At 37.6% G+C, this 72,089-nt stretch overlaps 1 protein-coding gene across 2 annotated transcripts; it reads right to left on the minus strand.

Annotated features, from left to right (window-relative positions):
* Window positions 1-28,428: 28,428 nt before the first annotated feature.
* Window positions 28,429-59,024, minus strand: LOC149836017 (homeobox protein HD1-like). Of its 2 annotated transcripts, none has more exons than XM_090008923.1 (5): window positions 58,309-59,024; window positions 58,094-58,214; window positions 34,803-34,987; window positions 34,461-34,592; window positions 28,429-28,865 (listed from the first exon to the last, which is right to left on the minus strand). In XM_090008923.1, the coding sequence occupies exons 1-5, from the start codon at window positions 58,609-58,611 to the stop codon at window positions 28,725-28,727; spliced, it is 882 nt and encodes a 293-aa protein (XP_089865049.1). In that variant the 5' UTR covers window positions 58,612-59,024; the 3' UTR covers window positions 28,429-28,724. The 2 variants fall into 2 exon arrangements, with proteins under 2 accessions (XP_089865049.1, XP_089865051.1); XM_090008925.1 differs by lacking the exon at window positions 28,429-28,865 and adding an exon at window positions 29,136-29,327 and having other exon boundaries at window positions 58,309-59,023.
* Window positions 59,025-72,089: the final 13,065 nt, after the last annotated feature.

Genomic DNA, 72,089 nt, shown 5'->3' on the forward strand with positions numbered 1-72,089 from the left:
AAAAAGGCTGATGTCTCTCTTGTGCACTATAAAGCTGATCTTGTTGCTAAAGACTTTTATCAAGAAGCGGGTATCGATTATTTTGAAATATTTAGCCTTGTTATCAAACCTCCTACTATTTGTATTGTCCTCCTTGTGGCTCTCAATCAATGTTGGCTAGTTTACTGATAATGCATTCTTTCATGGATCTGTTAATGAAGATGTCTACATAGAATAACCACTTGGATTTTGGGATTTCTGCTTTCCTCACCATGTGTATAAGCTCAATTGAGTACTCTATGGCCTCAAACAGGTACATTGGGTGTGGTACCATCATTTGAGTAATGCTCTTATCAGCAATGGTTTTGTTGAATCTCGAGTATATGTTTCTCTTTATTTTGCACAAACCTAATTTAACTGCTTATATCCTGATATATGTTGATGACATTCTAGTTACAAGCAATTCTCTTGCTTTTGTTCAGCCCTTAATTAATCGCCTCAATCAGAGTTTTGATTTAAAGGACCGTGGGCCTCTCTCTATTTTTTTTTTTTGGCATTAAATCTGTTCACACCACAAAGGCTCTACTTCTCTCACAACGCAAATATGTTTTTGAGATCCTACATTGGACGTCTATGCTAGGAGCCAAACTGATCAGCACCCCTATGGCTCCTTCTGCACAGTTAACTTTAGACAACCCGTCTTTTCATTAAGAACATTGAGGTGGAGGGTCTTGGATGTAGGATCATTCAGATCAGAACCACATCAAAATGATCATGTGCAGTGTGTATGGTTGTGTTTTTATTCCATTCAATTTTCGTGCTCGTTTACAAACTACCCCTCTTCCGCTTCATGTTCACTAGTGTTGCGCTTTTCTGATTCAATATGTATGTTTTAGCTCGCAACTCTCTCTCTCTCTCTCAACAACTTTCATCCCATTTTTTGCTAATATTCTCAAGGATTTAAATGGACAAAGCTTTTTTTTTTTTGTATTATGTTCACCTAATCAGAAGTAGACTAAATGAACTTATGCTTAGACGACATTCGGGTTGGTACTCAAGTCCCCATCAAAGATACAAAATGAGTGAATTCTTCCTTGAAATTCAATGTCATAAGCCTCTTACCTGACCCAGCCAATCGAGCAATCCAATCAGGATGAAGTCTAAGCAGACCCTGGTAGGTCAGGTACCTTTGACCAAAACCAATACCATTCAATCATATCATACCAACCAGTAAAGATACACACATAAAGGAAAATCCACTAGTTATCATCCATTTGCAGTGCAGCATTCAATAAGCATCAAGCATATCCAACCCCACTCATGTCCCAAATTCACATATGGACATGCTTTATCAAAAAAAGATTGAGAATTTCTTATCTAAAGAACCAATTCTAAGAAAAGGTGGTCACAACTTTAAGCGGTTTTTACAGGCAAAAGTAGAAGAATGGGACGAGGGACAAGTGATTCCCTCAATTGGAATTGACAAGTTGGATATATATGTTGATGCATGTGGAGAAGGAGAATCACAAACCCCATCTGTGCCCCCTCACTCAGGCAAAGTGGTGGTGAGCAAGATTTGGTGATCAGTCAAATCACAAATATTCATTGTTCTGAGATCGTCACCGTCCATTCCCTTCACCACCGATCGTACATTTGCAAATTAACAAGCCCGGTCTGCACTGATGTCCCACGTCACATCATTAGGGATGCACAGCTCGGCTCGCTCAAGCAAGTATTGGCTGGAGCTCGGTCCAAGCCCGAATCATTGGTGTTCAGGCTGGGCTTGTGCCAAGCTCAGCTCGGTTTGGCTCGAGCTTGTCCCAGGTCATTGTTTCATAGGATGCACATGGGGGGCTAGAGCCAGGCTTGGCATGTACAAGCTCGGCTAGCCTAAAAAATGGATGTACAGGCTCATCCCAAGCCTGAACCGAGTCTGTACATGCCGAGCTAGCCTGGGCTCGGTCCGAGCTTAGCAGGCATAGAGAGAAAGAGCACACTCACTGGCTACAGGTGCCGCTTTTTTTCTTCTTCTTCCTCATTTTACTCCTCCTCCTCCTCCTATATATATATATATATATATATATATATATATATATATATAGATAGAGAGAGAGAGAGAGAGAGAGAGAGAGAGAGAGAGAGAGAGAGAGGGAGGCGGGGGAGGATTAGGGCTGAAGAAGGGTTGGGGCTCAAGAAGGGATGGGGCAGGGCAGGGAAGGGCAGGGCTGAGCCTTATCAGGTCTACCAAGCTCGCCGACCAGACTCGGCTCGTTTGCTCGGTCCCAATTCCAAGCTAGTACAAGCTCGGCTCATTTACTGCTCGAGCTGAGCTTAACCCTCTGTTAGTGGTGCATCCCTTCCCTACACATTGTCAGTGGCTCCACTAGTAACTGTTGATCGATCTTAGAACACCAAAGTTTTTGTGATTTGGCAGCCACCGACACAGAGTATTTGGCATATCTTTGAAATCCAACGGCCCACGTTCGGGGCTTTTTTATTGGACAAAATGTAGATTTTAAATTGTGGCTCACCATCACTGAACCAAGAATGATCTGAGTTGGGCAGTGGAAAGAAAAGCAGTGAACCGCACGTGGTGGAGCATACGCGGAGTGGACAGGGAAACTTCATGGAAGCCTTCATTTTCACATGCCACCAAACTAAGTAGTTGCTATCATTAGGGATGCCAGTGGATCGAAGATATCCGACCACAACCGAATTCTTTTAATCAGATTTGGTAAGCCGAAACCATATCCAATTATAATCAAATGCAGATATAGTTTTGGTTATTTTGCTAGGACAAGGAGATTTGTTAGATATCCAAATATGGTTACATGTAAAAAATCAGATTTGGTATAAGCTTTCACCATGAGTCTTGAATCCAGATCCAAATCTGTTTGAACAACATCTAATTAGTCGGATCTGGTATTGACCACATCCGATCTGAATCCCAATCATTTACATCCCTAGCCATCATCGACATCTTGTTGCAAATTGTATGTCTGGTTGTGAGATTTAACGTGACCAAGTTGTTGAATGTTCATGATTTTCCATCATCAACCAAGTTCAGAAACTTAGTGCTAAATTGTATGCTTAGAGACTCATCCACCACTTATACACTAGCAAACGGGTTGGATCAGGGGTGACTTGACATTAGATCCGAATTTCTATGAGTGGGTCCAGTTCCAGATCATGATAGAGTTTTGCATCTGGATAGGATCTGAACCCCTAGCTCTGACATTGGGTCTATAGAAAACATGTCAAGTATATTGGCTTTCTTGAAAAACATAATAAACGGGCTGGTCAGGCCCGGTTCTAATCTAGTACCGAACTTATTAATTTAATCCATTCCAACCCAGATCTGAATAAACTCGACATAAAACTTCACAAAGCAGAACTTATTTTTTGGACTATATCCATCCAAATTTCCTTTGGTTGGGATGAAATCGGATAAAGGTCCAACCTACTTTGCACGCCTAATCACTTGGTACCACAAAACATTTGTGGTGTCTTGTGAAGGTTAAATCATAGACACTTTCTCTCACCCGTTTTGAGAGAGAGAGTCCTACTATTATTATATAGAGTTCAATGAAAACTTTAGATACACAAGGTCTCTCATTAAGGAAAAGTATCTTCTAACTTTTCTTTTTAGATAAAAGTTAGTTTCCTAATAAATAAAAACTTCTCATGAAAAATGGAAACTCCCTCTTCACATGAAAGTTGAAAACTTTGAAATTGTGAAACTTTCTTCTTTCTTCATGTCATGTAATAATAGAAAACTCCTCTCAAAGTCTTCTTCATGTTAGGACTCTCCATAATAGATGGTCTTCACTGATTTGATGGATCTGGATATGGATCTAACTCCTTGACACTTTCCCTCAAGCCAACCTCCACATCATGCATAGTGAACTTGCTTCTTAACACTAAAAGAAAAATGCTAATTAGCGATGAATTTGTTTCGTCGCAAATTTGCGACGGATTAGCGAGAGAAAACTCTTTGTCGCTAACATTCAAAATATTTATGAAATTAGCAACGAAAAAAAATTTGTCGTGAATCCGTCACTAATTAGCGATGCATTCGCGACGACATTTTTTCATCGAAAAATATTATAAGAAAAATGCTAATTAGCTACGAAATTAGCGACAGAATTAGCGAAGAAATCTTTCTGTCAAAAAACATTACAAGAAAAATGCTGATTAGCTGCGGAATTAGCGAGAGAAATATTCTGTCACTAATCTATAGCTAATTAGCGATGAAATTAGCGAAAGAATTATTTTGTCGCTAATCTATAGCTAATTAGCGAAAGAATTATTCTGTCGCTAATTTTTTATTTAAACCGACCCACTGAGGGCGCGAAATTTTTCCTCTCTCCCCGTGCGAAATTTAAACCGACAGTTCAATTAAAGTGCGTGCTTCTCTTTCAAATGGTCTGGCTTCCCTGAGAAGCCTTGCAGGTGACAACCGAAATATGAGGTCGTCGAGGTCCGCCGGATGGGAGAACTCTTGTCGGAATAACCGTGGCGGAGGAGGGCTACCGTGGCGGCAGAAGCTTAACGGCGCGACGCATCTATGCGATGCCCTTCATCTCAAGGGCGTTCATGCTCTCACAGAGGAATCAAATGGTGACGGGGAGAGGGCAGAGGGATTGGCCGTCTGCATGGCTGGAGGGAGGCGAGGAGCGAGGTCTGATCCGAAGGGAAGGAGGTGAAGGGCTGGAGGGAGGCGATGAGCGAGGTGGGCGAGATGGCCGAATACGTCCTCTCCGACACCGACGATGAAAGGAGTGTGAGTCTCTCTCTCTCTATTGGCTTTTTCTTTTCTTTGCAGTGGCGGGCTGGGCCGGATAAGTGGGGAACCAGGTCTAGAGGGCACCAGAAAGCACATCAAAGAGCACACCAGTTCTGTGCAGAAGACCCCACAGTGGCTGTGTGGTGCGGTACAAGTCTGACCTATTGTTGTCGGAATACCGCTCGGTAGGGAGCAAATTTTTTTTTTAAAATTTAGCGACAGATATTATTTGTTGCTAATCTGTCGCTAAACTAGCGATGAATTAGCAATGGATAATGTTCATCGCATAATCAAATCAGTCTCTATTTAGCGATAGATTAACGACGGACATGATATGTCGCCAATTCATCACTACTTAGTGATGGATTGGCGACAGATAATTCTTGCCGCAGTTTAGCGACTAGGGTTATGCGACAGACTCTATTCGTCGCTAATTTATCGCATAATCCATCGCTAACGTATTTAGCGATGGATGAGCGACTGATAGAGTCTATCGCTAATACACATTTTCTTGTAGTGTAATAAGCAAAACATTAGCCTCATAATAGATTTACTAAAAATATAAGCCAACCGCTCTTATGATGAAATACATTTTACATCAATTTCTTTATTGGCAACTTTCTCACGAACAAAATAAAAGTCTATCTCTATGTGTTTTGTGCGAGCATGAAATACTGGATTTGCAGACAAATATGTAACACCCAAATTGTCACACCACAGAGTAAGAACTTGTTTTAACTTGCTCTCAACTCGAGCTAACATCTTTAACCACACCAACTCAGAAACTGCTCTTGCTAGAGCTTTGTATTCAACTTCAAGATTGAATTTTGCCACATTGTTTACTGGAGTTCCACAATAGAATATTGGGACCCAACATAGTAGATATCCACTAGTAGATCTTCTATCATCTGAGAAACTAGACCAATCTGCATCAGAGTATATTAAGATACCAAGTGATTGAGATTTTTTGATATTGAGTGCATAATTGATAGTCTCCTTTAGATATCTTAAAATTCTCTTGACATGACTCCAATACTCTAGTGTAGGTTGATGCATGAATTGACATGCTTTATTTACAAAAAAAACAAAATATGATCTTTTCTATGTAACATACTGAAGACCTCTGATAAGACTTCGATAGTTGGTTTTATCGTCAAATAATTCTCTCTCATATTTTGATAAAACCACATTAGGCACAACTGGTATCACCATGGGTTTGGAATCAACCATTTGTGACTTTTCTAATAAATCATAGATATATTTTCTTTGCGCCAAACAAATTCCTTCAGAAGTTGACTTTAGTTCTACACCTAGGAAGAAGTGTACGAGCCAAGATCTTTTATAGAAAATTCATGACCAAACACATGAATTCTGATGCGAAGACTTTTTTGTAACCATGATATCATCCACATACACTGATACATATACAAGAGAATTTTTATTATTTCTGATGAAAAGTGAAGTATCAGCTCTGGATTCAATAAAACCACCATAAACAAGATAAATTTTCAATCTTTCAAACCAATCTATTTGGGATTGTTTCAAGCAATAGAGAGCTCTATCTAAACGACAAACATAATTGGAAAATTTAGGATCTTCTAAACTAGGACATTGTATCATATAAACTTTCTCCTTTAAAAATCCATGTAAAAATGAATTATTAACATCTAACTGATGCATAACCCAATTATGGCTTACGACAATGGAGAGCATCGTTCTAATTGTGGTGAGATTTACTGAAAGTTTCAAAATAATTTATCTGATCTTACTTATTGTAACCCTTAGCAACAAGTCAGGCCTTGTATCTAGCAATAGACACATATGCATGTCTCTTTGTTTTGTATGTACATTTTGATAAAGTGCATTTGGACCAATACGATATATATAATGAGCTGGAGGTTGATCTAGACAATCCACCATTGAAGACCCGATCTGAGAAATTGTACCCAAGGCAAAAACAACTAATTTGAGCCAAATTGGGGTATAAGGGTATTTTTATTATTTTATATTTTTTATATTTATGAGATTTTATCATTAATATCTTAAACACTTTTTTAGCTAACATAGTTTCAATTTTAAGATTTTTTAAAATTATAAAAATAATATTTTTGTATTTTTTATTAGGTATCAGGTTATATGAATCCAGATAGTTTTAGTATTTGTTAGGATCCATTTAAGGTACTAAAGGGTGCATGAATAATTTGAATATTTTATATTTTGGTTCAGTATTGAATCTGAACTTTGGATATTTTTTTATCCTTGGGCTTAGAAGGTCTAATCCACCTAAAATTGGACTCTTCTCATTGACCATAGAAGATATGGCCTCTTAGAGTAGCCAATCCAAAAGAGGCCAACTCATTGGCCAAAGGTGTGGTAGCCACTTAAGAGGACCAATCCCAATGCCCTTAAGAGTTTCCCATTAGCTATGAGTAGAGGAGTATAAGACAAAATAGTTGACCTTGTTTTTCATTGGCCCTCAAGTGAGGTGCCTCTCATGAGAGCCAATGAGAGAAAAGTCCCCCTTCTTTTACCTATTTAAGCAAACCCAAAAACATGAATGGGTTTTTTCATATACTTTTGAATTTGTGAAATGATTTGAGCTGAGAAAGAATGGAGTAAAGGTTAAACCGTGAAACCTAGTGAAGTTGAGTGAGATTGAGAGTGAAGAAGGACGTCAAGGGCGATACCATCATCTTCAACATTTTCTTGTTTGACGTCTTCTCAAGTGGTTGTCCAATTTGGACCAATCTTGGTGACTAAGTTGAAGTTCTCTTTGGCGTGGTAGTGAGCTGTCGTGGAGCTCAACTTGGCAGTGAAACCCATCCTCATAGCCGGTGTGCTTGGCCGGTCTTCAAGTGTACGTTTGGTATCTTGGTTCTTTTGGTTTATGCCATTCAACTTGTGTTTTTTTGTGAAACTTGTAACCATAGTTGTAGTTGACATGAGGTTTGTCCTCATACCATGTATATAGTCCCGGACTGAGCCTAGCCATTGGTCCTATGTGATAGCCATTTTATTGCTTGAAAATTATTTAAAATTTTGTGCTGTATTAGTTTGTTTTGCCCAAAATTTGACACCAAAAATTTATGTTTGTGTCTTGCTAATTAGAGACTGAACCAAGCTCAGACCTAGATGTGTTCGGACTGTCATCACAACCCTATTGACATGCCCAAGGCTGTCAAAACTTTGCTGATTGCTTGATCTTGAATTTCATGCTTGAATTTGACTAGATTTGCCAATATATGCATGTCTATTGAATTATTGAACTAACAAGAGTTGAGATTGGTGGAAGGGCTATTGAAATTGGAGAGTTAACCATTAGAAGTGTTTATTTTTTATAAGTTGAACTCTTAAACATTAAAGATAAAATTGGCATATAAATTTGTTAATTTTTTTGTTGTTCATTTTGCCCTAAATCACATCTTACTTGCATAAGTCATCCGGTTTGCATTTGTGCATTAGACTAGCCACTTAAGTCTATCCCAAATCATGCATAGGCCTTGTTGAGTCGTGCATTTAGTGTCTTAGGGTGTGTATTTCTGTTTCATACTCATTTCTCGAGTCAAGTTCTTGTCCTTTTGTTGTTTCATTCGAGAACTTTGTTCTAGTGGGCTAATATACGCTCATGCTTGAGCTCAAGTGGGACCCCTAGTGCATAGTCCAATTTGAAGTGTCACCATTGATAAGCCCTCACATCACATTTACATCCTACTATATTAACACCTTCTTTAGGGGGCATCAATGTCCAAGTTTGATTCTTGTGAAGAGCTTGAATTTCATCTCTCATGGTCAATTCACACTTAGGATCAGATCTAGCTTGGGCATATGTATTAGGTTCTTTATCAAGTATGATTTCACTTAGAAGAGCAATTGGGTGCTTATAAGCAATCAAGGTCTTGGGTCGCCGAATCCTATCTTGAAATCTGAATACCATAAGATGGGTTCAAACAGGGTATTGGTTGGACAAGTTTGCAACAAAGTTTAGTCCAAATGTCTAATCGGTTCTCATGGTATTTTCATAGGATTCATATTTAGTTTGAGATGACTCGGTTTGTGAGTCATTGTTGGATCATATTTGGGGGTACTCAACATGATGATCTTCATTTTCAAGTTATTGACTTGGGTCAGGCTTAACAATTGGCTCCAAGGGGTTGTTTAAAAGATTTTCAAGAAACATACACCCCAAACAAATTGTAGAAGGAATGGTTTTGTAGCTAGTAGGATTGATCATACCTGAAATTTGTAGTCATTGAGAGACATCACAAATAATAGTGGGTACATTGGTGCTCTTGTACATGAAACTACTTTCGTCAAACACATGTCTTGACATAAAAACTCTTTTTAAGATAGGATCATAACATGCTCTAGTCTTAAGAGCAAACTTAGATGCATTATATGGCAGAAGATGCGGATAACATGTACAACCAAATATTTTCATACAATCATAAGTTGGGAGTCGTTGAAACAAAAGTTCAAACAGAGATTTATTTTCCAAGTTTGGGTTGGGTAGGCAATTTATAATGTGAACAACTGTTCTAAAATCATAAACTCAAAAAGAATATTTCCTAGAAGCATGCATGAGCATGGTTAGACAAGTCTCAACCACATGTCTATGCTTTCTCTCTACAACCCCATTTTATTGTGGGGTATGTGGGCATGAAAGCCATCTCTTTATTATATGCTTATTAAGAAAGTTATTAAAATCATGCCTAACAAACTCTCCATTATCATTGTAGAAAATTTTAATTTCATGGCCCAACTGTTTTTCAACAATAGCTTTGAAAATTTTAAAACATCTCAGTGTGTCAAACTTTCTCAATAAAAGAAAGATCCATGAGAACCTAGAGAAATCAACAACAACAAGCAACATATAATACTTAAAACCATCTTAGAAGCACATGGAGATGGCCCCATAAGTCAACATGCACTAATTCAAGAGGAACAAAAGCTTTGAAATAAGAAATCTCAAATGAAAAACAATGAATTTTACCAACTAAGCAGCTAGAACATTAATTTAAATTTTGTCCATCATAATCTATAAATCTGGTTTTAATTAAAGAATCAAGAGTTTTATTTCCTAAATGTTCCAAACAAAGATGCCATATACTAGCAGTTTCTCCTAACTCTTTATTAGCCATGTGAGATTCTCCACTCATTGATCGGTCCTTGTCACCCAGTAGTAAAGCCCACCTTTACTCGATCCTTTTTGAAGAATGATTCTTTTCTGCATATCCTTAACAACAAATTCATGAGGATAGAATTCAACTATACAATTATTGTCTTTAGTAAACTTTGCAACTGAGAAAAGATTTCTTTTGATCATAGGAATATAAAGGACATTTTTTTAAAATAAGTAAATTTCCATGAGATTTAAGGACATTACCAGAATTGGCTATGGGAAGGTTGGCTCCATTGCCCAAACTCAATTCCTTGATATTCAATTTTTGCCTGCATTGGCTGATCTTTGGATGTCATATGATGGGTGACCCCAGTGTATGAGTACCAACAAGATTCTTGAGGTGAATTCATCATCATGGCAACATAGATCTTGGGAATATCATAGCATTGGCATGCAATGTGATTCTTGCATCCGCAATAGTGACAAACCACTTGGTTTCTTGATTCTGACTGCCTGAACTTGAACCTTGATAAAAGCTATTTCTTGGGTTATTGAAACATCTCCCTTTTTCACATGCTTAAAAATTATTATTATTATTACCATGTCCCCTACCTCTCTGGGCAAAGAATATGGTGGACGTGGATTTCAAGTTATGAGATTGCTTATTCAATAATTGCAATCTCTTCTCCTAAATAATTAACATATCACAAAGATCAAAGAATGTAGGAAGCTTATCACAAGTGAATATGGTGGTGATAAAAGCCTCATACTCAGCGGGAAGACCATTAAGAGTATAAAATAAGATCTTGATCTTGAACTTCCTCACTAACAACACATAGTGAATCAAATAAGAATTTAACATGATTCAAATAATCAAGCATAGACTTATCCTTCATTCAGTCACATTATAAATCCTTCTTAAGTTGAAGTATTCAAAGACTAGATTGAGAGGAGTATGACTTCTCAAGAGTTCTTGCTTTGGTGAGATGAATTATTTGGCCTAAAACCGACTGGTCGACTCTCTTTCAAAGGAGATACTCTGGATTAGGGTCGAGGATCCATCTACATATTTCAAGAGATCTTGACTGAACATAACAAATTCAATCTGAGAGAGCTATAGTAATTAGTTGGATCGATCCAACTTGATTGAAACCAAACTTGAGAAGGAATTCCATTGAGTGATTGCATTGGACGAGATAAATCTGGGCCACAATAGACTGATTGCTTGTACTCTGGGTCGACATGTTGAATAGATGCAAGCCTAGATCCAACAACATCGAATAACACCAACTTTAGCAATAAACGATCACTAGCTATCATACCATATAAATGGTATTAACACCCTGATATACGTCCCTCAGATCAATCACACACAAAATCACAATCAATGAACACAATAGTTTAACGTGGGTTCAACACTTGAATGCCTACATCCACGATTGAAGAAGACTCTTTTTCTCAAACATTTTGATAGAGAGTCCTACTATTATTATATAAAGAGCTCAATGAAAAGTTTACATACACAAGTCCTCATCAAGGAAAAGTATCTTCTAACTTTCTTCTCATGAAAGATGAAAACTCTCTTCCCGTGAAAGTTGGAAACTTTGAAAATGAGAAACTTTCTTCTTTCTTCATGTCATATGATAATGGAGAACTCCTCTCAAAGTCTTATTCATGTTAGGACTCTCTATAATAGATGGTCTTCACTGATTTGATGAATCTGGATCCAACTCCTTAACATTGGGCACCTGAACACTGAATCTGCTTGGCTCAAACAACTGTCTATGTGTGACTACAAATAAGGCACATCATAATCATAAATCTTATTCTTTGGATTTTATTGGAAACATAAAATTTGCAATAAATCCAAACATTTGTTTCCTCACAAAAATTAAGTTTAAAAAATAAAAGAAAAAAGAAAACATGTAAAAATAAACCTATAAAATTATGATAATATCGTTGATAAAATTAGAATCATATCATGATGAAGGTGACATATATATATATATATAATAAAGGTACAATAGGCAATATAAATACCAAACTTGTTCACCGCTTTGTTGAAATGAAGGGTTGAAAACGTGACAGAAGATCGTGGCTGCTGTGGATTTTGCATAGATCAAATGCCAACACTCTCTGTTTGTTTGACATAAGGAGAGCATATCAAGTCATCTGCCAAATCACACTCTTAAATTGTTGTAAAATTAGGGACATTCATCTTGTTAGCAATGGGGCCCACTCATAACAAGGCTAACGGTCGATTGTTGTTACTATGAGCCAGCCTTGGATGCTAATTAATTACCTAAAATCACCCAAAATAGGACTTTTTGTTGTCTGGTTCAAAAAGCCCGCCTCTTTGTTTCATATAAATGGCGATTCATTATTTTTCCAATAGCAAGAGTTTTTCAGCGAGAAAAGCTCCGCTCAATGGTGTGTCTCAACAAGGTTTTTTTTCAAATCTTTGTGTGTGTTCCGTGGAAGAGAGCCCCATGGGAGACGCTGGTGTCCCTCCCTTCTATGTCCTCCTTTCAATGGTACATTCCCAACAATGATGGCAGTGCCCTAGACGTGTCCTTGCAACAATCTAACCTCTGAGCACAATGGTACATGCCCTCTCTGGTATTTATCATATTAGTAATTAATTAGTTAAATCTAGGGTGTTAATGACAAGACATCTCAAGGTGAAAAGGCAAAATCTTGAATTTGTGATTGCATAAGGTGGAAGCAAAGAACCAAAGCTCATTGGCTGAAATATGAAGAAAGTAACACTCACTATTTTCATCAATGTGAGAAGAATGGTAAATGATATCACATCCATGGTCATTGATGATGTAAGAAGGGAGGGCTCTCATATTCTACCGCATGTCACTGAATACTTTAAGGTACGGAACATTGTTTCAATACTCTAAATTGTTTGGAAAAGGGAGGGCCTTTCTTGTGTCTTTTTCATGAAAGAGATCAAATCGGCAACTTGGTCTCTACCCAATGGTAAAACCCTTGGAGTGGATGGTGTTTCCATTGAATTCTATAAGCATATGTGGGATTCTTTAAAAGAAAAATTATTTCAAATGATGACAAAATTTTATGTAACTACGAGAATCCCCATGCAAGGCCACGGGTAAATCCTTAATTGTTCTCACTCCAAAAGATCGACAAAAACATAGGTAGGCTTAGGCCTATTTCATTGGTGGGCTCCTAATTGAAGATTATTTCCAAAATTATGACAACAAGAATGAAGCATATCATCAAAAAATTTATTTCGTCATCCCAAAGTGCATTTATTTCGAGTAGAAGGCTCCATGATGCATGTATTATTGCACATGAAATATATAATCCATTCAATCAAGCTCATAGGTATGCGGGCATTCATTTTAAAAACTGATTTAGAGAAAGCTTTTGACTCTCTTGATTAGAGGTTTTTGTTGAGCTGTTTGGATTACATGAGGTGTATGGCTAAATGGAAAGAATGGATTGAGGAGATGTTGTCTGCTACCTCAATTGTGGTATCTATTAATGGTGAAAAGGGAAAATACTTTAACTAGAGGTGAGGGTTGCGGTAAGGTGATCCTCTTTCACTTCTATTTATTTTTGCTATGAAGGCACTCTCAATAATGATCACTAGTGTGGAGAGGGAATGCAAGTTCATTGGTTGTAAGGTATCATATTCGGTCTCAATCACTCACCTTTTGTTTGAGAATGATTTATTGTTTTTTAAGGAAGCTTCAGAGGCAAACTTGTGGACTTTATGAGTTACTCTAAAATGTTTGGACAAAATTTTGGGCTTTCATATAAATGAGAGGAAGTCTCGAGTTATGGTACTTAATGACCCATCCGGTCAATACAAAGGTTTGGCTTCTACCATTTTTAATTATGAAGTGGGATTTCTACCAATGAAATACTTGGGGTTACCATTACACTTGGGGGTCTCTTGATAATCTTATTGGAGTGTGGTGGAGGACCCTATTTGTAGGATTAACCTTGTCCGCTACAATATTTCTTGTTCGGCAATTCACTTTCTCCAAATTTTTAAAATTCCATAAAAGGTGGAGTAGAGGATTAATTCTTTGTTTCAAACGTATATTTGGAATGGATCGTTTGAAGGGAGGTCTAAAGCGGTCGTTAATTGGGACACTATATCTCAACCTTTGCACCTGGGAGGCTTGGAAATCTACAACTTAAGGAGATTCAATGGTGCTCTATTGGCTAAGTGGTTGTGGCGAATTTGCTGCGAGGAAGGTGATATTAGACACATATTTTTGGAGAAAAATGGATTGGAGGGGTGGTCTTGGCATTGGTCCATAAATCAAAGATGACAATGAGGATTGGGTATTTAGAAGTGATTCATATCAGTATTGGACTCTTTCAATGATGCAATTAGAGTGAAAGTGGGATGTGGCAATAAAACTTTGTTTTGGCAAGTGGTTTGGCTTGGAGCTCTATATCCTCTTGTTTATGAACTTGCTAGAGCAAAGTATGGCATAGTGTGTGACCTTTGGTCTTTCTCTATGGGATCATGAGATATTGTGTTGCGTAGAGAGCCTTCCTACTTGGCTTTTCACTTACTCTTATGACCTCCTTATCGAGTATTTCTCTTTTGCAAAGTGAGGATACGGTGTCTTAGTCACTTACTAATAATGGGACATTTACCACTTTATCAATGACATCTTTTTTGGGCACTCTTCAATGTCTTGGCTCCCACAGTCATACCTACTTTGAGCATAAGAGGATTTCACCTTGCTAGCCGCTGCCTAGTATGCTATTGTGAAGAAGAGTCAACAAAACACTTATTTTGGAGTTGTCGTACTTTGCTGCAGCGAGCCTGAAATGGTATTTTTTATGAATTGGGACAGCCTATCCTTTCCACGGGACACGCCACACATCACCCTTAGGGGAGCCCGCTGGGCGTTTCTTTGGCAAACTTGGCCTTTAACGTCTTGGCACATGATTTGGATAGAGAAGAATGACCGCATATTTCATGGAAAGTGTGTAGATTTGGAAGGTTTTTGCTATCGCCTGAGATGGAAAATTGGCTCGCAGATTCGTCTTAAGTGATCGGGCCTCTCCACGGACTGGGTTGGGGAGCGCAGGGCTGTCTTCTCCTAATTGATGGCCCGAGTAACAGATTGCATATTTCAGTTGTTGTTGCATCAATGTGTGTGTGCGTGATTGCAGAGCCGGACCTGTAAAGAGGCCAATGAGGCTTGGGCCTCAGGGCCCCTAGGCCCAAAAAAATTTTAGGGGCCCATTTTTAAGGCCCGAGCTCCCCTATTTTTATTTAATATAATATAAATATTTGGAATATTATATTTGTTTAATGTGAATGCAAATTTTATTGTTATTTTGATTCTTTAAAAAAAAATTGGAGGCACTGCCCCCGAACTCCTACTATTAATAGGGGGGCCATTTTTTTCCTCCGCCTCAGGCCCCATAAAACACAGGTACGACTTTGCGTGATTGGGTGTGTGTTTGTGTGGGCAAGGGTGAGTGTGTGTGTTTGTGATCTGGTCTGTGTATATCCATGTCAGTGTGGGTGTGATGTGTGTCCAAGTAGGCAGAGGCGGAGCGGGGGGGCAGGACTGGGCTGTAGCCCAATCCTACCTCCAGAAACAGTTAATTTTTTTTTTAAAAGCCCAATCCTAGCCCAGCCCTGATTCCATATGAAATAGATTTTTATCCATTTTTTTAGCCCAGTCCAGTCCTAGCCCAGCCCTGACTGCAGCAAATAGTTTGATTTGTCCATATGAATTAGATTTTTATTAATAATTGTAGCCATTTTTTATTTTATCTCAAAAAAAAATAATTTCGGGGGCGCTGCACCCGAACCCCCGACTATCACAACAATTTTTTTTTTTTTGCTACACCCCTGTTTGCCCCCCCCCCCCTCAGATCAATCCTAGCTACGCCACTGCAAGTAGGTGTGGGTGTGTGTTGTGGAGTTGGGGCGATGCTGCGAATGGGCTCTGGGTTCAGTGCTGATCCTTTACTATGGCGTGCTTCATTCCTTGCTTGCTGTCTCCTCTACAGTCTACAGACAATAGCTTGTAGCTACATTTGGAGGAAGCGGAACAACCTGTTTCCCCTTCCACAGGACAATGGTCTTTTCTGTAGGATCTGAGCTTCCGACTACTGATTGTCATCGCAGCTGGAATGTCATCGGCTTCTATTCTTTCCTCTACAGAAGGTGTTTTTGTTTCTTGACTGTTTACAGTTTGCAGTTGTCCTGCAGAATCTGGATCCACTACTGCGGTGGGAGGTTCTAGGTAGTGTTAGTCATAAGTGGCCAGACTTTTCTCTTGCCAGCTTTGGGGTTCGCGCGACTGCCACTTGAGTTGCTGGCCCATTTCCAAGTCTGCTCACTCTGGACACATTCGACATGGCATTTAGGTGGGGCTGTTATCGTTTGGTGCTGCTTTGGATGGATAGTGTTAGGATGGACAGTGTTTGGTCAGCTATGGATTTGGGACAAACTGAAATTAATATTTCTTGCTGGCTTTTTCTCTCGAAAGTATTCTGTTTCTGTTTCTATTTACTGTTTTTGGCTTCTGTTCCTAATCAACAGCAAGTGATGCCTCATCATTTGCTGTGTATTTGTATTTGTATTAGCTTTTACTTATAATATTATATCCTTTCTTTCGAAAAAAAAAAAGACATTCCTTACGGTTTTCTTGCAACATTGGCCCGATATCCATTGTAATAAAATGAAATTATTCCCATTGTATTCCTGCAAGCTCAGCTTTTGCATGGACTCCTTGCTTGCCTCCTTTAAATTTTCAATTATTTTCTTCTATTTGTAAGCTATTGTTTTCATAGCGTGAATGTGTCGTGCTACTAGTCCTGTTAAAAGGTTGATCTTGACCCATCTTTGTCACTCACAGTTGCTCAACACTGTTGCAAACTGTGTTACATAGAAACGTGGTTATGCATCCAATATAAGTGAAGGGTTTGAAATCAATACCACCATAGAGGCAAATGGATTTATCTGTTAGAGATATGAGCATGGGTCAGTCAAGGACAGATTTGCATGATCCAAAACAGAAGTTAAAACTTACCCAACACAAGATGATAGGGTCCAGCTATCTTGACAAAATCAAGGATCCACGCTAAGCATAAAAGGATAACCACTACACAGCTATACCTGCCTAATGTATTTCCTCCATCATAGGAGATTTGGTGGATTGCTGTAATCTCTTTCCTTATTTACATCCCTTCAATATCTACATATAGTGGAAACTCTCCAAGATCAGGATTATTCTGGAGTGTGGTATCCCATAGATGTAGGTGGTAGTCACTGAACCACGTTACATCGTTTTCTTGATTTTTTGTAGTCTGTGCTTTGTCATTATTAATAATGAAGGAGGCACTAATGTCTGCACCACTGGTCTGGTTTTGTGGGTGTAGTTCTTGTGGTACACCTAGAGTCCCCACTAAAAAAAACGGGCACTTGTTTAAAGTGACTACTGACATCAACACTTCATGGACAGGAGCAGTATCAACGGTAGAAACAAGCATAGAAGGCATTTGGGTAGAGATTAAGAATATTGTCAATCTTTCTTTAGGGTTTGTTTTTGGTGACAGTGTTCAATTTTCTACTACTTTCAAGGTTTGAGTTTTATGTTAAACCCTTGTAGTGAAACTGCTCAATCCTTGTTTAAGAATTATGAGAACTTTTTCTTCTTAGGTTTTAGCATGTTATATGAACGTAAGTGAAATTTGAACCAGTGCTTTTAAGCATCATAAAAGGCATATTTTTCCAAAGTTATGGTGAAATTTTTTGCCTGAATAGTAGAGTTTTCAGTTGTGTAACTACATGGTTTGGCAAAAATTATGGTAAAAAAAATCTACCTGAACAGTAGAGTTTTGAGCATGTTTTCATACACCATTCAGACCAATGTCAGATGGAAAAACTTTAGGATGAGGATCATCTCTTTTTCATCCAAAAGTTGATGTTCAAATTTCCACTATAAGGCAAAGTTCCACCATGGTGGTTACTTGCTAATGCCATTTTATATTTGAAAAATTCAGATTTGAAAGTTTCATGATAAGGGACACGTTTGGAAGCAATTGGCAACAAACAACAACAATGGAATTTTACCAACAAACATAGCTTCACTTCATGTAAACAACTATGCCATTTTGGCCGAAACAGATTTAGGTCAGATAAGATTAAGATCCAATAGGTTTAGAGATTTTTTGTTTATAAATCAGAATTTATTATCCACACAAAATGATTAACATACTACAAATCTACAATTATAGCGTTTTAATATCCATTTCATAACAATTGTAAGAACATAAACTAACCAAAATCCCTTTAGCTCCACTTCATCATTTTTCACACGACTTCATTCTATATTACATGTCATGTTTCTCCAACCCAACTTCAAGCACAGAGAATCTAAAGGACCAGAATCGGGAGCAGCAACTTTACCTTGATTACAAGGATCAACCAAAGGAAATGACGAACTATAGATATTGGCATAGTGAAAACGATAAATGTAAATATGCAATAGCACTAAACTTGCCCACATACCTGATCTATGGTAGCAACCATGTCTGCAACAAAGCCTTACAAGCTCTTTATGCACAACAAAAATGAAAAAAAAGATGCAGAAATGACAAAAGTAATCTAAACTAAATGGAAAAAGGACAAAAAACTTAGGCAGACACTAAGAACAGTGGACCATTTGGTATCAAGATTGATTGACTTGCAAAAATGAATACAACATATTATTAGAAACATTTAAGCACTAAAAAATAAATTTGCATAGCAGATTGTTCTAGAACGTTAAACTTATTTACTAGTAAAACAAAATTGACTTGGAAACCAACAGAAAAAAGAGAGGACTCAAAGGAGCACAATCTTGCAAGGAGGATGCAAGAGAGGGAAAATAATGCGTAGCATAGGCCCCAGGGGCAGGGTCCTAGCCTCGGAGTTTTATGCTATCGGCATGACGATCATAGGTATGGCAGGCTGAGTCCAGGTCTTCATGCCGAGAGTGGTTTCTTTGAGTTATAAATTAAAAAAAAAAAGAGAGGAAAAATGCCACCCATCATGGGGACACATTATTAAGAAGAAATCTTCGGCAATAGTGGCACCACCATCATTGTTGGGAATGCACCATTTGGAGGAAGACCGAGGTGGGAGGGGTTGAAAAAGCTATAAACTCGATAATCACTCTTGTCCACCGAGAGGATCCAGCACTCTATTATATAAAATAATTTGTTACAATAGTTCTGGAAACTTTCTAGATCAATGCACGTTTTTTATAAATACGATAACAACTATCAGAACGATAATGACAACAATTATCAAAACCAATAAATACAAAACAATAATTAACAAAAATGATAATTATGATCTCACGTTAACTCCTTTGGTTTATCCAAAACGTGAGATCAGTCATCATGAAAGGAGTCCAACTTTCTTTTACATTTGACGCTGCAGTTTCCTATTGAGAAGGATTTCTTGTCAATTACCTTATCGGTTATAACTGCTTGATTTTTATCCTTATCAAGGGCACCCCCATCTACCATGGCCTCTCTTTCATAAAAGAGAGAGAGAGAGAGAGAGAGAGAGAGAGAGAGAGAGAGAGAGAGAGAGCCTTGCTTAGACATGCCACTGAGCGAAGCTTTTTTTTGTCAAAATACTCTTGCAATCGAAAAAAAGTGAATCACAGACGAAATGAAATTGAGGCAAGCTTGGGAGGGCCTTTTGAATCAGACACAAAAAATCTCATTTTGGGTAATGATTTTTTATCCAAGGTCAGTTCAGGGCAACAAGAGTGGACCATCTGCCCCATTATGAGTGGGTACCAATGCTAACAAGATAAACATCCCAAATTTTAAAACACTTTAAGAGTGTCATTTGGCAGATGACCAGATCTGCTCTTTCACATAAGCCAATACATGTGTCTCCTCAAAAAAAAAAAAAAAGACAAGCCATTTCGTGTAGAATTGAATACACACCACCACTACTGATGATTGATTGCATTCACGGCTGAATGATCTTTGGAAGGAGCTCTAACCATTGTCAAGCTTTGAAATTGGTGATGGAATATGAGATAGACAGTTCAAGCATAGAAGGATCTTCAAGGAGACGCTCCTCAAACCCAACATGTCTAAACTCCATCCAAGAAAAGCGATTTATTGGTGGAAATGAGGCAATGTTGAAAGAGGTATAGGGTAGGATAAAAAAACTTCAAATGAAGGAAGTGCATGAACGTGTTTAGGCAGCAGAGGTAAAAGAAAAGCCAAACGAGTCTAGGAGTAGGAGTATGAGGAAGGCTATAACTTGTAGGGAGAATCCCAAATATATGATTCAGAGAGAAAAGTTCATAGACCCTTACTGACCTATCCAATCCAAACCACATTATTGGAATCAGATAAAAAAATGAAGTTCCTATTAGACATGGTCTGGAGTCTCAGTACCAAAATGAGATATATGGATATGGACAAAAGAGAGTACTCCTGGAGGACTTTTTACCTAAAGGATTGGAGGATGATGCAAAGTACACTTTTCTCAAATTTCTCAAGTTCAGAAAGAAGGGGGACCCAATAACTCACATAACTGGATTTATTGAAAGTGTGGCCAAGTACCACAAAAATGATAGGAAGTTGATCAATTGGTTACCTAGGAGTTTGGAGGGAGAGGCATTGGAATGGTTTGCTACCATAAACCTCAAGCAAGTAAAAGAATTTAAACAGTTTATCAACATTTTCATGGATCACTTCTGTTTTAATTTTGAATCCCTACCACCATAAGTTAGCTATGACTTAAAACAAAAGAAAGATGATAGTGCTGATGAGTTAATCAATAGATGGTTGTACATAGATAATAGAATGAAGGAGCCAATATCAAACCCCCAAGCCATGTCAATCATTATAGACAATTTCTGCCAACCCCTAAGGAGTTTAATTAGTATGGCATAGTCCAAAACCTATGTTCATCAAGAAGGCCATCGCCTTTAAGGTTTGTATAAGAGTATCTGATGGGTTTGTAAAGAATAACAAGGACAACACTATTTATAAGAAGTCAGTCTCGTCCAAAGGTCAGGTCCATACAGTTTGAGCCTTGAGATAGAACTATTAAAAGCAAGGCAACCAAAGCTAGAAGGCATGTAACCAATGTGGTGCGCCCAATAAATCAAACTCGAATAAAAATGGTTATGATGGAAACCCAAAATGAGCCAAGAACTAAAGGTTTATAAGGTTCAAGCTAGCCTGGTCGCTGGTCCTAGACCTATTATTGCAAGATGGCCTAATGAAGTTGCTTGAAATGTCAGACTCACCATAAATAAATGGTATAAACCTATCCAAATACTATTGATATCATACAATTATGGGCCACAATATTGAAGAATGTTTCGTTCTTAAACATATCATACAAGATAACTTCAAAAGTGGTGAACTGATTGTTGATAAAGAGTAATAAAATTAGGGCAATAATGACATGGACATTTTTAAAGAGCCCTTCCTAGATCATACCATGGAAAAGGATTCCAGACCTACAAACCAAAGGAGAATTGGCTTTTAGAAAAGGCCATTGAGCGAGAACTACCTACCAACATGGTAATTTTCATTTCCTGAGCTCTCACTTGTAATAACAGTCCTCATAAACTTTCATAGCTCCTCAAATATATTATCAAGGAGGAAGAAGGGTAGAAGGAAGGCAAATTCTGTAAGGCAAAGAAATCTAATGAAAAGTTACTCATATAAGTGTGATTCGTCTTGATGCTATTACACCAAAGTTCCTCACCTAGCATCTTATGCCATAGACATAATTATAAAAAAAGTCGGCCAGAAAGTGATGTGGGTCAGGTCACACGCTTAGGAAAGGTTTACCAACCATAAGTCCAAAGGAAAGGCTAACCTTTAATGCCTTATCAAATTACTTCCCAATCCAAGTCTAGTAAAGAAGCCTAAGAAAACACAAATAAGTAGAAAAGAAAATACAATATTGAGACACATCTAGCTAAGACACCGACTAATATCTTAATATTGAAACTAATCATAGTTTTCAATGAACATCCCCCACACTAAGGCACTGTACATTACTGTGCAAATCAAGGGCATGTCAATTGCTAATTTTTTATTGGATGATGGACGAATGAATATATGCTCGATCATTACTGCTAAAAGGTTAGATATTTCAAAATCAGAGTTAGGGAACCATGTGATCCAAATCAGACTATGACCACTCTAGGGACCATCATTTTAAATGTGTGAATAGGTCTCATTGTTTAAAAGATACCTTTTTCATATAGTAGATGTGTCACCTTCATACAACCTACTTTTAAGGAGGCCTTGGATTCATGATCTCAAGGTTGTTCTTTTTATGTTCCACCAATACATTAAAATACCATGGAAAGATTTGATTATTGTTGATGATACTACCATTAGGATGATATAACCTATATTGCCTAGACCTATACAGCAAGCTGACATGTCAACTATTTGGTCAAAGAAAGAAATGATGCCCTCATCAAGCTTGATCATGAGTGTGACATAGTCTAATGCAGGTCAAGTGGCAGTTATAAACTTCTCCAAAAAGACCAAGGACTTCAAGCTCAAAGGGGGAATAGATGATTCCCACCTCAAGTGTCACCCATAATATCAGCATATTTTAAGATATATCATCGGATGGAGAGTTGCCTTATACATGGAGTATGATCCTTTCAAGGGATTGGGGAGAGCCCAACAAGGAGATAACAATACCTCTTGCAACAACACCCATGGTTAGAATCCAAGGCCTTGTCTATAAAAAGCCTAGAGAGGAAGAAGACCAAAAAGATCACACTTGGGTCCTGAGGGATCATTTTAAGAAGATAGCTACCATCATCAGCCTAGTAAGAGAGCTACACAATACTAGATCTTCCTTTGCATGAATTCAACTTAAAATCTAAAAAATCAAACAATGATTTGATTCCTACCATTTCTTCTTCTACAAAAAATCGGCACACCTAAAGCAAACCAACAACAAGTTAGGGCAAAACCAAAGCAATATAGAGGAGAAAAGATGTCATGCATGGATCATTGTTTTATGGATCCAAGTAAGCCTTTAGAACTTGGATTATGTAAATAACTTTTTGAAAACTAAAAAAAAAGTAAAAAATTCTAAAAAAATGAAAAAATTAAAAAAATCCAAAATAAGAAAAATATTCTAAGAATCCAAAAAATAGAATAAAAAAAGCCAAGAAAATACATTTTTCTTATTCTAGCATCCAAGTTATCCTCTTTGTTGTAGGAGAATCGTATTCTTGTCGACAAGATTAAGGAAGGTTTTATCAAACTCCTTGTTTTTATCTTTGCTCACATGGCCAATGCTAATTTTTTATCAAAATCATATGGAGACAAGTCGAAGGAATCTGAACCTAAGTGTGGAACCAATTCTTGTCTCTACACGGCCATTTTGCTTGAGGTTTCTGCGGTAGAAAAAACTTTGATGAATACCATGGTCCTTTAAATAATTTTAGAATGAGTTGCTTATAAACTCATCCCCACATTAGATTGGAACACCTTGATATGATTTTGAAAATAATTCATAACCATCTTATGAAATTCATAAAAACAAAGCTCAAAATTAGGCTTAAGCTTATTGGATAAAACCAAACTAATCTAGTGCAATCACCCTTATGAATAACACAATATTTGAAGTTCAAAATAGTTGGTTTAGGGGCTGGTCCCCAGAGGTCATAATGGATCTTCTCAAATGACTCAACACACATGGAATCAAAAATACTGAAAGAGAGTCTTGACAATTTAGCCATAACACAACTTTAGCAAATATATTTATTTCCACGCCCATAACTACTAATAGAATTCTTTTTAATAAAAAAACTCACAACATTCATATTTGGATGTCCTAAACACTAGTGCTAGGCATCATTATCAACTGTGAGTTGCCTTGAAGAAAAGAAAGCTTCCTTCTCTTGGGGCTCGAACATATAAAGCTCACCACACCTATGCATCAATGCTATCTCCATCCATGTCTCCTTGTTCTTTATAACAAAATGATCATTAAAGAACTCAAACATTAGAAGCTAAACCAACATTAATTGATTGACCAAAATGAGATTCTTCTTGATTTCTAGAACAACTAAAACATTATCAAGTTTCAACTTTTCCTTTTCGAGATCTAAAGTAGTAGAACCAACATGAGTGATTTTAAACTTTTCTCCATTTCCAACCATTATTTTTTTAGGACCAAAATATTTGTCAAGTTTTTGGAGTTTACCTGAATCGTTAGTCATGTGGGAACTAGCTTCAGTGTTGGGGACCAAGTGTAATCTTAATTTTTAGAAACTGTCATAGCTGTAAGCACTTGCGGGATGTCTTATGCTTAGTGCATCTAATTGAACCCATGATAACATTTAAGTGCAATATGATTAGGTTTAAAATAGTTATGACAAAATGTCTCTTTGTGATGTAGACCCAATTGAGAAAGCTCCAAATCCAACTTCAGAGGTCCAAGCACTGGACGCGGACCCAATTCCTACAGATCCAAATCCAAGCTCCATTTACTAAGGCTTACAGGACCCTAGGGCGCCACATCAACAACTCAGCATTGAAGAACCAAGTGGGACCCACCTGGGGGATGCCCCTCCTATTTCTGAAAGTTAAGGCCTTGTGTGACTCACCCCTTGGGTGCCCCAACCTATTTCTGGGCTCCATGGAACTCGTGTAGCCTTATTGATGACCCTCTCTAATTGTAAGAGAAAGTCCAAGTGTGAGCCTATTTCTATTTTGTTAACTTTATTTTTAGTGTGGTCCAAATAGGTTTACCTAAGTTTAGCCTAGGGGTCTCAAGATTTTGCCCACAACTTTAACTTGTGAAGGCTTTAAGAGCCCTCCCTTGGCCTATATATAGGCCCCATTTTTAGTATTGAAAATGAATGAATGAAAAATCATGAACTTGAATCCTCTGAATTCATCTCTCACTCTCTCTCTCTCTAGCTCTCACCCCCTCTAAGGGTGTTTCTCTCTCTTTCTTTATATCGAGTCCCTCTCCCTTGACTCGATTCTCGCTCTCTCTTGCGAGTCCCTACCCCTTAGATTTGTCTCTCTCTCTCTAAGGATTAATCTCTCTTAATTCGATGAGTTGATACCCTAGTACATCAGTTCTTTCAACTGGACCAAGGTGCAGCCCAGGCCCAGCTGAACCAGTGCAGTCTTCTACATCAATAATGGCGGTCTTGACCATCTCAAGCCCAAACCGTGGATCCTTGACCCTTCTCAGCTGAACCACGACGGTTGCAGACCTCAACTTACTCTACCCAACCTAGTAAGTTGTCTTAGACCTTGCCTTAACCCCAAACCAAGCTTAGAAACTCCTAAACTCAAATCTGCCTAAAATGAAATTTCTGACAAAACTCATTTTTTGTCAACCTTGGAAAAATCATTCAGCCCAAACTCTTGAGGCTTTGGGTTTAAAATTTGAACCCAGTCTTCCCTAGGATTTCTAGTTTAATCCCTCCAAAAATCTTGGTTTTATCATATCTTAGTTATAAAATATTAATTTTCCAAACCAAGTTTGTCTAAACCAAATCCAGTCCTGCCTGTAGAAAACCTTAAAAAACCATGACTTGACCCAGTTATATCTCTCATAATATAAACCCTCAAATCCTAAAATTTTAACCCAAGTTAGTCCAAGGTGTTCATAACCTTTCCCTAAAATTTAGGAATTTTCTATTTCACCGTGTGAATTTTCTGCTGAAATCTGTCAAAACCGGCCTACCCTATTGGTCGAATTTGACTTTAACCTAAACCCTTGACTTAACCGAGCTCACCTAAACCTTGAAATCCCTAACCTAGACTAGCCTTGCATCACTTTGTATTTCGATTGTTGGCATTTTGCTTGGTAATTGGCTCCCTGCTGATTAACGTTTTTTATGTGCATTAGATCTAGTTGATTGATTTTTTCTGGATGGCTGCGCCTGTCCCGCCTTTGTGAACCTACGACCCATGGAGGTGAACTGATTTTGATATCCACCTCTTTAATAATTGTTCTTCCCTTGACATTGGGTGACGAAAGTCACACTTTGATTGGCAACACTATTGTTCTCATGATTTTTCAGGTTCTTAATGGTTTTGGAGAAGAGGAATCAACTGTTTAAAAGTAGGAAGGGCGGTTTGAGCATTGTAGTCACAAATGCCTCATACTCCTACCAGAGGCCATTGAGCAAAGTGAAGACCTTGGTTCGGTTGCTTGTCAGCTTCTCAATAGCAGCAAGCTCATCACATGTGCTTTTGAAGGCACTTATGAATTCAGGGATGGATTGAATTCTCTAGCGATGAGTTTGCATTTTTTTCAGCAACATGCACTCACGCTCTTGAGAATCAAGAGTCAGTGCTGTCCACACTTGAGCGGCAATGTCAAGTCCTACAACAAATCCTAGGATTTCTTCTAACATGGTTCCTGTGATCCATCCACGGAGCAGCCTGTTAGACTTTCACCATGATGCATGATCGAAATTCTCAACCTGAACACCATCGCTGCCGGTCATGAATTGCTCCGGCATTAACGTCCCTCAATTGGTAAGTCCTTGAGGGTCTTAGCTCTCGATGAGACCAAGAACTTGAGTCCGCCATAACAGATAATTCTTATTCTTATGTGATAGTTTAATCGATACGAAGTTTGCGATGTTAAGTGTCATGACATACAAGTAGTTGGGAGGCACATTAGAAAACGATGTAGAAGCCATCATAACGAATCGTGATACCCTGCGGTTGTGGCTCTAATAGCATCAACCAAAATATGAAAGAAGGCAAAGAGGAATGAAAACATGGATATACATAGTTCAACTTTAGTGCCTGCATCCACGGAGGAAACTCATACAAGCTTATTTCTCATTCTCCAAGTGTTGTACATTTATAGATGTACTTGTCATGCAAGTTGGTTTCCTCAATAGCTGGGAGTCTACTTAAATCTTTACTGTTATTTTCTTTCTTCTTTGTTATGCATTATTCATTCTTTGTAGGATAAGATCTGGTGATTGACGAGCCGACTGAAGTTACCAAATGCATCAAGTGATCTTGCCTAACCTTGGATTTGTTCTCAACCGGCTGGTGGTCTTTTCTTATCATGGACTTGATCTCAGCTGCTGATGATCTTGCCTTTCTCGGTTTTGACCTTTCCTTCGCTACCTTAGAGCCTAAAAGAGATTGGATCTTCTTTTTGGATCTGGATCTCATCTTGAAGTTTTTTTTATTTGAAATCTGATTAGATATATATTATATACTTGATTTCATAAGAATTGGTTCTTTAATTGTCCAATTATAATATGTGCATAGGTTTTCATAGGGTTTGAAAGCAAATACCCAGAATTTTCATAAATATTTAAGCTTTAAAAAGTTGTAGTTTTCTTCAGAAAACACTGCAAAAACAGACATCCAACTGCAACTATTGGAGGATGACAATTGGCAGCAATCATGACTGCTGCTAATTGTATTTTCTTGATCTATCCAATGCATCGGTCCGCATGAGTTCGGATAAAGTCCAGTTGGCATCTTCCGCTTTCTTGTGGTTGTACAAGACAACTTAGTGGACCCTAAAAATGGTAATCATAGAAACCAATGACATTGAAACCAGCCCAAAGGGGTGAGGGTGAACGTCTTCCAACGTGCTCTGCTGGTGGTTAGAAACTGTTGTTGCATGTTCTTTTGAATTTAGATCAGGTGCAATCACATACCTGATCACCACCCATTTTTCTGACAGTCACTCTCCCTCACATGGATACGGGCTGCGGATATGGGGACGCAGCCATTTTTATAAAGTTTCCAGTATGACTTGTATATAAAAGGATATGAAACGGCATCGGTGCGACAAAGCAGTCACTGTGCCAGAAAAATAGGTGGTGATCAGGTGCAATGGCAAATGCACTTTGTGCAATGTGATTACTCCTGATCCAGCCTCTGTTCTTTCCACCAATATACATAGCACATAGCATATTGTGCACCCCACTTACAAACCCTTACTATTATCAGCAATTAGTGTGATGCCACAGGTAGAATGAAGAACATGTCCTATTTAAAATTTCCTCACGCCCAATCTAAACCTGTGAAATAATAAATAATAGGATCAGTTAAGAAAGAAGATTTGCATCAGATATTCCCCCATTTGCTGTTGAATTGCATCAAGTAATCGGTTTTACGGTAATTTATTCAGTACGGAGGAAACTTGCAAGATATAACGTTGACAACATAATGGTTCTGATGATGCCTATCTGTGCGTAGAGTGCTGCAAATAAAAAGTCAGTATTTAAAACAGAAGTATCTGTACATGATTGAAAAGTGCTTATATCTTGACTGTTAGAGATTTGCATATCCTTCTCAAAATGCATATCTGCAGTGTCATGCCATAAGCTGGATATATTCCATATTTCATACAGCAATTAAAGATCAAGTTCATTGTTTTTTGTATTTCACCTTGGAGAAAGTGAGGATCCTTGTCATATGTGAACCATCTTTCTGTTATATGAGAGCATGACCTGCTTCCTACAGATTGATCAAGGAATTACATGCCACAGTGACTGATTCAACCAAGATACATACCACAGTATCATATAGATGGACATGTTTGATTTGCATAATTGGTAGTTACTTACACATTTGATTAGAATGTATGCTTTTAAATGGAAATGAGATAAGGGCGTTATGCCATGTTCTTGCAGAAGCAGAAGTGGTAGTGTTCTATGATCTACTTTACCTGGGTAGGGGCCATATATCTTATCCCTTGTCACTTGGATCCAAATAGTAATAGAATACACTGAACCAAGGGGCCATATATCTTGCCCCTTGTCACTTAGATCCTAATAGTAAGAGAATAAACTGAACCAATCAAAGCTACCTCTTGCGCTTGGATTTTGATGATGCAACGGATTGCGAGTTGCTGTGCCAGTTACGCTTTCTCTGGTTTATGAACCAATTGTTAATCTGCTTCAACTGCAACCCAGTCTCCTCTACTAGTTTTGCCTTGTCATCCTCCTGTGGACACATATGCTGTAATCAATAAAAACTTCTAACCAGAACTTTGCCAACTTATTACCTTAATGCATATACTTATTGAGCTAGTACATGTCATGGACATGTATTGCATGCCCTTGTTTGAATAGCAATCGGTATGTACTGTTCAAGAGTAGGGGTGAAGCTGGCCAGACAGGTTTCATTCCAGAGTAGACTTTGAGGAAAAAAGCAGACCTGAACTTGGCCTCGGCAGCAAAGAATCAGTCAGATTGGGCTTAAGTACTCCAATTAGAAGCATATTTCCATGCATGGTTGGACTGGGCGGGTTCTGTTTCTTCTTTTTCCCTCTGTTAAAATATGGAAACACACCTAAGCCTAACCCACCAGGGTAGGCCGAAGCACATATCCGATACGGCTTGGCTCCATGTTTAGGGATGAACTCAGTCCAGATTGGACTAGGTACTTGAAGTGCATTTGGGTAACCTGCCCCAACAGCAATGCCTATTTTAGAAAAATGTCATGTGAAGCATAACAATTGGAAATAGCACAACTAGGTTCCCCTTAGCTATTATTTTTTTTTGTTCTCTTTGATATTAATCATACCATGTCCGAGAGAAGAATGGAAATCCAAAATATCATAGGAAGCATTTAATTAGAAATTTATATCTAAATGTGAAGACAACTGGGTATCTCTTTGACAATCCAAAATATCAGAGGAAACATTTAATCAGAAAGTTATGTCTAAATTAAAACAATTATATATTTAATTGACATTTTTGTGGTGACTATTACTTGATCAAAATGCTCAGAAGAAAATCACTGCAATTATTTTGTGTTTTGTAGTTCACATATTCCAGAGTAAATGCTAGCATCATCTAGCTATGTATCTGCCACCTTTCTCTGACTACATAGAAAGACTTATTCTCTCTCAAAAAATCAAATAGAAAGACCTATTCTGCATAACAGTATCTATGTGCTCTACATCCTCTGAGAGAGAGAGAGAGAGAGAGAGTTCCCCTTCTCGCAAGATTCCTGGAGAAATCCACCCAGCCTAGAATTCTGCCAGGTTGGGACTCTGGTGGGATGCCTCGATAGAATCTCATCCAGGATGGAATTGTGGATGTATTTTACTCTTTTACCCATTTATGTTTCTATAAATAGAGATGTATAATTACTTTATTTCTTAATGAGATTTATTGAGTTCAACCTTTAAATTGTGTTATTGGTTTGTGTGATTGCACATTGAGAGAAAGATTCTACTCTCTCACCCATCCGTCCATCCTAGCTCGTCGCCGGCTCGTTGGGAATATATTTCTTTTTTCTAGCAGATGCCTTCACCTCCCGCCTCCTTCATCTGCCTTGATTTTTACACCTGCCAGGTGAGATTTCTATCTCTCTTCCTGCTGATTTTCCTTGGCCATCTCCCCCTGTCCTAGGATATGCCCTAGCCACTTGCCCCCCTTTCACGTATCTTTAATAGTCTCCCTTACTCTAGGACACATCTCTATCACTTTCTCTGCCTATTGTGTCCTCCCCCTATGACATGTAACCAGTGACTCACTGTCCTTGTGCAGTTTTTCAGCATCCACCCAGACACACCTTCACGCTCAGCGCTGCTACTACCAATGCTCCATCCCAGCTTGCTGGCTGGTCGCAATGACCCCTTTCACAGCTCATGCGCATTTCCATGGGATGCACCCCATTCAACGCACTGGATCTGCCCAGGCTGACCTCTTAGGTATAGAACTCTGACATTTGGTATCAAAGCAATTGTTCTTGCCAGACATGTTGATCAACAGACTTCCCCGATCGACGCAACAAAGGCTCACACCCTTTTCACTTTCCGTTCAGGTACGATTCGACGTGCATATTAAAATTTTGAGTTATATTTTTCAATTTCGTTGTGTCAGATTTCATCATGTGGAGTCCTAGATCAGATCCAATACTGATCTAACTCGAGTCTAAAGGATTAATTTTCATTTTATGTGCCCATGACAATTTCTAGATCTCCAAAGAGCCGTATAATAGTCTTGGTGGCTTTGTAGACATGCGGCTAAATTTTTTCCTGCCTGCACCAAGCTGAATACATATTTTGGTGCAAACCTAGGCATTTTTAGGATGGTCAGACCAACCCAGGTACTCGACTGTTGTTCTGGGACATGTTTGTCTTGTGTATGGGAGCCCCATGCCTACCCAGCCATTTGTGCATGCAACCCTATCGGTACTGTTACCGTAAGTCTTTTTTGTATTAAGACTCTATTCAATGAGGGCCCACACTCATCTTGTTTTTGTAACCCTAGAAACCTGCGATATGACTCGATGGTGAACTCTACACCATGTTTAAAGCGAAATATACTCGAGTCAAAGAGAAACTCGCTAAATTGCCTAATGATGTGGCTACACTCAAAGAGAAGCTCGATGAGTGATTTCGAAAATCATATGGATGAGCACGATAATGATCGGGACGATCATAATGGAAAATATGGCTCAGGTGGCCAGACCTTAGAGTCCACCAACATACCTTATCAGGCCTACCAACTATGGATGGAATTTCCTAAATTTATCAGGGGTCGACCCTACGAGTTGGCTATTTTGGGTTGAGCAATATTTTTATATTGCCAGGTCGCCTGAGAAGGATTAAATGGCCTTCGCCTCTTTCTACCTCGAGGAAGATGCCATCCACTGGTATTACTGGTTGGTGAGATAACTACTTGGGAGGGTTTTTCTAGAGCCTTAGTAATACGATTTAGTCCCTTTTCCTATGCCAACCACCATGTCTCACTATCCAAACATGATGATGGAGTTTGAGAACATGAGCCACCAGGTTTTGATCTGAGCTCCTCCCAGGACACCTTTTTCTCTAATTGAGTTTGAACAACTCGCCAAGGTTTTTTGGGAGGGTGTCTCTCAGGTATTCATGATGATGGTGGAAAATGGGGTACCCATGACCCCTATAGAGACCTGATTGACCTAAAATCCTTGCTTCAAAAGCTAGGCACAGTGTTTGAGAAGCCCAATATCACCCTCTCGGTCCTATAACCATGCAATCTCCATTGAGCTGCGAGCCAAGCCCACAAATATTTGGCCCTATAGATATGCACACACATAAAAGTTGGAGATTGAGCGGCTAGTGAAGGAGGTGCTCTCGGATGGGATCATTAGGGCACGTGGAAATACCATGTGCCTAGTGTTTGACTCCGAAAGTGACAAAGATCGTTTGCTGCAGTAGTTTTTCAAGAGATTTCGCCTTGAGGACAAGGTGTGTTTAAGAGAGGTGGATTGTTATGAACCATTTTTCTGCCTTAATTCTGACCCAACCAAATCTACTTCAGACAACCCCTCTCCTGGTTGGGATTGCATAGGAGAGAGAGAGAGTTCCCTTTCTCCTAAGATTTTCAAAGAAACACACCCAGCCTAGAGTATTGCCCACGTTGGGACTCTGGTGGGATGCCCCATGGAATCCCATCCAAGGTGAGATTGTGAATGTAATTCATACTTTTACCCCCTTTATGTTTTTATAAATGAGGTTGTATAGTTACTTTATTTCTTAATGAGATTTATTGAGTTCAACCTCTAAATTTCGTTCATAGTTTGTGTGATTGCTCTATGAGGGAAAGATTTTGCTCCTTCACCCATCTATCCATTCCCGCTCATCGCCAAGTCATCGATAACGTGTTTCTGCTTTTTAGTCGATGCCTTCGTATCTCGCTTCCTCCATCTACCTCAATTTCCATGCCCACCAAGTGAGATTCCCATCTCTCTTCTTGTCGATTTTCCTTGGTCGTGTCCCTTTGCTCTGGAACATGCCCTAGCCACTCGCCCCCTTTCCATGCATCTCTGGCCGTGTCTCATATCTTAGGACACGTCTATCTCACTTTCCTTACCTAGTCGTGTCCTCCCCCCGTGACACGTACTCGGTGGCTCCCTGTCCTCATGCAGCGTGTCAGCATTCACCCGAACATGCCTTTACGCTCAGCGCCACTGCTGCTGCTGCAACAACAACATTCAGCTTGCTGCCTGGTCACGATCGCCCCTTCTGCAGCCTGTGTGTGTTTCCCCGGGCTGCGCCATGTTCAACATACCGGATCTACCAGGGCCGACTTCCCAAGGATCGGACATTGACAAACACTAATCCCTGTGAATAAAACTTATTCCAAGTGTAATCATTCAGGTTCGTCTAGTAGTTGTGTTGCTTAGCCTTCTTCATATTTGAGGATTGATTTCATATTTTCTGTTTTTCCACCCCAAGTTGTCCCTCACTAGGCTTCATCTTGTTCTCACTGACTTCAGATTATAACTAGTTGGTCTTTTATTCTAGTGCATTCGAATTGAAGATGAAATTTTTGTTGGATCAAATCGTTTCACAATCAACATCATGATAGAATTCAGAATAGGTATCAACATGATAATCATAATTAACAGTCGATCGAAACATAAACAGGGAGCAAACATGTCAATTTCCACATTATACCAAAAATCCAAACAAAACCAAATGACCAAACAAATGCATAGAACATAAACAACAATAACATGTTAGTATTATGTAACAGGCTAAAGCATATGAAAGTACTCTCCTTAGAGAAGATTCGCCCCCACATATGGTGCAAATAGGGTCTGGCGTCCTTCTCCCAGGATACAATAGTCTCAGCGATCGGTATCGGTGCACTCCGATAGTATGTCGCTCTTCGAAAACAACCTCTCAGAACTATTATTGTATAACTCCTTTTACAGGAAAGCAAGAGAGAGAGAGAGAGAGAAGGTGAGGGAACTACAGAGTCGTATGTCTCTGATTGAACCCCTCTAACCACGTTTTATAGAATTTGAAAGGACGTAGAAGAGATCTGTTCAAAGAGACATGACTCTAGATGAGATGCCCCTTTCGAATATACATGAGTTGCCTGTTCTGAATAGACATGTCCCTGTAACGGGACTCATCTGAGTTACCCATTTCGAACAGACGTGTCTTTATAATGGAACGGTTCCCCTTGATTTAATCCAAAAAAAGAATAATGCGGGACAAAAAGATCATTGGACTTACAATGGATATGGCCCTAAAGGGCCAATTACCCGAACCCGGCCCGGCCCAGCAGGCGGACGCGTGTGTGTGGTAGTCATCCCATTCTCTTGTTCTTTGGAACAAGTGTTAGAATCTCCATGTAGGTTATAAATCCCACAACTTTCTTGAGATTCTTCAATATGGGACTATTCCACATCATCAAAGTCCAAACACACTCCATAAAGGAGTGGTTCCCAATGTTTTCTTTATTTGAATTCCCTCCACTTCTCTTCCTACATCTAACAAATTTGCCACTCTTGGTTAGCACATTCATAATTGCCTTTTTCTCTTAAGGTTTTCAAATCATGTAATGGTAAGTCGCCAGACAAAATGTTCTTAATGAGCATTCTGCATGAAAACATTCTCAATGAGAGATCACTGTAAATAATCTTATATTCAATCAATCGAATAGCCATGATGTAGCTGATCTCCATTCTCGAATCAAGATGAAGCCAGTCGATACACGAAGTCTTAGATGGACCCACCTTTCTAAAAGGTGATAACTTGTAGCTAATACAAGAAAATAAGACTATTCTCAATGCTAAGGAGCAGTTACTCACTGTTGGATAAGGCCATTTTGAATGCTGCTGCCACCACAGTTTCAAAACTGAAGTTGTATCACCGGGCAATTTTCCTGCTCTTCTCTTTCTCAATATCTCTTCTCTTACATCTTCAATCCTTGACCTAAAGCCCTGCAGAAAATAAGAGCTTCTACTTCTCAAATGCTGGCACAAAAAAACCAACAGATGAATGACTAATATGCCATGACATAGAAGTTTGAAATCAGTGTGATACTTTTAGTTCTGAATATCAGTGCATTGAAAGGTATAGAGACTAACAAAAGAATGTACATCCTTGTAAGAAAATACGTATCTATACATTAACTTTCATGAGAACATCACCTGCTTCAGCTCAATCTTCAATTCTTGTCTAACCCTCTCCATCAAAGATCTCTCAGACTCAGTTGGCAGCAGTGGACCAAATCCCATTAGATCCTGTCCATCTGCATTAGCATCTAGATAGTCGAGCTGCATGTCATCTTCATCATCAGACATTGTTGCCCCTGTTCCTTCACCAAGCGTTGCCCCTATTGGCGAGTGGGACAATGATTAATTTGACAATAAAGGTGAAAACTATTTTCCTGAAATCTACTATTTACAACTGGGAAAACATATGAACCTCAAAGATAACTTTATCCAAACTTGACAGGTATGAATCAACTCACTTACCAAATTTGAAGAAAAAAAGAAAGAGCATGCCTAAATTATCACTTTGTGACTAAACAAATTGGCCAACCAATAACAGAAGCCTAGAGATAAGTGCTGAAGTGCCCAACTAGTATATTTGTGCCATACAAAAACTGGTGAAGTGGGAACTGACGTTCGGCTACAAGGCATACATTTGCTCATAGTCAACAAAGTAACAGTGTGACTGTGTGACAGAAACTTTTTTGTCCAGATTTATAGTTTGCTAATTCGGACCTTTATCAGGTACAGCCTCGGCTGGATTTTATCAAACCCAGGTTGGGTCATGCCAGGCCCTTTTAAACCTGACTGCTATTGGGTCAAGATGGATGGAGATCCGTTGAGATGAATTTTCACCCGTACCTGAATACAGCCAATTTACTATTCTCATCATGGGTTAAGCCCAAGTTTTATCCTGTTGTACTTCTTAAGTCCTAATCTCCTCCTCCAACGAACCAACTACTCATCCCCCCAAGACCCCAAAACAATTAACACCTTGCACAAAACATGCCAACCCATAAGATAAATATGGTGATGGGATATCATCATTACCTGAAAATTTTAAACATAATTTTTTCCTGGTTATGAATCACTAAATGGGGCAATTGAAAACACATCATCCAGTATGCCCACCTGGGTCCCCCGACTGGCAGCAGACCCAGAGAGAAGGTGCTGACCCCTTCGTTGCAGGTTCGACTCCCACAGGGGAGCATGTGCGGTTCTGGGTGAGGGTTCCTCGTCATCCAAAAAAAAAAAAAAGTATCATCCAGTAGATGGGGAATGAAGATGAGTCGATGACAGTACATTGATGAGGATTACCCTTCCCATAATGCAGGGAAGTTTGTCACTTCAGTTATCCAATAAGTTTTGCACTTTCACTATTAACAGTTCAGATAGGCCACACTTTAGCTGCTCAAATAAGATAGGAACTAAATATTTAAAGGGAAGCTTGTCCCATTTCCATTAGAAAGATTTTGGACAACTCTTGTTAAATAAGTTGAAGAGAATAAGCACCCAACTTTGGTGTTGCTTGAAACTCATGACAACCCATAACGATTCAATAGATCATTCCTTATCTTCATTGAACATCTACAATGAAGCTAATACTACGATCAGATTATTTGATCGAGCATGAAATAGTCGTGCTCCTATTTGATCGAGCACGAAATAGTCATGCCTGCCAAACTTCTAATTAAATGTTCCATGACCATCAAGTAAATATATTGAAGAAAATGGGTGTTCTTGTCGGATGCCTCTACTACTTCTGGATTTTTTTAGGGCTGCCTATTAATCATAACTATAACACTAGATATTTGCATGAAAACCATCACCATTTGGATCCAGGGTAAAATTAGAACAAGAAAATATTGGTAATTTCAAGAGGTCCTAATTGATGTGGTAAAATATGCTTTAGTCAAATCAGTTTCATTTTTCACATTGCCTCTCACAAGTGAATAGATGACCACAAGTGAATAAAAGTTTGCCAAAACAATCATATTGACCTGCACATTTCAAAGGTATATAGATTCTTCCACCAGAATCATGCAAATTAAAATTCTTGTAGAATTGGCTATATACATCTAATCAAGAATTTCCTACTAATACAGTAATAATCCCAACACAACCCAGACTAATTAAACTGCAAAGAAAATAATTTTTCTTGTCAAATTAAAACGCAAGATAAGAAAAATAAGGAACCAAGTAAAATATGTAACATCATGCTATGACTGGATCAAGAATATATTATATCCATGTGTAAGAATCGGATCTGGATTGGATCCACCACCAAAACAAACTGTAACCAAATAAAAAGGGTGGGACTTGCATAATTTCTGATTCACATGAACTTATCCTCTTGAAAAAACAATGTCCTGCAATAGTTTTTAGTATCCTTTTGGGTCCCAAATGGTTCCTCACTAGAAATTGGACCTAATATGGGTCCACGTGGCACAATCCATATTAACTGTTTTTATACATACATGTAAAAAAGATGAATCGCTGTTTATATAAAGATGGACATATCAATGCATCAATCTCATATTCCCGATTAGGGATATGAAAGGACATGAGAAAGCTTGAACATCCATCTGTGTATAGCATGTGATAGATTTAAGAGCTTAGTCATACCCAAGCCAACTAATTTCAAAAGCTGGAAATTATGAATAAAGTCATACCGTTTTTGTTTGGATTCTCTAAAGACGCTCATCAAATTTTGCCATCTAGTTTCTCTTCTTCACTTAGAAGGATCACCATGACCTCTCTTAATCACCTAACATTTATTTGTTCGAGTGGGTTTGATGCGGAAGGATTGATTGATGTGGTAAAACCCATCATAGAATTCGATTAAGTGGATGATGACAAAGTAGATTGAGTACATGTTCATTGTCTAGGGCAATACTTTTGCTTTAAAAATGTTGGAAAATTACTCAATCAGACAAGAATTTTTTTTAAAGGCATGCATTTTCTTTAAAGCAAAAGTTGCCCCTCTAGGATCGATTCCTCGGTGCAATAGGGTTGACTGCAACTTTGCTTGTAGGATACAACAAGTCACGCTTGACCCTATATTGCACTATGAAAACTGCCTACCATGACACAATCACCTTTTAGTAGCTTTAAATAGGAAAAGTGAGGTTGAAACACGAGAATAAAAGGATACCGATAACAAAGGACTTCTAGTATATATAAGCTTAGGTGAATAAATATATAACGGTCATATTTCAATGGATATTGACTAAGTATCATGTAACGGCCAACTCAATTAAGTGCCAACTAACAAACAACGGCTAGCAAATTTAAGTGTCTAACAGTCAACAATCAATTCCTATAACAACTAATTTAGAATGGTGTAGAATGTCCAAGTCAAAATAGGCGTCACCATGAACTTAGCTTATGTTAACTAAAATATAAGCAAGAGTTTAAGCCAGATAAATGCATAATTTTGAGACACAATTCCAACAGGATTCAATTTTTAATCATCCAATTACGATATGTGAACAGGTATTTGTAAGGTGTAAAAAATCAACTGCTTAGAATTTTCAAAAATTTCAAAGCTCATAAAATCGTATTTTTTCATAAAAAAAAGATCGAACAGCTGATTCTTAGCAGGTGAATCATGCTAAACAAATGTGTGGGGTCTGATTTGCAAAATATAACACAAAATATTGAAAATTAGTATTGTCCACACTGTATGGATTAGAGATGCACAACGAGCAGAGCTAGCTCGAGCTCGACTCGGGCTCAGCTCATTTAAGCTCGGTCTTAGCTCATCCGTGAACATAAATGACACTACAAGAAAAATGCTATTTAGCAATTGCAATTTGCGATGAATTTTTTTCGTCGCAAATTTGTGCCGGATTAGTGAGAGAAAATTATTTGTCGCTAACATTCGAAATATTTGTAAATTTAGCAACGGAAATATCTTCGTCGCTAAATTCATCGCTAATTAGCGATGAATTTAGCGACAACATTTTTTCATCGCCAAAACACTACAAAATGCTAATTAGCGATGAAATTAGCGAGGAAATTTTTCTGTCGCTAATTAGCGACGGATTAGGGACAGAAAAAATCTCTCACTAATTCCGTCACTGATTTTCGATTTAAACTGTCCCACCTAAGGTGCGAAATTTTTCCTCCCCCCGTTCAAAATTTTTGCTCCCTCTGTTTTTCCCTCCCCCTGTTTGATTTAAACTGTCTTTGTCTCCTCCTGCTCGGCCACCAACGGCACCTCCATCCTCTGTGTCGTCATCCAGCCCGATGCCTCCTGCAACTTCTCCCCCATCAACCCTGGCTACGCCGCCTGCCTTGACCGCCTAAGGAAGGACCTCTCATCGTCGCCACCGTCGCTTCGTCGCTCATCGAGTGCCTCATCATGGGGACACTCGCTAACCTCTCCCTGGCCCTCGCACTCGGCATGGGCACCAACGCCTACTTCACCTACACCGTCGTCGGGTTCCACGACTCCGGTAACATCCCCTACAAGAGCGCCCTGGCCGCCGTCTTCGTCGAGGGCCTGCTCTTCCTCCTCATCTCCGTTGTGGGCCTCTGCGCGAGGCTCACCAAGCTCGTGCCCAGGCCCGTCCGCGTCTCCTCCTCTACGGGGATCGACCTCTTCAATGGCGTCGGCCCCCGAAGATCAACTCCCGTCAGCGTCCGTCGTGACTAGCTCGCTGTGAAAGAGCGTCCTGACACCAGAACGCGTCGGTTCTGTGAAAAAAAAATTGCTCCCTGCCGAAGAATACATCAGTAGAGAGCAATTTTTTTAAAAAAAAATTTAAAAATTTAATGACGGATTAGCGACGAATATTATCCATCGCTAATTTAAAATAGCGAAGGACTCACGATGGATCATGTTCGTCGCTAATCCGTCGTAAATTAGCGACGAAAGTAGCGGCGGATAAGTTCTTGCACTACTTAGCGTCAAAAAATTTGCGATGAAAATTTTCCGTCGCTAAATTGTTTAGCGACGGATTAGCATCGAATTAGCGACAAATTTAGGTCATCGCTAATCCACAGGTTTCTTGTAGTGTGAGCCGAGCTTGAACATCAAAATCTCTTGATTGAATTCATGTTCTATGCTAAAAAGCTTATAGTGATCACATATTCATGACTAGTTCCACAAAATGTTCAATGCATATATTAGAACAATAAGGGGTTATTAGAGAATACAGCAACCTTGAGGATACTGCGGTTAAGCCCTGTATATTTCGTTGGATTTTCTAGTATTGAAATAAAAATAAATTTAATTGTTACTTTCGAAAGTAGAATGGATTTCCTTCTATTTTGCACGCACAAAAATTTTCCTGTCTGCTGATAAGGACCAAAAAGCCATTAGATTTGAATTCAACTGTCAAAAACCACCAATTTGAACTAGATTGAGGTCCATTTCTAGTATCATTTCCAACATGACAAGTCCTGATTGGTCTCATATCCCAACATAGGGAGATTAAAACTTAGGTTGGCTAGGGTGTTAAACTCGTCGGATTTTTATTAGATTTAGGTGTAACTACACCCAACAATGCGGATTTTAGGCTAATCGGATTCTGGTTTGGATTTAAAATGGTTTGAATGTGTCCTAATTAAATCCACAGTAACAGCATTCTTCATCAAGTTTTTGACGTAAATTATCCGTATTAACTAAACTTTAGCTTCAGAAACCCATGCTGATTCACATTTTCATATATAACAGCCTCTTACTATATCACTTTACACAGATGGATAGAACTGGGTGACATTAATTATCAATTTTCAAATATCAGCAGAACGCTACTAATGTAAAGGTTGATGTTCTTAGAAGATATTACGCTTTAATAAAGAATCAGAAGTGCATTTAATTTGATTTCTCTTTATAATTTCATTTTCTCTAGTTCTGTTTTCTGTCTTTATATCAAAACTCTTGACATTTACAACTTTCTCCACTGCATAATTATTTCCACTGGCACGCCTACCTTTCATGTTTTCTCAATTAGTTAGTTTCCCGACTAACAGTCTTTCAAACAAAAGGGAAGAAAAATATTATCATGAAAATAAGCAATAGTTTTGGTATACTAAAGTTTTTATGACTCCCGTAAAATTCTGAGAGAGGAACAAGTCAGAGGCGTCTTGGATGTCGTTCATCTTGAAATGAACACCCATCAAAACAATAAACAAGCTCATTGTGAGCTGTTCATTTTAAACCATTCCGATGACATCCATCTCAAATGCGAACATCGGCAAAAAGAGTGGTCCCCATCCAAGTGATGGGCATCCCATTAGTACAGGTTTTGGATGTCATTCATCTTGAGATCAACGGCATCCAAAGGTGCTCTGACGGTTCAGAGCACACTTTGACCTGATCCCATCTCAAATTATCTACACACATCGTAAAACATTCACATGAAAAAGCGTACTGCTTATAATGATGGCTAGGTTCCAACAGTGAAAGTTGTAGCAGTTGATGCAGTAATTGCAGCAGCTGTTGTTAGTTGAAGGGGGCAATGGCTGCAGCTACGGTGGCAGTAAATTAGTAATGATGGGCTACACATCCCTCATAATCACCTGACTTGAATTCAGTCACACAATAGAGATACTTCAAAAAAATTTAGCTCGGGGCCCAACCTCTCCCTCAAAATCTACTTCCTCCCATACCTAGTTGCATATCAGTTAACCCCTACTGTTCTACCGATAGAGCTTTATTATCACTTCTTGAAGAACATTACTATTAACTGTATCTCCTTCTAATTGTATCGTAACAAACTTATTTTAGAAATTTTCTCTGTTTTGAATAACAATTCTGGGTGATAGATTTTATTAGCAATATTCCTATTCCAAGTGGACTGCTATTAATGGGACCTCACTTTCAACAATCTAATTCTAACCTTTTTTCTTGAGCGAATAAATCAAATAATATTCAGCAAAGAACTGGGTCAAGGCAAGTAGGATGACAAGAGCAGTCTACCTTCGGTTGCATGCTATACATAAAGCTAAGCTACCTTCAGAATAATCATATAGACAAGTTTGGGGGGCAAAGCAAATTGCATGTTCAGTACTCTGCCTTTTATGCATGAATACGTGGTGAAATAAACTAGACCAAAGAAGAGCCATCTTGCGGGCACCAACATCATATGCATGGCAGGGATGCGCACAAATATTCACTTAGGGGTTAAAATGATATGGATTACAGCAAGAACGTCGTTCCAACGTTATTAACTACCATGTACTATGGAATGAATGACAAAGCATCAAATTTATTGCACCTCTCTGTCAGCTAAACTGAGAGAGAGAGAGAGAGTTGAATAGTAGTATTGCGGTAGCTTAAACTTCTTGATATATATATATATATATATATATATATATATATATATATATATATATATATATATATATATATATATATATATATATATATAGTCACTAGAATATGAAAACTAATGTGTGAACAGTGATTTTCATGGATTTTTTGTTCTTCTCTCTTGATGTTTGGTTTTATAAGAACCCACTCTTCAATAATCTGATTTTGATGCATAAATGAGATTTTATTGAGGATTTATCCTCTTGGTGGACCTTGAAAGGATATGGCGTGTTTGAAGTAATTTATCCCGGTGGCGCATCCCCGCTGAACTATCTGGGCTCAATAACCGTTCAGCTTCCATATTTTTCTCCACCATTTAAGGTCAGTAAATTTCAAATTTCCTCCAACATGCCTCCTGATGCTTTTGTGGATCAGCATTCGGACCAGATTTGTGATCTCTCGGAAAATGGCCCGGATCCACTGTCTTCCATAGTGGATCCTAAACCATTATTTGGATCATCATCTGAACCCATACGTACCCATTAGTGATTTGTGGGTCAACCTGAGGCCGATCCACTGCTCGGACCCGACTCACCTTATATAGTGCCAAGCCCCCATGGGTCATCCGACTAGGGAGGAGGAGAGTGAGGTTCGTTCAGCCAGGATGGAGGTGGGGAAGGCCCATCCTGCCAGGGCTGTTGTGGTGCGAGAATGAGAGGATATAGGGGAGTGATGGAGAAGAGGTTGATCCTTTTGAGGATGACTGCACCCTTCAAGATGTGTTTGATGCAATCAAGCTCACCATCTTGGCCTCCTCACATTCGTCCATTGTCAAGGAGTTGAAGGACAAACGAGAGTGGTGTGATGGCTAGCATTGTGGAGGTCATTCCACTTATAAGGCAGAAAGGTTCACTAGTTCTTAAATGTGAATTCTCATGTGGAATGTGTGTGGCCTAGGCGGTCGCAAAAAACAAACATTTTTATCGCATCTAATTAAGCAAAAAAAAAATGGATATTATATGTGCTCAAGAAAAGAAATTGAATGTTGTGGGCATCCTTGTTGCTAGGAGAGAGGATTTATCTGGATCAATGGCTTTGGTTGTAGAGTACTCAATTTTGGTGTTTTTTTCAGGATCAAACATTAACATTTTTGCTTACCTCAGTCTATTGGCCTTGTACGAGTGTCTGCAAGAAGTTGTTTTGGGCAGAGCTTGGGATGATTAGTATTAGATGTCTCTCTTACGTCGGATCATTGGTGTGTAGGGGGGCACTTCAATGCTCTATCGCAATTGGAGGATTCGAGTAAATCTCAGAAATACACAACAAACATGCATAGGTTTGCCTCTTTAATTAATAAAGCTGCTTATCGGATCTACCTATGCAAGACTCTAAGTTCACTTTGGTCCAATAAATGCCACCCACTGGTTTTGCATAAATTGGATTGATTCCTTATTTCAGTACCTAGGTTTAAAAAACTACATGATATGTCAAGCTTTGCGGACCCTATTTCCGTTTCGGAGCTACCATATATATATATATATATATATATATATATATATATATATATATATGTGGCTTACTTGGGAGGAACCAGGCTTCATTAGGATGGGTTTTTGCATGGAGTTATGGTGGTTGATGGTGCCCAGCATCTTAGAATTGGTGAGTGGTGAAACTTGGTGTCGGCTTCAGGTAATTGGGCTGCATAACATATGGTTACAAAACTTTCTTTAGTACGGGAGAAACTCATCGAATGGAGCAAAAAAAAAAAAACCATGTTGCAAAATTTAAAGAATTAGAGAATTGGGAAATCCAATTGAGAGAGATTCAAAAAGAGAAGAAAGAGTATGTAATGACTCTGAGGCCTTGGAGCAAGAACATGAGATGGAGGCATAGGGCTAAAGCTCACTGGTTACAAGTCGAGGGATTAAATACAAAATTTTTCATGTGTGCATCCACTAGGATGAGAAAAAATATTTTCTTTGAGAAGGAACCCTTATGAGGTGGTGTTTCAACAGTGGTTTACACTCACATCAGATTTAGTTTCTTTGTCGCATCTTGATGACAAAATTGTGTGGAACCTATCTCATGATGGTCATGTTTTGGTGGCTTCATTTTACAGGGCATTGGGTGCCTGGATGCCAAAAAAAAACAGTATGGGGGAGGGCTACCTTTGCGGGGATCAATGACAGCTTGATTAGTCATTCATGGGAAAGTGCTAACAGAAGGTAGGCTCAAACAACATGGTTTTTACCTGCCCAGCCAGTGTTCTCTCTGTTTTGCTCATGATGAATCTATCGCATCTTTTCTGGGAATGCCCCTTCATACATACCCTCATCATTCAGTTGTCCTAGGAAGACATGGATATAGCCTAGGATGTCATTTTGTTCCCTAGACAAGTATTGACTGTTGATTTTCTTAGGTCTAAGGATAAGAGATGGGGTTTTGTTTGGCGAGTATGGTTGCTCTTGGCATGGACCATCATCTGGTTTGAGTGTAACCATCGCATATTCAGGAACAAGGCGAAGAGTCTGGATCACCTACTGCAGCAGTTGAAATGGGAAACCACCTGTAGGGTACATAGGAAGTGGCCTAGCCAGGATCAGCATTGGATTGGCGCTAACAGGGTGCAAATTTGATGTTTGTTTGCTGCATCATTTTATCACTTGGAATCTTCTCTATTTAGGCTATGGTTTTTTCTATTATCTCTGTTTTTTGCTTTGTGTTTTGTGGTGGCATCACTACCGCTTCTATGTTGTTTGACTCTAATTGCTGCTGTAATTTGACTGGTTCCTTAATTAAATATTTTCCTGTCAAAAAAAAATCTTCACAAATATTCAAGCACTCAAAAATAGTATTTTTTCATCAAAAATACATGATCCGATGGTTGATTCCTAGCAAATTCACCATGCCAAGCATATCCACATGGTTGGATTTGCAAAATAAGTATTGAAAATGCCCATATTTGTGGTTCTCAAATTCTAGTTCTCATATTTTTGTTCTCATATTCTAGTCTCATATATATATATATATATATATATATATAGAGAGAGAGAGAGAGAGAGAGAGAGACAGCTGCTAACCACTTTTTTAGCCATCCTTTGGAAGGGTTTTTACCATGTATTACTTCAATCTGACAAACAAATGTGTTAAGTAATATCAATTTACTAGGAAACGACACTTGAACCATGTTTTTTTGATGAAAAGCATCAATTTTTAAGCCTTGAAAATTTAGGAAAATCTTATATCAATTTTTTAAACATTATAAAAACATACTTGTGTATCAGAGTCAGATGTTCCAAGAGTCGATTCTAAAACACATTTGTATGGTCAGGTTTAAGAAAAATAAGGAAAACCCTTCGAAAGCCTGATTAACACAACAGTTATCTAGAAAAGTGGTTAGCATCTACCGCCTTCTCTCTCTCTCTCTCTCTCTCTCTCTCTCTCTCTCTCTCTCTCTCTCTCTCTCTCTATATATATATATATATATATATATATATATAGAGAGAGAGAGAGAGAGAGAGAGAGAGATTATGAGAATTAATGTGTGAATTATGATTTTCACAGTTTTTTGTTACTTTCTCTTAATCTAATTAATATACAGTTTTGCAATAATCATGCTTTATTTAAATTTTGCATGCACTTATTTATAGTATGAGTTTTGCGTACTTGTGCTTTATTTATGATGGCTTTTCAGTGAATGTTGTTTTGTTATATGTGTAAACATATATACAAATATACGTATAATTTACTTAGAGTACGCAGTTTTGCGATACTCATGCTTTATTTAAGTTAAACATGCATTTATTTAAAGTATGTAATTTTGCATACCTCTACTTTATTTATAATGACCATTTTTTAAGGATGTTTTATTATATATATATATATATATATATATATATAATTTACTTAGAATACATAATTTTGTGATACTCATGCTTTATTTAAATTACATGAGCATTTATTTAAAGTTCACAGTTTTGCATACTTTTTGTTTGATTCATTTTTAAAAGCTTACATACGAGACTATTAAGTTTGCATGCCTCCAATATTTTGCCAAATAAAGCAAGTGTTTTATGTCTTCATGCGCATGATACTTGGCGACTACATGTGTTGCCTATTCTATAAATAAAATAAGACTTTGGTGCTCACATGCAACAAATAACTTACCTCTGCATGCATAAGACATCTTTCAATATCGAATTTTCTTTGATGCACTGTCCCTGCAGGGTTTGAATTTTAAAAAGGGGACTCAAATGATAAAACTGATACAATTCAGATATACGCAAACTAGTTTATTCTTTGAACAGATTAATGCAAGACTTCGATCACACTTACGTCAAGTCTTTCTAATTTGCATCTTGGAATAACCTAGATTCTTTTGACCTGAGGTTCTAGAGATCATAAATTCCTAGATCACATAATTAGTTTTCTTTAAAAAAAAATCGGGCTAACTATAATGACAATGATATTATCAAACATGTGAGACATGCTCGTACATCAGTGAATGAGTGGAGGTTTACAATAAACCTCTTTGTGCAACAATGCACAATATTACATAGAAGTTATATGTAAATACGAGAATCACCTTCATAGGCAAGATGCTCGATTGAGTTTAAAAGACCAAAGCATGGTGATATACCTTAATAAAAGAAGACCCAATAAACCCATTCATCCTTAAGTTCTATCAAGAGAGAGGATGGGAGGTACAAGCTTTGATAGACAAGTTGTTAACAATTATACTCCTTGAGTAGCAATGACTCAAAGTTCATGGTCATCGTAGTTAGGGGACAAAGCTATCAATTATTATCATAAGTGATAGATCTCACAACTTTTGCAGAAGTTAGGATGCATCCTTGTTTATTTTTATCTCTGGAGAATTCTTTCTTGATTGTTATCATTTGAATCATACTCAGCTAATCATTCAGATTATCAATTTATTCAAAATAATAAACCCTCAAATGCTCTCAATTGTTTCTACAGTTTCATTCTGTGAGTACCCACGGGTAGGTAAATATCAAAACAAGACATGGTGCACACTCCTTATTCGAAACAGAAAGGATACTCGATTAATACCAATTCATGGATCGTTCGGTTACATGTGATACAATATTTTTGAACCATGATTAATACTTGTATAAGCTTTGTACAATTACGTAACCTCATTGTACCTACCAGACTTTCATGATGAGTCTGCCCCATTTCATGGGATGCAGGTGACAAGTAGACTACTGCTTCAGGTGATGGCACGATAATGCGATAATATCAAGAATTCATTCTCTTTGTTCTTCGCTCTTGAGCACATTTTGACATTTTTTTTAAGAACTTTTGTAAAAAACAATTTATATCCAAATTCTTGCTTGAATCTTTATTGTTTTTAATGATTGTGTAAAAATACGGGCTCAAATCCGAGACATTCAGAGTCCCAATCTATTTGTTGAGAATTTTGTTTGTAACCCGCCCAGAGTTCGCTAACTTGGTCTTTTTGAACTACTATTCTACTGAATTATTATTTTAACTCTGAAAAGGGATTGATTAGAAAATTTTTAAAATTTTCCTAAATTTTACATCTTAAGGTGTTACAGAGAGAGTTAATATAAGAACTACTAATATGGGCATTTTTTACTCTTTTTTGCAAATCCAACCATGTGGATGTGCTTAGCATGGTGAATTTGTTATGAATCAACCATTGGACGTGCATTTTTAATGAAAAAATATATATTTTGAATGTTTAAATATTTATGAAGATTATGAGTCATTGATTTTAAAGCCTTAAAAAAATCTCAATTATGCATCAAAATCGGATGATTCAAGAGCAAGTTCTTATAAAACCAAACATGTAGATCACATCGGTACAATTAGACTCAAGAGAAAAGAAACAAAAATCCATAAAAATTGTGGTTCACACATTAGTTCTCTATATATATAGTACAACGTAGATGCTTGTGATATGCGCTTGATGGGTTTTTTAGGTCTTTTTTCATTTTATTTTTAAATTTTGACCATACATATGTGATCTATGTACTTGATCTTTTAGGGATCAGCTCTTGAATAGTTTGATTCCAACACATGGCTAGGTTTTTATAAGGTTAAAAAAATTAACAGTCTAAATTTTTTTTAAAATTTTCTGGCTCCAAATAGCCCAACACATTTATTGGGTCAAAACTGCGAAAAAACATACCAAAAGAGCATAAAAATCCATTAAGCATGTATCACAAGTACATAATGTTCAAGCACCTCCACTCTGCTCATATATATATATATATATATATATATATATATATATATATATATATATGAGTAGGGCATAGGTGCTTGCAATACGTGTTTGGTGAGTTTTTTAGGTTTTTTTATTTATTTTATTTTTAAATTCAGACCATATAGATGTGATCTATATATATATACTTGATTTTATAGTTATCGGCTCTTGAAGTGTTTGATTCCAACATATGGGTGGATTTTTATAGGGTTCAAAAAATCAACGATCCAAAATCTTTATAAATTTTTGAGGCTCCAAATATCATTTTTTCATCTAAAACACATGATTCAGGTGTGGATTCCTCCTAAATCCACCATGCCCAACACATTTATGGGGTCAAAACCGTGAAAAAAAATATTGAAAGAGCAAAAAAACCCATCAAGCACGTATCACAAATACCTAATGTTCAATCACCTACGTTGGTGCTTGAACATTAGGTACTTATGATACATGTTTGATGGGTTTTTCAAGTTTTTTCATTTTATTTTTAAATTCTGAATGTATAGATGTGATCTATGTCCATGATTTTATAAGGATCAACTTTTGAAGTGTTCGATTCCAACACATGGATGGGTTTTTATAAGGTTAAAAAAATCAACAATCCAAAATCTTTATAAATTTTTGAGGCTCTAAATATCATTTTTTCATTGAAAACACATGATCAAGTGTGGATTCATCCTAAATCATTCCCAACACATTTATGGTGTGAGAACTTTGAAAAAACATCGAAAGAGCCAAAAAAGCCATCAAGTACCTAATGTTCAACGCCTATGCTTTACTCTTTTGACAGTACAGATGTGATCTATGTACTTGATTTTATAGGGATCAGCTCTTGAAGTGTTTGATTCCTACGCATGGATGGGTTTTTATAAGATTCAAAAAACCGACTGTCCAAAATCTTTGTAAAATTTTGAGGCTCCAAATATCACTTTTTTTTTTAAAAACGCATGATCCAGGATTTCTCGTAAATTGACCATGCCCAACACATTTATGGGGTCAGAACTGAAAAAAAAACACCAAAAGAGCAGAATAACCCATCAAGCACGTATCACAAACACCTAATGTTCAAGCACCTATGTAGGGGATAAATGATACCTGTTAAATGGGTTTTTCTATTCTTTGTGTTTTTTTCACAGTTTCGACCCCATAGATGTGTCTGGCATGGTCGATTTACATGGAATTCACACCTGGATCATGTATTTTCATGAAAAAAATGATATTTGGAACCTCAAAAATTTATAAAGATTTTAAAACATTAATATTTTAAATCTTATAAAACCCACCCATGTGTTTGAATTGAACACTTCAACAGCTAATTTCTATAAAGTACATCACATTTGTATGGTTAAAATTTAAAAATAAAATGAAAAAAACATGAAAAACTCATTTAGTTCTTACCCATTACTTTATATATATATATATATATATATATATATATATATATATATATATATATATATATATATATATATATATATATGTGTGTGTGTGTGTCGATATACGGTTAAGAAAAAAAAGTACTTGCCAAGCAAGAAAGACTCCTGGGGGCAGCTTAGGGAGCATAAATTAAAGTTTCTTTTTACAGCACCTGTCGTCATCTTCATTATCATGGTCATTGTTCCATCTAAAAGGCCATTAAGCGTGCCTCCAGCCATCTGTCTCATAATTAACTCCAATTGCTCAATGGTTATTAGGTGCAATGTGACTGTACACTTTTGAACGTGGTGCTGTCCTTGATCACCCACCATCTTTGGGATACAGCCTGTCAGTTGTGGGGCTCAAGAGAAGATTCTGAGCAATCAGGTGTAACAGCGAAGTACGCTCTGCTATCACATTGCACCTGATCTGCCCTCTGCTCCTTCACTCTTGCTGATATACTTGGAGCAGATGCATTCAATAACGTCACCTTAACTGTAGCTCCAACTTAGCTTTCTTTTGTCCAAACCACTCGCCTACCTATGGTGTATCTTGTTACCCCCAATGAGTTCAAGTTCATCCTCAACCTCCTCCTGTTTGTGCAGCTGAGGTTGGTCTCCACATAGGAACCTATATATTGGAGGTCATTCACTTAAACCAACATAGTTCGTAACCAGAGCCCCATTCTATACTCCATTTATCATACTTAGAATGGCAACAAGATTCTTCTCTAAACTCAGCCCTCTTGGTATAACTTCATTTGCAAAGGATGATATTTAAATTCACCTTTGTAGTTTACACACAACTTCACATGCAATACGTCAAACAACACAAGTAATTTCATCCATTGGACTGTTGAAACGCTTCTCTTTTGCCCGACAGAAGAACAAAAATTGGCCATTTCCATCATTGACGAGTATCTCTTCCATATCCAGAGATGATTCTGCCTCTCTCTCACCATGTGACCTCCTTTGACAAATTATCAACCAGTCTCAAACTTGCGTCCTTTTTAATTAGAGCTTTGCTGAAAGTGGTAAGCTCAGCACTATGCATGACTGACACAATCCTTGCATTGGTAACACAAGGAAGCTGACGGATGTCATAGTACAATAATTTAATGATTTTAGAGCTAGAACTACTACTAGTGCAGATCCCTATTGAAATTTATCACAATTATGCAATGGTTTCATAGCTAGAAATAAGAAACTCAGTTCTGGTAGCAGATCGTTGCACGGACGTCCAATGCTTGTTGAAATGGAGCTTGAAAAAGTTTATCCAACTTGTTTCTTATTGGTCAGTCGAATTCTAGTTCATCATTGATATGCGATAAGAGAAAAAAAATGATGAGAAAGGCACGCTTAAGCTAAGAAGTAATGACCCACAAGGCTCTCAACTAGTTGCGGTGACTTGTGAATGTCACCAAGTTGACAAGAAGTCACAAGTTTGAAACCCACGGGTGGCATCCCTTGCGGTAAGGTTGAAGCTGGGCGTATTACCCTGTGGGCAGGAGGAACCTCAAGTGTTTTCAGTTTTGGCTCTTCAAGATCCACTGAACCAGATCAGTTATTGTCCAATATGATTCTGTAAGTCTCATCTTACTGTCTAGCCAACCATTGAGACATGGGTGTTTAGTCAAGCATCAACTGCAAAGATTTTCTAGCTGTTGGGCTTTGAACTTGTAACTGAAGAAAAGATGTTTGACCAGCTACAAATCCATATGCTAGGCTTCCTCAACCATATTGGGGTTCTCCCAAAGCACAAGAAACTTTTGTGCACTTGCCAACCAGAATGTATATATAATTCTGAGGAGCTCACACAAGATCCTGTTTTAGAGCAAAGGAGAGATATGGAGCTTACTTTATAGCCGACCACTTTTTCATCTTAAAAAAAGAAACATATAATGACCCACTAAGTCAATCACTCATTCTCATCTACATGACTTCCAATAATGTATATTCCTGTACAAGCTTTAGGCACCGATAGAGCCTCTTTCTGTTCCTTCTTAACATAAGAATTTTGAAAGCCTATAGACCATGACTGCACACAATAAGATTCTCCACGCAAAGTTATTCTATCATCCCTGAGTTCTATGAAATACTTTACCACGAGTTGACATCTCCTTTAAAGGACCATTATAAGTATATATAATATACCTAGCTTTTTGTACGTGGTAATGTCCTCAACTTATCGCAGTCCACTAGAGAAAAATTCTGTGTTATCTCTTATCAACCCCAGCTTGCCCATCAAAAAAAAAATCTGTTACGATGGCATTTGTGAAGCATGTGCCCCTGGCTATGAAGCCATGAAGGCTCCAGTCAGCTGAACCAATTGTGACCTGGTCAACCAATTTGCCTGCCAACCAAGGCTCCAAGTGGGCTCCATACACAGTTCCAACTTACTTGCCTACTCAAAGGTCGATTCATAGAGAAATTTAACGCGTGACCATTCAATCCTCAAACGAATCTAAGCTCACAAATTTTAATCATTCAATCACAACTCCTAGTACATATCATTGACATCAATGGACGGTGCTATTAAAATCACAGTCTTAAGGCAATGTGAAGAATATTCTAAGAGTTTAAACTCCAGGTTGAATGTAGTAAAAACACGCACACAGACATATACATATATATACCCTACAATATGAACTGGAAATTATTTGAATGAACCACAATTTTCGTAGGTCTTTTGTCCTCTTCTCTTAAATTCAACCATAGGGATGTGAACTACAAGTTTGGTTCATAGGGACCGGCTCTTTAATCATGCAATTATGATGCATAAGGTTTTTTTTAAGGCTTTAAAATCAACCTCTCAGAATCTTCATACATATTGAACCATCCAGTAAAAGCATTTTTTAATAAAAAATACAGTATCCAACAGTCATCATGCCAAACATGTCTGCATTGTCGGATTTGAAAAAAAGATGGTTGAAATGCCGAGAGTTCGCATGTATATATATATATATATATATATATAAAACTTTACACACGTACATCCCAATGATCTTTTACTCTTGGGGGATGTGCATCCTTTTGATTGTCAAATATTTTGTGGCTTTACATAGTACCAAAATCTATAAGGATGGCTACCGTATACCGGAGCATGATTGTTAAGTCCCTCTTGTGTTTCACGCTAAGGGGACTGCATAAGCACGAATGGAGCATACGTGGTTGCCAAATGTACATGAGACCCTGCGCCTTCAACTTTAATTAACTATCATCTCTTATGTACTCCTTTTATATCCTAATTGTAGATATAACAGCATGCGTGCATTTCACTTTATATATATATATATATATATATATATATATATATATAGAGAGAGAGAGAGAGAGAGAGAGTATCCCTGTGGTGGATTCAAATACACCTCTTATTCTAGATCAATTCAAGAATGCATATGTTTCATTGACCGATAGCAACAACTGCAAGGTTCGATTGGTGGTCATGTGGACAACTAAGGCAAAAGTTTCATCGTCATTAATTACCAAACTGTTAGTCGTATCTCTTGGCAATCAATCTACCTTATACTATCAATAGGGAGCCTAAGGGTCAAGTGAGACAGGATGACAAGAACCCCACAAAGCATTTTTTTATCTTTACTCAGAGAAACTGCTCCAGGCAGAGAGACCTAGGCTGGCTCAGCCTGCCGTACTTATAGTCTCTGTCCATGTCAGTATAAAACTCTGAGGGCTTACCACTTCACCCCAGAAAGTTGACAAGGTTTGGCTTGTGCAGGGGTGACGCACATGGGATTTGAACCTAGACTGCTTGTCAAACAGTCTAGGCCCCATTCCACTGGGCCAAAACCCTTGGCTCTAACCCCACAAAGCGTTTGGTAGGGCACACCTCAGGTTACTGCTCAAGTGCCCGGACACTACTCTAGTTTACCACTCATTTTCCTCTTCTTTGTTCAATCAAATGCTTTTATTAAACTCATGTACGTAAAGCTGTTACCTAGAAGAGTGCGTACCACCGCATAGCATGGCAGTATATCACTTATAAAATACACTAGTATTTTTTGGCCACATTACACCGGCTGCAACACACCAGCCAGGATGGATGGTGCTACCCTAACGGTTTTCAGCCAATCCGATGCCGGAAGGATGCAAGTCAAGGAGTAGATTGTTTCAGGTCAACTTGAGTCCAAAATTGTCTCAACTATACTCAGTCAAACATTTTATGGCTAATTATGGGCTGCAGATATGGGTAGAAGGTATCACACCCTTTAAGATGGTATTCACTTCTTCAGTTTCTGGCAACACAATGACTAGAAAATGTACAAGTATATAAGGCTGCCTATACACCATATATATATATATATATATATATATATATATATATATATATATATATATATATATATATATATATATATATATATATATATATATATATATATATATATATATATATGAACAGGCATAATTATGGATGCTCGTGTTAGACAAAGAAGAACCGCTGATAACACATCCAATCAGCAGCACAAAACTAAAGATCTCACAGTTATAATACATATATAAGCTAATATTTGGTGCTATTGAATGCACAAAACCATCGAGCTGTAAATTTAGGTTCAAGCTTTATCAATTCAAGACCACATACATGTGTTCGACATGGTTTGTTTGCTAAGGATCAGACCCTGGATTGCGTTATGTCATTCTAAAAATATGATCTTTTTGAGTTATGAAACTTTAGTGCATTGTGGGCCATTGATTTTTTAAGCCATAAGAAAACATGATTACATGTCACAATCACATATTTTAAATCTCATTTTCTACTAAACAAGCCATGTAGACATCCACATGCCCTGATCTACAAAAAAAGAGAGTGAAAGTTGTGAAAAGAAGGTGATTTATACTCAATAATTTTGTGCCTCCAATAGCACCAAATATCATGTGATATCACCTTTCTTCCATTTTGCTAAGGAATCTGATCATACAAATATAATCTACATTGTTTGCTTTGTTGGAATTGGGGTTAGATTGTCCTACTATAGCATCTGATCGAGTTTGTTATATCAAAAAATTATATGCTTCTCGTCAAGGAAACATGTTCCAAGATGTGAGTCCTAGGAAATGGATTATACTGATCACAAGTATGATGTCCGATTGAGTCAATGCAACTTGCAAACATGATTTCTAAAGGCCTCATCTTGCCATGACCAAATTCAATCCAATATAAATAAATAAATAAATTATATGTATATTAACAGGAGTTTGAACCAAGATTTCTATGAGTTTTTTGTTTTTTTTTTCTTAAAGTTCTATATATGAATGTGATCAAGATCCTTAGTTTTATAGGGTTTAGTTTTTAGATTATCTGATTATGATTCATAAGTAGGTTCTTTGAAGGATTAAAAAATCATTGGCTCAGAGTTTTCATAAGTATTTATAGCATCCAAAAATTACACATTTTTAGTAAAACAAAAACGATCAAACAGTCGTTTATTCCTACCAAATGAACCATGTTGAACACATCTGTAGGTGTGTGTATATATCTAAATAAATAACTATATATATATATAATGACCTACTAAAAACCACAACTGTGATAATTTTTAGTTGTTTTTTATCAAATCCTATAGATATGACCTACATACATTTCATAGTAGAAAACAAGTTTTGGATCATGTGACTTTGACATGCATATAGGATTTATAAGATCTTCAAATATCAACAATGTACCAAAATATCACGAATTATGAAGTTATATATATATATATATCAGAAAAACATGATGCACCGTGTCATTCTTCTGAAATAAACTATGTTGAATACATCCAAATGATGCAGCCTACACCCATAGTTTCCCTAAGGTAACTTAGGTGCTCCGGGATATATATATTATATATATATATATATATATGATTGTGCACTCTTGATTTTTATAGATCTAATCTTCAAAAGCAAAAACTAAGGTCTCGTTTGGATGACGGGTAAACCTGGTTTTGAGAAAACCACGTTTTACTATAAAACCTGTTTTTTAACAAAAATCAGGTTTTTAACATGTTTGGGTGACTAAAAACCTGAAATTCAAGTTGCTGCTCATCAAAAGCTTACAAAAATATAAAAAAAGAAAATTAATTTGGCCATTTTCAGCTAGAATGGTATCGTCTATGCGCTGACCACCCCGGGCAAGAAAGTGGCCAGACGGTGGTTGGCTCTATGAGCAAATAGTGGGAGGAGTTAGTGGGTGATGATGGTGAGAGAGAAGCCACCCCCCACCCTCGATAAACCAGGTTAAGTGGGTGAAAAAACAGGTGGTGGGCTATTTTTCACAAACTGAGTTTTCAACAAAAGTCAGTTTGTAAAAACTTTGTTTTTGTGTCATCCAAACATGCCCAAAACCAGATTTTCTTATGAAAAAATGGTTAATGCCCGTCATCCAAACGCTACCTAACTTTTGAGTCATATTTAATATAAACTATTCACTATTTTTATGTGATAAAATTGAAAACAACATGATGTTTTAAGCATAGTCATTGATATCACCAATGTTTTGAAAATATTGCAATATTATTAGTACTTTAGTTAAGTCAAAATAATATCGGCAAAATATCATGATGTTTTCAAAATATCATAAAAAATAATTATCACGATATTATCACAATATTTTCACAAGAGTTTTATTGTTTTTCTTATTTTTATTTATTTTAAGCCTATATTTTCTTTTTCTGTATTTTTAGAACCTTTTTATTTTAGCAAGAAAAAATAATATAAAAAATGTATTTCTTATTATTTTTATTTTTTATATTTTAAAAGATTTTTAGAATTTCAAATTTTTCTCAAGAAAAACTAACTTTTGTTGAGCTATTATTTTTCACTATCCTAAAGTTTGAAACATATGATATATTCTCCATCGAGATAATTAAACCTACTAAAATGGTAATAAATCATGCCAAAATCATCTGCGTGGTTAGATCATATTTTAGTGGTTAGAACCAAGCAAGCAAGAGTGTGCACCACTATCAGAACCACAATAAATACACACTCTCTCTCTCTTCATATATATATATATATATATATATATATATATGTGTGTGTGTGTGTGTGTGTGTGTGTGTGTGTGTGAGAGAGAGAGAGAGAGAGAGCATTTGCTGCCCTTGTGAGTAAGGAATACCTTAGTCGGAACTCATATGGAGAGGTTGTTTTGACCAAATTTGACCCATTGATGTGTTTATGATGGTCAAAATAGTAGTAATTGGCCATTGGATCATTGTTTTTTAAATTATATTTCTTGGGGTTTGAAACTTTGGTACATGTAGGCCAACTTTTTTACTCTCGTAAAATCTGACATATGCATAAGAAGAATATGATCCAAAGAATAGTTTCTACTCAACTCAAATGTATAGATCACATTTGGAGGATCAGATGTGTAAAAAAAACTGAAAAAAAAATAAAAATATTACAAATTTTTACAAAGAGGTTCCGTATCCATGAGAGTAGCAAACATTATATATATGAAAGCCAAAGAGGGGTTTCTAGGTTGTTTTTGGCAAATCTGACCTTGCAGAATCTTTTGGCATGGTCGATTTGCTAGGAAACTGGGATCATGTTTTTTATAAAAAAATGTAATTTTTTAAGTCTCACATATTTATAAAAATTTAGTTTGTCAATTTTAAAGTCTTATTGATTCTTATAAAATCAAGGTAGAATACATATGTATGGTCTTATTTGAGAAAAACATGTAAAGAAAAAAACCCTTTAAGAGCCCAATAGGATGCCGTAGGCACGGATCCAAGTAGGCAGCTATTCCCTACCCTATGTATAAATCTGGCCACCAAATGTCAAATTTAACCATACAAATATGATTTAACATAATTCATTTACTATGTTAGGAAGTAAAATTAGATTTTTAAGGTAGTTAAAAATCAATCTTATAACTGATAACATAAGGATGCTTTAAAGTAGTTTAAAACATCATGTTCAAAGTCGATTAGTTTTTTGGTATCATAGCTTTGATTTGCGTAAATCAGGTGTGTACTGCCATCAAAAGCAGGACGAGATTTGCCAATATAATAAAAGAATAATATGGACGACCATATCTCAAAAAAAATTAAGAAATATAATTATATATTGTGGGCACAGTGGATTGCACCCTTACAATACCTGACATCCAAGAATGCCATCTTAAAAAAAAAAAATCAGGTGGGCTTGATCCCATCCATTTTCCTGTAATCTCTACACATTCTTAAATACCTGAAAAATAATCATGGGCCCAATCCCACCTAACTTTTCCCTCTAATAAAATATGGCGGAGAAGGTAAGAAAACGAATATTGATATGTCTTGTCTGTTTATTATTCCCATATCACGATCCCTAAAGCTTTCTTTCGTCAAACAGCAAAGCATGGATTTTATTTTTTCTAAATCTAAGGAGAGAGTCTGATGCAAAAACCGAGCACTATTCACGACGAAAAGCAAAAGAAGTGAAACATTGCTTTAGTACTATATTGGTGTCAGCTTCTGCAATATATCATAGCGAACAAGAGAGATAGAGAGACAGTATGTACCTGTGAGTGCTTGGAGTGATTGTTCAATATCTCGACATGCTCGGACGGCCTCTACGGCGTGGATGCGTACGTGTTGCTGGAGTTGCTCTTTGAAAGAACACAGCACCAAGAAGTACTGAGCCTAAAAGGAAAATTAACGCCACAACAGGAAAAAGTATTATGAAGTAGGAAGCAAATTAACGAATCAAGTGTTTGGTATGAAATCAAAAGAATACCAAGAAATTATCAAGCTCTTGTTTGTCGTGGGGTGAGAGCAATTGGTGGTTGGATCGAATGGAGTAGTAGTTGTGGAGGAGATGGTGGGAGTGGGACAGTTGGGAGTCGATGAGGGGGAGTTGGTCGATGGGTGTGGCGACTCTAAGGCAGCCCACATGTGCTTCCAGGAGTTGCTCATAGAGCGGGTGCCCCACAATCTCAGCCTTGAGCAGCTGCTGTTGATGTTGGTCCGACGGCATCTCCTCCCCTCCTCCAAACCTTCCACTCAACAACTCCATCCCTAGTGCTTGCTCTTGCTGCATCCTCTCTCTCTCTCTCTCTCTCTCTCTCTCTCTCTCTCTCTGTATGTTTTGCGTTTTTATGACTCCTGATGGCTGATGGTACTGAGTATCCCTTCCTGGGCGTTATGAAAAAAGAAGAGGTAGAGAGAGAGAGAGAGAGAGAGGGGGGGGGGGACCACAGAGGTGGGATTAATTGAAGCTTTCTTTTGGTGGGATTTTTTTGGGGAGTGAGGTTGTACAAAAAGATGCGGTTTTCTGGTTAATGGGTGTGGTCTCATGGGGATCTGGGAAGGGAGGGTTGCTTTTCTAGGAGGCCAGAAGAAGAGAGGGTAACAGAGTGTCTGTTTTTTTTTTCCTGTACGTACAAGGAAAAATATTGTATATGGGGTTGATGAAAAAGGCTTGGGAGGTGTTACTGTCTATCTGCCCCCTCTATGCTGCGTTTGTCTCTGAGAGGTGGGATGCGGTGGTGCTGCTCCTTCCTTTTATTGGTCCGCGGGAATCTGGATGATTTTTTACGGTATCAACAAACGGCTAACCGAAAACAAAAGCAATATGAGAGAGATAGAAGTTTATTTATTTGAACAATTTACATAAAAGCGCCTAACTTTTAGCGTGTTTACAAAACAACGCTTCATGTTTTCTATTTTACGTTTAACCATTTCAGTTTTGCAAAAATATCTCAAACACCCGCTCCAGCAACGGTGGGCGACGGAAACTATCGGCCGATCGGTGGACTGCAGACGCCGGTTTCTCTCTCTTAGACTACCCATATATCCAATGGCCCAACTCCCCTCATACCTCTCCAAGCTCAGAGTCAGCTTCCACATCCATCCCCACCCTCCACCAGCTTAGCAAGGAGAGTCAAGTAAACAAAATCAGGTGAAGGGAGCAAAAGGTTGATGTCTCTCTTGGCTATAATGCCAACTTCACACCTTGATTCTAGCTGCCATTGATCCCCCACCTTGTATTTCAGGTGTCTCTCTCTCTCTAACCAATGCTCTTCTCACACCCATTTTTCCCTTCAAAGATTGATTTCAGGATGCCCAACCTTCTCTTTTTCAGAACCAAATAACCCACTTAACATTTTATAGTTCGACGGCTCTCTTCCTGGTACCCTAACTTTGCAACAAATTCCTCATCATCTTTCTCTAAAACCAGCACTACCCTACAGAAACATCCCATCTCCATCACAACCTCTAAGAAAAAATAGAAACCTAAAAATGTAAACACCTCAGCTATTGCAATCAGTACATAGAAGAAAACACAAAAACCAAAGTTGTTGCTGTGATTTTTTCGACCACTTATCCTCTGTCGGCCAACGATGAGGAAGCAATCAGGGGTAAATCTGTCTTTTTCGATCACTAACTCACCTTAAACACTGGTTAGAATTAGGGGTGTCAAGGGGTCGGGTTTGGTTCGGACTTAGGTAAAATCAGGCTTGTACCAGATTTTCGGGTATGATAGCAGGTCTGGAATCGGGTTTAATCAAGCTCACTATAAAAAAATCATACCCATACCCGATAAGAACTATATGAACCAAACCCGGACCATAATAGGTAAAACCATATTTTTTATCATTTTTACATTGAAAATAATTGAATGTCTTGATCGGAATTCGGGTTGGGTCCGAGTCCATATATTAATCAGACTTTCAGGTCCAGACCCGGGTCTTATTATTTATCATCGTACCCGAATCTTATAGAGTTTGATTCGGGTCGAATCCAGGTACTCCCGACCCGTTGACACCCCTGACGGTGGCTTGGGGCTGGTGTTTGATATATACTAAAAGCTAGCCAGTTTAATGTAATATAGAAAATATTTTAATGCTGTTTTTGTAAATACACTAAACGTTAGGCGCCTTTTTCTAAATTATTCTATTTATTTCATTGCAGCAAAGAGAGAGAAAAGTCGGTGAGCAGAGCGCAGACTGACGAGACGTTCATATTGGAAAAGGTATACGAGATGCCTTCATCTTCATCATAATACCTCTCTCTCTTTAGTTTAATCATGGTTAGGGAGCAACGTTGTCAGTATCCGTATCGAACCTGTGTCGGTTGGCCAACTATTCCGGTGAATCGGCTACCGATTCACAAGTGAATCATTCTGAATTCAGCCAAAAAAATAATATGTATCAATCAACGTGACACATGTTAAAGATGTTAAAATAATATTAAAATTTTAATTTTAAACTATTTTTTTATTTATTAAAAATAGTCTATTCAGGTCAGTATCTTATCAATTTTATTGTGATACGATACGTTTCAGGCTGATACTGACAACATGGGTGGAAGTGATTCTATGGTTGGTAGGGATGGCAGGGGAAATGGGAATCTGTTCAAACTCATCTCATTTGGGATGGGGATGGAGGACATGAATCAGTAAATGAACCCAGGATAGAGGTGAAAATCAAAATCCATGTAGAGATGAAATTTTGGGTGGACTTACTCTTACCTCTGCCAAATGGGTTCATGATTGATTTACTAAGAATTGACACTTGGATTATTTGATTCTGATGCATGAATAAGTTTTAAAAAAAAATCAATGGCCTACAATTTGTAAAAAATTTGGTAGGCTTCAAATACCAATTTTTCATCCAAAATGCATGATCCTTGAGCCAATTTCTAGTAAATCAATCATACTAAACACATATGTAAAGGTCAGAATTTGGAAAAAACACCAAAAAAAATCTTAGTAAGTAGGGTTAGTAAGTTTTCTATGTTTCTATTTCTCTCTCTACATACGCACACACACATATATATATATATATATATATATATATATATATATATATTCCTTTCCTAACACTAAGTTCTACAACCCCTTTATGTTTTCTCTCCATCTAACGAGTTGGGATGGCAGTAGATCAAGAAAAAATGAGGATCCGATTGAACTCACCCCATTTGAGGCGGAGATGAAAGATATGAAACAGAGAATGAATTAAAGGTGAAAGTGAAAATCAAAACCCATGCAAAGATGAAGGGCAACCTTTTGAGATGGAACAGGGGTGAAGAGCTTGTCCGCCACACCCGCCCCCGTCCACTGCCTTCCCTAATGGTAGAGCTTTTATTTTTTAGCTTTCACCATTATAATATGAATCTTGGAGTTAGGAAATTATCCCTTTAAAGAACTAGAGACTCAAATTGGAGAAGAGTAAATTTATAAAGCTAGGACAGCCCTCTATGTGTTTGAGCCATAAAAGAAAATGCAGGGAAAACTTCATCCCAATTCATGGCTGCTTAAACGCACACCATTTACATATAGAGCTGGCAAAGGAACCTTGAAGATCGCGACTTAGCCGAGTTCCACCGGTAACAAACTTGTTTATGATTGGTTCGTATGGCCGAGTCATAAGCAGCTTATTTAGCATACACGGACAGAGCCTATCTTGGTTAAGAGAAGCCGTATAGATAAATTATATATATTATATTTTAGATATAATATATAAAAAAGAATGCATAAAATATCTATACAAAAAAAGGATGCATAAAAAATATATACACAAAATATGACCCGAATTCTAATCGGGCCTTCTTAGGGTTATAAGGGTTTGGTATGGTGTTTTGGGTCAAACCCGACCCATTGACACCCTATTAATATATAGAGCCAGGTATGATTTGTAAAATTTCATACCAGACCCAGACCCGACCCAAGTTTCGATTAAGATATGTAATTTTTCAATGTAAAAATAATAATTATTATTATTACTTTACTGTGTTTGGTTTGGGTCTGGTTCATGTAATCCTTACAGGATCTAAGTATGGTTTCTCTTATGGTGGGTCCGAATAGACTCGAGTCCGGACCCAATATCATCATCTCAAATGTGGTTTGGGTCTGGTTTCACCTAGGTCAGAACCAAGCCCGACCTGTTGACACCCTAACTATTAAGTTTAATATATGAAATATATATATTTTAAGTATAATATGTAATATATATATATATATCATGTATAAATAAGATGAAATGTTTTTACATGAGTCAGCTCATGTTTGGCTTGTCTCATTCGGGGACAAGCAGAGCTGAAACTCAGCTTGGCTGTACACGAACATGAGCTTAGTCACAGGCTCAATACACTGGTAAACGCAATGAAGGCATCATAAACTTAGTCCAGCATTTAATTAATGTCAATTTCTCCATTCAGCCCCCCATCCATATTCAAACCCCTAGTGTTGATTCGGCTGCATTAATCGCATTGATTCTCCGTATGATTTTCACCAAGACCTATGGGGACTCTATTCCCTCAAATCAGATTGATCATGGTCCTACACAAGATTTAAGCAAAAATGGTCTCATTCTTTAACCTATATTCAAGCTTAAGGCTTTTTTTTTTTCATGCATAGAGCTAGAGATTCATGAATCTCAAATCCTCAGAACTCAAATATATGCATTGAATTTGGCACTTAGCCCACCTTGAGTTTTGAGGTAAGAATCTCATATATATCCACCATAAATAGAGGATACGAAATTCATTTTACGTAGACATTTATGAATATCTGGCACGATGGAGCGGGGTTGTCTGGTTGGAGATACATCTATCGCAAACTCTTGTCTCTTTTTTTTCGTTTTTTTATGACGAATAACCCTTGCCGAAGCGAAGGAAAACCCCGGGTGGGGCCGACGACCACCCTGCCTTACATGGTCCACCTCTAAAAGCTATATAGACACACCTGTGTTATACGAGCAAACTCTTGTATCTCAAATTTGAGTTTTAGATTTGATCATTCGAACACATTCTTTTCTTGTTAGGCAAAGAGAAACCTTTCTCCAAAATCACCGAGCGCACATTGACAGACCTTCAATTGGTAAAATCGTTGAAGTCCCTTCTATCCAACGAGTATATACCTAGCCGTGACCTTACTACAAAGAATGCCCCTTGTAGATTTTGGATCATGGTCCTCCACTCGTCCCATATTAGGTAATAAACTAAGGTTATCCCCTACGTGAAGCCCTCGTGAGAATTCACACGCATTGTTAATATCTTGGACCAGCACATACAGTATGCACGGTAAAACCAAATGTGGAGCACATTTTATGCCGCATCAGTTCATATTAGGTAGGCAACTTTGCTCCAAATATTGCATTGCCCGCAAGTATGTGAGAAGGTGGTAGCTGCAGCCAGATCACATGCCCTATAAAGTCGCAAAAATGACTTTTAGCGGCAGTTAGCAATTAAAGGGTCTTCACTACAAGAAAATTGTTAATTAGCGACGAAAATTTGCGACGGATTTTTTCTGACGCAAATTAGCTAGAGAAAACTTTTTTCATGAATCCGTCGCTAATTAGCGACGAATTAACGATGAAGGTTGTTTCATCGCTAATTAGCGATAGATTAACGACAACAATTTTTCGTCGCTAATTCTCAATACAAGAAAACCATTTTAGCGAGGGAATTTTTTTGTCGCTAATCCGTCGCTAATTAGCGATGGATTAGCGACGGAAAAATTCCCTCGCTAAATCCCTCACTAATTTTCGATTTAAACCGAGCGCGAAATTTTCCCTCTCTCCTCGTTCGAAATTTAAATCGACCGCGCGATTTAAACCGCTATCTCCCCGTCGAAGAGCCCGCTGGAGAGCATGACGGCGATGAGGCAGATTGTTGGAGGACGGCGATGCCGGCGGACGACGACGACGGAGGACGACGACGACGGAGGACGGCGCCGACTTCGAAGGACACAGTTTCATGGAGGACGGCGACGCCGGAGGACGGCGATGACTTCGGAGGACGCCGTTTCACGGAGGACGGTGACGACATCGGAGGACTGCAACGGTGATGACGGAAGACAGCGACGAGTTCGGAGGACGCCGTTTCACGGTGGATGGCGACGAGGCTGAGCGATTGTTGGAGGAAGGCGACGTCGGTTCACGGAGGACGGCGATGCCGGAGAGCACCGGTTCACGGAGGATGATACAAGTCTGTGAAATCCCTGTCGGGTGCGGTATAAGTCTGGCTTATTGCTGCCGGAATACCGCCCGACAGGGATCAATTTTTTTTTATTTTTTTTTTTAAATTTAGCAACAGATTAGCGACGGATAATGTCTGTCGCTAATCTGTCGCAAATTTGCGACGGAATTAACGACAAATAAGTTTTTTCGCCAATTAGCGAGCAAAAATTCGCGATGGCCTCTATCCATCGCTAAGCCGTCGCTAAACTGTTTAGCGATGGCTTAGCGACGGATTAGCGACGAATTTAGGTCGTCGCTAATCCACAGGTTTCTTGTAGTGCTTTCAACCATGGCTAAAGGCTTTTTTGGTTGGAAAAGAAATTACAAGGAGACAGACGTCATGTGGGCGTGCACCCACTCCTGGTTAGCTGAGAATGTGGTAGGCAGCTACCACACACTCTCTCTTAAAAGGCAAGCTTGGGGTTAGGCAGACCCCATCACAAGGAGATGTGCACTGACAGCGCCCACCAACCATGTGGAGCCTAGCTATGAAGGGGGACCGTCAAACCAAAAGAAGGTCCAAAATCTACAACCAATGATGATCTTCGGTGTTCTTTTTCTAATGATAAGTTTTTTTTATCAATCAAGCTTTAAAAATTAGATTTTTATCTTTTATTTAGTAAGTGACATGTTTTAGATTATGAATTTTTTGATGTCGATTCTTCACTTTTTGAAAAACATGTTTAGATGTTATAAAGTCTTCACATAAAACATATTTCTTACTAAATAAATTATAAAAAACAAATATAGAAGGTTTGATTGATAAAATGCTCAAACTTTTGAACCTTTCTTTAGTTAGATTGTCCCTCTATTTCTCTCTTTATATATAGGGTAATACATTTATAAATGAAAGATGCTAATCTAAACATGTTAAATGGAGTTTTTGGATCTTTTGTTATTTTTTTTTTCAGTTTTGACCCCAGAAATGTGTTGGGCACAGTAGATTAATAAAAATCCACACCTAAATTATGTGTTTTTGATGGAAAAATGATATTTAGAGTCTGGTTTATAAGATTTTGAGTCGTTAATTTTTCGAACCTTATAAAAATTTACCCATGTGTCCGAATTGAGCACTTAAAAAGCTGATCCCTATAAAATCAATTTCATGGATCACGTAGACAGGATTTTAAAAAAAAATACCAACAACCCATATATATATATATATATATATATATATATATATGTAGCGCTCTCTTACATGATAATAATACTGTAGATTATGGTGGAGCTGATGACGTGCCATGTAAGGAACAGTGATTATGGTAGGACAGCTGGTATTTGTCGTTTTGTAGGCCGAGAGATGCGGACCGTCAGATGGTCCCCCACCCTTACGGCCTTACCTCCGACTAGGTTGCGTCCACGTCGATCTTGTCTTTTACCCTCAACCTTTTTTTTCTTTTTTCTTTTTTGAATTTTCATTTTTTTTCAAATAAATATTGCACAACAGAAACCCAAAAAGTCAATCCGTCCACCAATCATGAACTGAGGTGTCTAATCTTTGTTGCCTCCAAGTAACGCCGTTTCTCTGGAACCAACACGGCGTTTAGGTGACCGTTAATGCCGGCGTCCCTTTGGGTTGGTGGGCGTGGGCCCCACGGGGGAACCCATGCATGTGATGGCCATGATCGTCCTTTGTGTAGTTTTACTGCTGGGCTCCCCCTCCCTCCAATAATGCTTCACTTCTCTCTCTCTCTCTCTCTCTCTCTCTCTCTCGTGTTCCCATCATGTATTAGGCTATGTGACAAATATTGCCAGAAATTGCCTGAAAGTTTAAAATAGCATTTTTTTGAGCTGTGATAAATATTGTGATATTTATGCTTTTTAAAAGATATTTATAGTGAAATTTTTTTGAGATTTTTATTTTTAAATACGTTTCATTTATTTATTTATTTTATAAAAATTACTTTTTTTATTTTTTATTCCAAAGATTTTACTGAAAAAAACATGAGATTTATGAAAAAAATTCAAAAATCTCTCGAGTTTTTTGCCTATCGAGATTTTGCAGTTTTTAAGTTTTTGTCACTATGGTAGTGGTAGGATCCTCCTCGATGTGGCTTTAGCTAGTTAGCTGCCTGGTCTCATTCAATAGTAGAATATCTATCGCTCTCATATGAGTGCCCTACTTTGTTTGATCCTTCTCTTGTTTTGGACACATGGTAAATTGGGTCTGTGATACTTTTTCTCTTCCCCGTATCCTCGTGATCGTTTATTTTGTTGATTTGATCGGTTGGTGATGAAACTAGTAGCCGTACGTATACACATATTCAAATATGTTTGAAAGAGAATTTGCCCACATGCATGTCCAACTAAATACGAGGTGCAACAATTATCAATTTTCAAGCATATGATGATGATGATGATGATGATGATATTGGATGAAGATGTCTCAATTCATGTACAACAAGGCATTAAGAATTGGTGGACCTGGTAATCACTAGCCTCTCTTTTGCAAATACACATTACTTGTTATGATTTGAAGGTTCATTGTGAGGTTGACTGATCGACTTTGGAAGTGCATATATATTGACGTTGTGCAAAACCATGGGTATTATGACATTTAGAGTGTGTTTGATTGCCTGGGATCTTAGATCTAAGCTCATTTGAGACTTAAGCTTTTAATTAGATCTTTTCAGGATCTGAGACGCTAAGATCTAAGAACAAATCTTAGGTCCTGTCCGATTATCTTAGTTTAAACTTTTATTAACTAATTACAACATGGTTGAGTTGATGAGTATATAGCTTTTCGTGGATGATTATTTATGATGGTTGATATGTTGCACTATCCATTGCTTGTTACATTTTCTTATAACCAATTCTACAACAACTGTAGTAAAATGAAGCATGCAATTCACATGTTAAAAAGTAGATTTCTCTTTTGGCCGTGTCCCTTTCACTTGATTCAAGAAAATTCTGATTGTTTTCAAACATGAAATTCACATGTTAAGGACCACTAGATATATTGTAACCATAGAAGTGAAAAGCTTTGTCTTGGGTGTGCTGAGCAATGTTGAAGTTAGTTTGAGTGAAACTATCAAATTTTCTGGGGGACCGCCATATGTTGAACTGTATCACCTGTCCCATTTGCATTTGGGATTCACCATTGATTTTTTAAACCAAAAAGATGCACGCTGATGAGGGCTTAGTCACGGGAGTTCTTTTACATATATGAGCGAAGGTCGTCCGTATGGTGGTACATTTTCAAAATAGTTTCAAACTGCTTGCACTTTTCTAACCTGCTAGTGAGTATCAAGGAGGAGCAAATTTTTTTACTCACTTATTGATTTTTTGCCAGTTGCATTACCCTTAAACAAAAAAAAAAAAAAAACACATTACATTTAAGTGAAAACATGATTGGTTTTATGCAGTCATGAATTCATTTAGTTTACAATGATCTTGGCATGTATGCTTATGGAGTAAAGGAGACGGGCTATACTCCTGTTTTAGTCATACATTCTTATTTAATCAAGGCAGTTGATAACTAGGATAATACTGTAGTTACCTAAATTTTGACCATTTTTAACCAAAAAAATTTGCCCTAGAGGCCAATCTCATGTTGCCATGTCACCTGGCAAGCGGTCAAAATGTTTTGAGTCAAAACTTAGCTCCAGAACCTCATTTTCATTCCAACTAGCATTTTCACCTTAAAATCATAGATTTTAATTCTTCAATTTAAAACTAAATTAAAGTGCAATATGTATTCTTTTCAACGAACTCAAAGTTGCTCAAATTTGACATCGAGGTAAAGAGTTACAAGCTTCATCACAAAATAACCTAACATGTCTACAAGCAGGGACCTGAACCAATGTTGTTAAGTACCTGTGCTTTGAGGAGTGAAGTGCAAGCCTCAGCTGCGAGATGAGCCTTCATGCCTCGAGGCGCAGCATTGAGGCATTGCGGTTTATGAGGTGTGCGCCTTAGTGTTTGAGGTGCACGCCTTAGTGTTTGAGGTGCACGCCTCGCTCAAGGTATGTGCATTGAGGATGAGCGCACACCTCATTTACTAAAAAGGTATTCACTTAAAAAGGTAATGTTTCATGTATTCACTTAACATGAATTATGTTGGCAAGTGTGTGCATTAAGGGCAACATGCCTTTTTCATTTTTCTAAAAGTCGTTTAATCTTCATTTTCTCGCTTTTTGGTCTCTCTCTCTCTCTCTCTCTCTCTCTCTCTCTCTCTCTCTCTCTCTCTCTCTATATATATATATATATATATATATATATATATATATATATATATATATATCGATTCTCAGAATTTTGTGTTTTAAAGATTCTCTTTTCAAGCAAACGAACCCTAATTCCGAGTTGTTTGGTTCAAACGTCCCTTGTTGTTCATTAAAAGGAAGTTTGATTTGGGGTTTTTCTTCTAGTGTTGCATATCTTGCTCTTTTAATTTGTGGCATGAATGGATGTAATTTCTCTTGTTTCTTATGAAAGTTGCAGGTTGTTTGTTTTTTTTCATTGTTTGGCCTACAAGACATTGTATTCCAAATGGTGATTGCAAATCTACTAAATGCATAAGTTTCTCATAGCTCCTCATGAAAAGATGCAAAACATTATGTAGAACTTTGGAGACAAGTTCCTCTAAATATCGAGCAATTTCTCGAACCTCCTACACTATGTTATAGGTCAATGTGCTCTTGTGGTGACCAACCAATTGTTGTTGGTTTGTATCATTGATAATTTTTATTGCTTAGGATAACCCTTCCATCGGGATTTGAATTTCCACATCTTCATTTCTAATCCATCTTCCTTAATGTGAATTTTTATAAGACAAGAAATACTTTGCAAAGTTTTTCAAAAAAGATCCAATTTAACTGTAAAACTTTTTCAAATACCATGGCATTGATTGGATCAAACTCAACTTCATCAAAATTGATTGGCTTATATGAATTCCCGGGCAAGATTTGCTTAACAATGTAAGGTGCTTCCCAGTTTGGGCGCCACTTTCCTTAGAGTGAGGTGATGCGTGCCTGGGCCTAGAGTACAAACTTTTGGGCAAGGGTTAGGCTCGGTTAGGTCTAGTCAAGGTCAAGTAGGCTAACTCGAGTAGACAGAGTGTGGGATTTTAACAAGCTCGGGTAGAAAACTCAAAAGTCCCAAACAGTGACATTAAAAAATCTCAATTTTGAAGAGATATTTCTAGACACTCTAACCTATGTTCTGATCAAATTTAAAGGCCAAAGGACATTGAACCAAAGAGATATGATTTTAGGAAGTGATAGGTAATTTCTGGGCTAACAGGGCATACTGGGTTTTAGACTGATACGCTCGAATTGTAAAATTGAGTTCTTCGTACAAAAACTCAATAAATCATGAAATTTGGGGGGTTAAAACTAGACACCTTATAGAATAATGAATTCAAATTTCATACTCAGATCCTTCATGGTTTGGGCTAGGTGAGTCTATCAAGTCTACCAAAATTTTGGGTTCATTAGAACTTAGGTTTGGGATGAATTGGGTTGGGTAGGTTCTAACTTAGGTTTGTGGTTAAGGGAAGGGGTGTCTTCTACAATAGTTGAGTCACTTGGTAGAGGTTGAGTTCACTAGGGGATCGGCTTGAGAAGATAATGATCGTCATGGACTTGGTAACATGCATAGCACTAGGTGGGCCTTGGTAGCAACCTTGGACCACTTGGTGAACTAGACCTACTAGAGGTCAGCACACCAAAAAAAAGAGAGAGGGGGACGAGCACTTGAGAGAAAGAGAGAGGAGACGGACAGAGAAAGCCCAAGAGAGAAAGAGAAAAAGAGAGAAAGCGACCCTTACAGAGAGAGAGAGAGAGAGGGATGTGTTATCATTGCAAAATTTTACTTTTGCAAGTCAAACTGACATTTGAAAAAGATTTTGAAAATAACTCACCTCCGTTTTAAAATGCGGGAAAATTTTGTAGAATGAAACTCGTCTGTCGGTACGAGGTTCAACCGTTCCTGGTGTCATAACCAGGGGTAATCGAACCAAGGATCAATCTAATGTTTTGTTTTGCTCAACTTGTCTAAATCGATATTCTATTCCTAAATGCACAAAGAATCAGGCGTTTGCTATGAATTTTAGAAAATGCAGATTGAAAACATGATGTATGCTTCAAATACTTAAAAATACTTGAAAAACAAAGACACTTTGAAAATCGTGAACCATATTGGAAAATACTTTTGAAGAAAAGAAAATTTGATTTTTGAAGAAATCCTGATATTTTGATAAAATCAATTTATGAAGAAATCCTGATATTTTGAGAAAAAATTTTTTTGAATTGGAACTGAGAAATTGGGAAATATTGAAGCTGGGAAAATCATGAATTGGAATTAAAAAAATATTTGAAAAGGGGAGAAAACTTGAAAATCAATTTTGAAGGAACATGAGATCTTGAAGTTTTGGGAAAATCGAATTTTGAAGAAAATCCAGGTGACTTTAAGAAACTTGATTTTTTGAGTTTTGAACTCTTGAATTAATCAAAAGAATGAGTGTGTGGCCTTGTAAAATCTTTTTATGATGCCATCTAAACCTAAATGATGCATGAATGCAATTTGATAAAATATTTTCTGAAGGATTTATGAAAAATCATTGATAAAAGGACTTTTGTGCCTTACAGAATTTAGATAAAATATATTTGCCACATATCCCTGACTATGGCCACAAATATGTATTGAATGTAGTTCGTTTGATTCTAAAAATAAAAAATACTTACAAAAGTTTTGAAAATATACAACAATTTTTTAAAATACTTAAGAGTGTAGGCCATTTGTGACTTAAAAGAAGATGATAAATCTGAATATTGTTCGTATTCTGATTATGGCCATAAATATGAACACAATCGAGCATATTAACTCCTTCAAAGCGAGTGCAAATGACATTCGTGTAGACCATGGTGGATTTGAAATATGCATAAATCATGATCAATCACACATTAACATTATTTAAAGAAAAGCTATATGCAATGTAGCCCTAATCTAAGCAAAAAATTAAATTTTTATTTCAATATTTATAATTTGATTTACATCAATAATTGAAATAAAATGAAAAGAGAACTAGAGAAAAATACAATCTTGAATATCCTTGCAAAATCAGGAAACTTGTTAGTGGGAAAATGTTAGTTTTTTTGGATTTATCCAATAATATCTGAAATTAAGGGATTTATCTAGATATAAGCCTTTTTCCATGCTTCCCTAAATAAATATAATAAATAATGATGTAGAATTAAATAAATAATAAAAATAAATAACTTTGAAATTTGGAATTTTGAGAAAAATATCTAAAATATCCTTAAAAATTGACCTTTATTGCAAAATAGGGTTTAAAATAGGATTTTTCAAAAAATATGTTTGTAAAATGCTTAATCCAGGGATCAAACAAATTCAAAACAAAGTCAAATTGGGTGAAGGGCACCCTAATATGATTATGAACATGATCAAACCCTAAAAATATTAAACGTTTCATGCAAAATCTGAAATATTATAAAAAAGTTAAATTTTGCTCGTATTTCAGTTAAACCAGGACTCTACGAGCTTCCTATTTTTATGAAATAACTAAATAATGCATCTAATGAATTTTAAAATT

Source organism: Nuphar pumila, chromosome 6 (assembly GCF_984573655.1).
Source record: "Nuphar pumila chromosome 6, dmNupPumi1.hap1.1, whole genome shotgun sequence".
Classification (NCBI taxonomy): domain Eukaryota; kingdom Viridiplantae; phylum Streptophyta; class Magnoliopsida; order Nymphaeales; family Nymphaeaceae; genus Nuphar; species Nuphar pumila.

What these genes read in the sequence shown, in the direction of transcription:
- LOC149836017 (XM_090008923.1), bottom strand. Translation starts at nt 58,611, where the DNA reads ATGCAGCAAGAGCAAGCACTAGGGATGGAGTTGTTGAGTGGAAGGTTT. An exon ending in AAGAGCTTGATAATTTCTTG is followed by an intron (nt 58,215 to 58,308) that starts GTATTCTTTTGA and finishes TTTTCCTTTTAG; the next exon opens with GCTCAGTACTTCTTGGTGCT. An exon ending in TGAAGATTGAGCTGAAGCAG is followed by an intron (nt 34,593 to 34,802) that starts GTGATGTTCTCA and finishes TATTTTCTGCAG; the next exon opens with GGCTTTAGGTCAAGGATTGA.